This window comes from Drosophila montana, unplaced genomic scaffold (genome assembly GCF_035044405.1).
Source record: "Drosophila montana isolate Dmon_TW-CO22-7 unplaced genomic scaffold, ASM3504440v1 contig_3363_1, whole genome shotgun sequence".
NCBI classification, from domain to species: Eukaryota; Metazoa; Arthropoda; class Insecta; order Diptera; family Drosophilidae; genus Drosophila; species Drosophila montana.
The window spans coordinates 1-65,677 of record NW_026998249.1 but is presented as its reverse complement, the minus strand read 5'-3'; the positions used below and the strand labels follow the sequence as shown (position 1 = coordinate 65,677).

Sequence of the window (65,677 nt, the reverse complement as noted above, 5' to 3'; positions counted from 1 at the left end):
GAGATCAACGGATGCATCTCCACTCACCTTCTCGCAGCAAAAACGAGAGTCGCGCCAGTTAAGACGGTATCACTACCACGCTTAGAGCTGTGTGGCGCCGTTCTTCTTTCCGAGCTCACCACGGCTCTTATTCCTCAGCTCCCCATCCAGAGTAGAGAAAATTTCAATTGGACAGACTCCACTATTGTTCTTGCCTGGTTGGATAAACCTCCATGCAAATGGTCTACCTTTGTGGCTAACCGGGTAGCCAAAATAACATCAACCAATGGCAAATGGTCCCATGTTCGATCAGAACATAACCCAGCTGACCTAGCTAGTCGGGGGGTTTCTCCTCGGGACCTATTGGGCAGCACTTTGGGGTGGCATGGACCGGAATGGTTAAAACCATGGCCAGTTCCTGTTACGGTACTTGAGACAGAGATTGAACAACGCGCAGTGAAGTGCAATGTCTCACAGCTACCCTCCTATAACCTTCTGGAACGATTCTCCAGATTCGACAAGGTATTGCGAGTAGAAATCCAGCGATCCACTTTCCCGCCGAGCTCCGTAATGAAGAACTTACGAGAGTTTAGTTCCGACTTATCGAGTATACTCAACGCCAAGCTTATCCTAAGGAGTATAGCTGTTTGCTCGATAAGAAGCCAATTCAAGGATCAAGCAGCATTCTCAATTTTACCCCTTTCATCGATCAAAGGGGTATTCTGCGATCCTGTGGACGGGGAAGAGCGTCAACCTCGTTAGGCTATGATGAGCGACACCCCATAATCATTCCGGCCAATTGTGATTTTTCACGCCTCCTGGTCCGATTTACCCACCTCATTTGTTTTCACTGAGGCAATCAGTTGGTAATGCGCCTCATAAGAGCAAAATACTGGATCCCAAAGCTCAAGGTCCTGGTAAAATCTACCATAAACTCCTGCAAGGTCTGTGTAATACACCGCAGACGACTCCAGACCCAACTTATGGGCGAGCTCCCAAGGGCGAGATCAACCTTTTCCCGACCCTTCACACATACGGGTGTAGACTTTGCCGGACCTTTCGATATTAAAAGCTACATTGGTCGAGCATGCAAAATTACCAAGGGTTATGTCTGTGTCTTCGTTTGTTTCAGCACGAAAGCAATCCATTTAGAAGCCACAACAGATCTAACCACGGAGAGATTCCTGGCCGCATTTTCGCGATTTATCGCAAGACGTGGCCTTCCACAACAGATGTACTCAGATAATGGGAAAACATTTGTGGGAGCGTCATCCGTTCTTTCGAGAGATTTCTTGCAAGCGACCAAAGAGCTCATCTTATCCTGGCTATGCTTGTGTTGGCATTTCAATCCTCCTGGCGCTCCTCACAAAATATACATTTGAGGAGTTCGCGACTCTCCTCTCCAAGATTGAAGCCTGCCTTAACTCCAGGCCAATCTCTCCAATGTCGGAAGATCCGACTGATTTATTGGCTCTAAGTCCATGCCACTTCCTAGTTGGTGGCCCTCTTCTGGCAACTAACAAGCCAGTAATCAAAGAAGACGCTATTTCTATAATTAACCGCTGGCAGCGACTCAAAGCGCTCCACCAGCAATTCTGCTTCCGGTGGAAGAATGAGTATTTAAAAGAGCTCCATAAGCGAAACAAATGGCAGTCCCCTACAAGGGACCTCCAAGTCGGTGATATGGTGATTATCAAGGAAGATAACCTACCAATAAATGAATGGCGCCTTGGCCGAGTCCAGCTGGCTTGCCCAGGCACAGATGATAAGGTCCGCGTAGTGGACGTGCTTACCGCTCGTGGTGTCATCCGAAGGCCAATAGCCAAATTGGTCCTTCTTCCTACTGAGGCAAATAACACCACCGACTAATCCTTAAAAGCAACTAATCCCTCTTTCAAAACAAAACCATCACATAATAACACCTCTCCTACATCTTATTCTCCAGTTCACTCCTCTGTAGAGAACCAGCATGGCACCGTCAACGAAGGCATCCAATCAACGCCAAGGAACGGACTCTTTTAGATGCCGGGTGTGTAGAGGCATCCATGCGCTACGCAAGTGCCAGCGCTTCTTGAAGCTCACGCCCGAGAAGCGTCTCCGAGCCGTTTTGATTAACAAATATTGCTCCAACTGCCTGGCTCATCAGCATTCAGGGGAATCATGTCGCAGTGGAGCCAAGTGCAAAATTTGCAAAAAGGACCACCACACCTTACTCCACATGCGTGATCCCCGTAGCGCTCGACCCTCTCGGTCAGACAACAGGCCCACAAGAAGAGCTTCTGGCTCCTCGCCCTCCAGCGGCACATCACCCCCAAGCCCGAGACGTGCTACTATACGGACGTCGACAAGGGGGTCAGTATACTGCCCACCGCCATAGTGCTGCTCGACACCGGGAAAAAGACCCTTGAGACTCGGGCTCCGATCGATCCATGTTGTTCAGTAAGCCGCATTAATGCAACCGTGGCAAGGGCCTATGGCCTTTCCGTCACACGCATTGGCGCAGAAGGAGCGTGCACAGCCGTGCTACGCTCCAAGACAACTCAGATGTCTCGAGAGGTGGTCTTAATAGCTGACCCGCAACTCAGCTGCATAACTCTAGCCCGAGCTATCAGAGCGGACATGAAGGACCCGTTAAGCAACGTCGCTTTAGCGGACAACGATTGGTTCCGTCTACTGCAGTCGGACGCACTAAGGCAACCATTAGCACAAGATCTAGTCCGATTTCCACGCGAACTAATACCAAAACGGCCCAAAATATGACAGACGCGGCCTTAATCAAGTTTATTGCTGTCACTGATCGGCTAAGTCAGTTTGAGGCAAAAATAAACACTCCTGGAGGCTCTGACCCGTCTCTCTATACGTGCCAGGTCCGTCGGGACCAAGTGCGAGCCTTGTGGGACAAGGTTGAAAAAGAGTACGAGGTCGGCTCAACAATAATCTCGGAAGCCGGTTCAATGGAAACCATTTCAGTTATGCAGTCCAAGTACGACTATTGTTACATGGTATATGAGAGATGCGTCGCTAAACTTAGCGAGCAAATCGATACCGCTAACGCCCAAAATAGACCATCCGCTCAGTCCACCATTCCGACATATGTTCCCACCGGGTGTCGCTTACCTCCTTGCGACACAGAAATCTTCAGCGGAGATTACATACGTTGGCCCACATTTCGAGACCTCTTTACCGCAATTTACATAAATAATCCTAGGTTATCAGAGGTCGAGAAATTATTCAATCTCAATGCGAAAACCAGCGGTGAGGCTCAGGCGATTGTATCGAAGTCACCTTTGACTAACGATGGCTTCCGATCAGCCTGGGCCAATCTGACTGAGCGTTTTGAGAACCGAAAATTGTTAGTCAACAGCCAGCTCAAGATTCTTTTCAACCTGCAGCCAATCTCCCAAGAGTCTGGAACGGCAATTAAGGAACTTCAGAGCACCATTCAAGGTTGCTTAACAGCTCTTGAGTTATCCGAAATCAACATAGAAAACTGGGACTGTATCCTCGTGTTCCTATGTTCCTCCAAATTACGCAAATTAACACTCTCCTTATGGGTACAGTCCATCTCCAGAAAAATCGACATCTCATCTTGGCTTGAGATGAACGCCTTTCTCTTAGAACGCTATCGCATTCTCGAAGCGATAGAAGAGCTTAAGAATCCAGAATTGTTCGAACAGAACCTCCTACCACTAGAAGGCTTAACTCATTTGAGAATAAGGTCGCTAACAAGCCGCAAGCCTGCAAATTGTGCTCCAGGGAGAATCACCCTATCCGTCTGTGCCCACGATTTCTCCAAATGCCCGTCAGCGAACGGGCAACTTACATCAAACAGCAAAAACTATGTTTGAACTGTTTCGCTAGGGGTCATCAGTTAAGGGATTGCACAAGTGCTCACAATTGTTTTACGTGCAAGGGTCGTCGCAATACGCTCTTGCATCGTAGTGACACTCCACAATTGAGCCCTACGGTAATCTCCATGCTACAAGCAACAGCTCCCTCCAATCAATCCATACAGTCCACTCCATCCCAACAAACGAATGTTTACAATTATGTTGCAATTAACACCCACGGTGTTCTCCTAAGCACGGCTGTTATATATGTTCGCCATTTGGGTGTAAATTATACAGCTCGTGCACTGATCGACTCGGGATCAGAGGCAACATTTATTTCCGAGCGACTCTTCCACCTGATAAAGCTGCCGTACAAATCCGGACAGGCACAAGTATCGGGATTGAATCAAGCTGTTGCAGCCCAGCCTCGCAAGCTCTGCCATTTTAATATTGGCTCTCCTTCCAAGCCTCGTATCCAAATCGAGGCATCAGCCTACGTCCTTCCACATTTGGCAGGGAATCTACCATCATGTTCGATCCCCCAAAGTTTTTTGACAACCCTGCCAAAACTCCAGTTAGCGGACCCTAATTTCCACAAGAGTTCGCAGATAGATGTGCTGATTGGCGCTGATATCCTACCGTCCATACAACGGGCGGCTCCCATCCTAATATATGTGGCACGTTGCTGGGCCAGGAAACTATTTTTGGGTGGACTTTAACAGGCCCAGTTTCAAAGACCGCATCCACCGCAATCTCGTCATTCTCGACTCGAATATCTGTCTCTCAAGAAGAGCAATTAGACGTCATTCTCAGAAAATTTTGGGAGGTGGAGGACATTCCAGTCAAACTGGTAAAGAGCTCCGACTCTTTTTGTGAGAGTAATTTCATCCGAACAACAACAAGGAACGAGAATGGCAGATATGTAGTCACCCTACCTTTCCAAGAACCTAATCACATAGACTTAGGACATTCAAGATCTATCGCACTAGCTCAGTTTCTAAAGAACGAGAATCGTTTAAAAAGAAACCCTCCTTTGAAAGAGCAGTACGACTCCGTGATTCGGGAGTACTTCGACTTAGGTCATATGACACAAGTCTCTCCAAACAGCAACCCCAATAATTTTTACTTGCCGCGTCATGCTGTTTTTAAGCCCGGCAGCACCACAACAAAGGTTCGCGTTGTGTTTAACGCCTCCAGCCCGTCTTCCAATGGCAAAAGTCTAAATGATATCCTACACACGGGACCAGAACTCCAATCCGATCTGACGATTCAGATACTAAAGTGACGATTCTACCGCTACGTTTTCAATGCCGATATAACTAAGATGTATCGGCAAATCCAGGTCGATCCAAGACATACGCCCTACCAACGAATACTATTTCGCAATGAGAACGAAGAACTTTCGACTTCGAACTCAATACAGTTACCTTTGGGGTAAACTGTGCCCCATACCTCGCAATCCTGCTCCTCCATCAACTTGCTCGTGATATACGAGAACAATGTCCTATCGCATCCGACATAATTGAAAATTATATGTATGTCGATGATGTTCTAGCAGGGGCACACACGAAGCAACAAGCAATTTCAGCCATTGCAGAACTCCGCATGGCACTTGACAGAGCCGGGTTCCTTCTGAGAAAGTGGACATCCAACACAAAGGAAGTGTTAAAAGGAATACCAAAGGACCACTTACTGTGTGCGGATTTCTTAGAAATCGAAGAGGCCAGCGTCGCTAAAACGCTAGGCATTCGATGGCAAGCCACAACAGACCAGTTTTTCTTTGCTCCGTCCAAAATGGTAAGATTTTCATGCAAGACCGATCTCGGCTCACAAGAGACGTGAGCTGGTGGGATGATTCCCTGCCGGAAGATCTCGTTCAACGTTGGCATGACTTCCTAACCGACTATCCCTCTCTCGAAGAGATCCGTATTCCAAGATGGGTCGATTTTCAGCAAAAGGCAAAGGTGCAGTTTCACGGCTTCTGCGACGCGTCCCAGCGCGCATATGGTGCTGCACTTTATTTGCGCGTCGAGATCAACGGATGCATCTCCACTCACCTTCTCGCAGCAAAAACGAGAGTCGCGCCAGTTAAGACGGTATCACTACCACGCTTAGAGCTGTGTGGCGCCGTTCTTCTTTCCGAGCTCACCACGGCTCTTATTCCTCAGCTCCCCATCCAGAGTAGAGAAAATTTCAATTGGACAGACTCCACTATTGTTCTTGCCTGGTTGGATAAACCTCCATGCAAATGGTCTACCTTTGTGGCTAACCGGGTAGCCAAGATAACATCAACCAATGGCAAATGGTCCCATGTTCGATCAGAACATAACCCAGCTGACCTAGCTAGTCGGGGGGTTTCTCCTCGGGACCTATTGGGCAGCACTTTGGGGTGGCATGGACCGGAATGGTTACAACTACCACAAAACCAATGGCCAGTTCCTGTTACGGTACTTGAGACAGAATCTCCAGATTCGACAAGGCATTGCGAGTTATCGCATATGTCTGTCGCTATATCCAGCGCTGTAGAAATCCAGCGATCCACTTTCCCGCCGAGCTCCGTAATGAAGAACTTACGAGAGGTCAGTTCCGACTTATCGAGTATACTCAACGCCAAGCTTATCCTAAGGAGTATAGCTGTTTGCTCGATAAGAAGCCAATTCAAGGATCAAGCAGCATTCGCAATTTAACCCCTTTCATCGATCAAAGGTAATGCGCCTCATAAGAGCAAAATACTGGATCCCAAAGCTCAAGGTCCTGGTAAAATCTACCATAAACTCCTGCAAGGTCTGTGTAATACACCGCAGACGACTCCAGACCCAACTTATGGGCGAGCTCCCAAGGGGGCGAGATCAACCTTTTCCCGACCCTTCACACATACGGGTGTAGACTTTGCCGGACCTTTCGATATTAAAAGCTACATTGGTCGAGCATGCAAAATTACCAAGGGTTATGTCTGTGTCTTCGTTTGTTTCAGCACGAAAGCAATCCATTTAGAAGCCACAACAGATCTAACCACGGAGAGATTCCTGGCCGCATTTTCGCGATTTATCGCAAGACGTGGCCTTCCACAACAGATGTACTCAGATAATGGGAAAACATTTGTGGGAGCGTCATCCGTTCTTTCGAGAGATTTCTTGCAAGCGACCAAAGAGCTCATCTTATCCAAGCATAGCCATCAAAACTTGTGTTGGCATTTCCATCCTCCTGGCGCTCCTCACATGGGCGGATTGTGGGAAGCAGGTGTCAAAAGCTTTAAGACCCACTTCTACAAATCCACCGCATCCTCAAAATATACATTTGAGGAGTTCGCGACTCTCCTCTCCAAGATTGAAGCCTGCCTTAACTCCAGGCCAATCTCTCCAATGTCGGAAGATCCGACTGATTTATTGGCTCTAAGTCCATGCCACTTCCTAGTTGGTGGCCCTCTTCTGGCAACTAACAAGCCAGTAATCAAAGAAGACGCTATTTCTATAATTAACCGCTGGCAGCGACTCAAAGCGCTCCACCAGCAATTCTGCTTCCGGTGGAAGAATGAGTATTTAAAAGAGCTCCATAAGCGAAACAAATGGCAGTCCCCTACAAGGGACCTCCAAGTCGGTGATATGGTGATTATCAAGGAAGATAACCTACCAATAAATGAATGGCGCCTTGGCCGAGTCCAGCTGGCTTGCCCAGGCACAGATGATAAGGTCCGCGTAGTGGACGTGCTTACCGCTCGTGGTGTCATCCGAAGGCCAATAGCCAAATTGGTCCTTCTTCCTACTGAGGCAAATAACACCACCGACTAATCCTTAAAAGCAACTAATCCCTCTTTCAAAACAAAACCATCACATAATAACACCTCTCCTACATCTTATTCTCCAGTTCACTCCTCTGTAGAGAACCAGCATGGCACCGTCAACGAAGGCATCCAATCAACGCCAAGGAACGGACTCTTTTAGATGCCGGGTGTGTAGAGGCATCCATGCGCTACGCAAGTGCCAGCGCTTCTTGAAGCTCACGCCCGAGAAGCGTCTCCGAGCCGTTTTGATTAACAAATATTGCTCCAACTGCCTGGCTCATCAGCATTCAGGGGAATCATGTCGCAGTGGAGCCAAGTGCAAAATTTGCAAAAAGGACCACCACACCTTACTCCACATGCGTGGTCCCCGTAGCGCTCGACCCTCTCGGTCAGACAACCGGCCCACAAGAAGAGCTTCTGGCTCCTCGCCCTCCAGCGGCACATCACCCCCAAGCCCGAGACGTGCTACTATACGGACGTCGCTTACGTCCCTTCTCCAGCACAAGGGGGTCAGTATACTGCCCACCGCCATAGTGCTGCTCGACACCGGGAAAAAGACCCTTGAGACTCGGGCTCCGATCGATCCATGTTGTTCAGTAAGCCGCATTAATGCAACCGTGGCAAGGGCCTATGGCCTTTCCGTCACACGCATTGGCGCAGAAGGAGCGTGCACAGCCGTGCTACGCTCCAAGACAACTCAGATGTCTCGAGAGGTGGTCTTAATGGCTGACCCGCAACTCAGCTGCACAACTCCAGCCCGAGCTATCAGAGCGGACATGAAGGACCCGTTAAGCAACGTCGCTTTGGCGCACAACGACTGGTTCCGTCCATCTCCAGTACCTTTGGTACTCGGCGCCGACGTCTACCCAGACATCATCCTACCAGGTATCCTCCCGAGCCAAGGCGGTCTGCCGATGGCTCAAAATACTAAGTTTGGATGGATACTCTCTGGCACATGCACGCAATAGGAATCCTTGCAATCTGAATATTGCCAGGGGGGGGGGGAGAATGTTCATGCCAGTTCATTGCTAGTCTGAACACAGCATTGACTGAGCCTCACTCAGTGTTAGAGAGTCACTCAGTGAGACAGACTCACTCACTGAGAGAGACTCACTCACTAATTCGATCCAAGATGCGCTCAGCACTCTCCTTTGCACCTCCATAGCTCCAACCAAAAATATGTAAATAACTTCAAATGTATAGTTCATTATATGCAGCCGAAAGTTTCTAATAAAGTGCCACTACCAAATAATCATACTGATTTTCAAACAACACCTGAAGATTACTTATTTGACGCCTCCCCCACAAACAGATGGTACAATTAGAAACACAGAAGTTATTAAATAAAGCATGTTATTGCTGGCTTCGAGTTTGGGGCAGCAATTGATATTTGAAATCGTTTTATCTCATTAAGACTTAGTTGTTAGTGTGGCTTTTGAGAAGAGGCGGCGGAAAGTAGCGCTATCAGTTACGAGTTCAAACCCTACCGAGGAAACTAATATTTTTATTTTATGACTGGCGTTTCTGTTGGGTAGTGGCGGCAGCAAGTAATGCGGGTAGTTGTGAGTTCGAACCCAGCCAAGGGAACTTATTTTTTATTAAAGTTTCTCTTTATTACTATTCAAGCAAACGAAGGGTTCAGGGTATCCCCTAGTCGGGAGATCCCGACTATAACCTCTTACTTGTGTTAGTTTATCTTTATTATAACTAAAACAAACGATCGCGTAGCACGAGCTGCATTCGGTGTTGGAATAAGAGAGTTCAGGGTATAGCTCATACTTGTTGATTCTAAACTCTGATTTAATCTTCATATAGATACCATCGTTAATGAGGAAAAAGGTTTACTTGGACTCGTTAAACGATGGTCTAAAGAGTTTAACGATCCTTTTATAACGAACCTTCTGTTCATCTCTCTTGTGCGCCCTATCCTTTAATACTGTTTTTGCATCTGGTCTCCGCAGTATAACAATAGCCAGGATCGTATTAAATCTGTTCAGAAGCAATTTCTGCTTATTGCCTTACGAGGTTTAAATTGGGACCCCAATCTTCGGTTGCCATCCTACGCCAGCAGGCTTCTTCTTCTTAATTTTCCGTCGTTAACGAACCGTATCACAATCCTCGGTCTTGTCTTCCTACATAAGTTGATTGTTGGCGACATAGATTCTACTTTAGACTACTTTTGTTAGAGCGTCATCAATTCTCTGTTCCGTTTAGACCTACCAGGAATTATCGCCCATATTGCTACCAACGTGCACAACAGATTACGCTATGCACAATTCTTTTCGCGTATTATGTAAAAATTACAATAGTTTGTATTCCGTTTTCTCCACTTAACTTTCTCCACCCCTAATAAAATCGTTGCTTTCAGGATACCTACGGGAACTCACTGACCATTCCTAGATATGAGTAGGGGCATAGCTTGCCGGACAGGCTTTACATATTCCCCCACGGTGATTTCCCATCACTAACTCTTTATCCTATCTACTGAACACTCTATATGTCTAGCATACGTTACTTTACTTTATTAACAACTTCTTACTTTCTTTTTTCCTATTTATTGTATTTTCTTAAATAACATAGTAAATTAAAATTTTCTTAATTTTTTTTAAGAACACTTTTTTCTCTACTTATACCCTTCTTCTTAGCTGTAGGCTCTAATAGCGTCACTCACAAAATTAGCTGTGAAAAGGGGCACAGCTGGCCAGACTGGCAAATAAAACACCTCCATCTGTCGGTGATACTATTAGAAAATTGTATATTCTAATTAGGCGTTTAACATTTACTTTTCATAAATTGATTTCATAAATAATTAGGGGTTTTTTCCACCATTAATAAATAAATAAATAAATTTGAGACGTGCTTCACATTTTTTGCAAAATCAAAGCTTCCTTGGTGGAAAATACGGGTCAAGGATTTTTTAGGGGCAGCTTTAAGTTTCGTCCGATTGCCCTCAAACTTACATTCAAAGCAATACAAAAGAACTTTTTGAATACGTGTTTCAGCGTTTTCAGAAATTCCATTCGAGACTAAATTTGCTGTAAACGATTCCATAAAAGTTTATTGTTTATCACATTTTAAATGCGCTCTTCGTGGATGATAAATGCGGTTGAATATATATAGTATATATATACTTATGTGTGTGTGTATTCTAAATACATTGATTTTCGGATTTCGGAATAAAAATTAATTGGGTTGTGAGCGTAAAAATAATTAAATAAAATAACCGCATTAATAATGTGATTCGGTTTATGGATTTCCAAAAATCGACACTTAGTGACGATGCTAATCTGACGCACATATCCATTCAAGCACTAACCAAAAAACATATAGACCGGACATGCAGAGTAAAATAGGTGGTCTCCAAAAATTGGTTTGCATCTGGTCCAACGAGCGAGTAAAATATACATATGACATCTTTTGATCGCTCACACTACAGGAAACTCCTTTGGCTTACTCTCTTCCATATGATTTGTGCGATAGAACGGCATCGCTGTTTATTTTTATCTCGCTCGCACTTACTCTCAGTGCTCTCAATGCTCTCTTCATGTCTAGGTACCGTTTAAATGTTTGTGTGTGCATGTGGCCGCACAAGCAAAAATGCCCACAAATTCAATTTTTGTCAAAAGTCGGTGGCATTTCTTCCCTTTTGAGGGGACGAGTAATATGAAATCATGAAAGGGTTTGCCAAGTCGATGCGAAATTCTTTCATTTTAGCTCGGTATTGCTGGAAAGGGTACCTAAGCGTTGGCATGTGTGCATTTAAAAGTTTTTGGACTTGCTATTCACGCATACTTGCATATTTTGTATATGAATAGAAGCATTTATGCGCATGTGTGCCTGTTGGTCCCTGCCTGCCTGTCCGATGCAAATTTGACAATATTTTTGGACTTCTGAATTTCGAGCTCTACACACACACACAGAGACACAAATGTGTGTGAATGGGCTGATCATGGGCGCAAAATTTAAAAATATCATTATTGGCACGCTTCTGTCGCGCGCCCTTCTTTTTATGATTTAGGGCTTGAATTGATGAATGAATATTGACCCCTTATTAATTGCAGCAGCCCGTTGGGCCGAAAGGGTCAACTTTTGGCAAACACCTGCACCTGCATATGTAGGTCAAGTGACTGATCACTTAAATAATTTTAGGAAATTTGTGTAAAAAATAAACTCTTTAAAATATTCCAAATATACCAAATAGAAAAAAGGAGCAATTATATATTTATAGTATTAATAATTTTATTGTCTTTAAATATTTAGCTTTTTCATACATGAATTGGATCTGCAGGTATTGAAGGGTCAACATTTTTTCATCGATTCAACCCCAAAATCATAAAAAGAAGGGTGCGCGACAACCGCGGGCCAAAAATGATATTTTCTTTTGCGCCCATGATCAGTCCATTCACACACATTTGTGTCTCTGTGTGTGTGTGTAGAGCTCGAAATTCAGAAGTCCAAAAATATTGTCAAATTTGCATCGGACAGGCAGGCAGGGACCAACAGGCACACATGCGCATAAATGCTTCTATTCATATACAAAATATGCAAGTATGCGTGAATAGCAAGTCCAAAAACTTTTAAATGCACACATGCCAACGCTTAGGTACCCTTTCCAGCAATACCGAGCTAAAATGAAAGAATTTCGCATCGACTTGGCAAACCCTTTCATGATTTCATATTACTCGTCCCCTCAAAAGGGAAGAAAAATGCCACCGACTTTTGACAAAAATTGAATTTGTGGGCATTTTTGCTTGTGCGGCCACATGCACACACAAACATTTAAACGGTACCTAGACATGAAGAGAGCATTGAGAGCACTGAGAGTAAGTGCGAGCGAGATAAAAATAAACAGCGATGCCGTTCTATCGCACAAATCATATGGAAGAGAGTAAGCCAAAGCAGTTTCCTGTAGTGGGAGCGAGATAAAAAACAGCGATGCCGTTCTATCGCACAAATCATATGGAAGAGAGTAAGCCAAAGGAGTTTCCTGTAGTGTGAGCGATCAAAAGATGTCATATGTATATTTTACTCGCTCGTTGGACCAGATGCAAACCAATTTTTGGAGACCACCTATTTTACTCTGCATGTCCGGTCTATATGTTTTTTGGTTAGTGATTCAAGACAAGACGTGCATCAATACCAGTGTGACTTCGTTGGCTTTTTTGGAATGTTCCTGAGTTGTTTTAGTATAATTATTTAATCAGCACTTTGAGATCTTATAAAATAATATTTTAAATAACTTTAGAGCAGTCCTATATGCTAATGATGTTCTTGACTTATAAATGGCGCTTCGCTAGAATCTCTAAGTAGGGCAATGGAATTGTTGCGTTGCTCCCTCAGATTTAGACGACTGTGGCGGATGCCATAAGAAAGAAAGATGACCAGTCCAATACCAATCCATATACTAACGCGCATCCAAGTTAATATATCCAGTTTTATCATCAAATATATATTTATAAGTATAGAAATGCCTGGCAGCCAGGGCACCAGAGGCACTTTGAATGACAACTTAGCTCCGGAGGTGGGCTGACGCGATATGATGATCAACATAATTATCAATGGTATGCTAGCAAGTATTAAAAAAAGCACATTATATTTGGTCACATGTTCGTGATCTTCCTCGAATTTAGTAAGAATATTCGAGAAAACCAGGCACCAGATCGCTGTAAAGGTTAGTTTAAAAGTCAACCAGAATAACATTTAACTATTTCACATTTTAACTTACAGAACAAAGTAACAATAACTGTGTTACAATGCGCGCTGACTGTTTGGTGGGAACAAACTGGTTGTTGGTATTTAGAAGACGTCTCCACATAGCGCATGACTGCTCCAGGCCAGAGCTTATGATGCGCCCACTTCCAAGGGTGCGACTGTCGCGACGATCGTCAACCTCGTAGCGCAGTATAAGCACACAGCTTGCCACCATTGAGTACGCCAGCAGTGTGCCAATGGACATCATGTTGACCAACTGGCTCAGATTAAATACGGCCGCCAGTATACCACACAACAAGCCCGTCAGCATTGTGCCTTTGAATGGTGTTTTATACTTATTACTTATTTCGCCTAGACATTTAAACAGCAACCCATCGTTGGACATGGCAAATACAATGCGCGGAAGAGGAAACATAGCACCCATTAGACTAGCGCACAGTCCAAACATTGCACCTATGGATACTACATATTCAGCCACTTGCCATCCATGAATACGAAAGACGTGTGGCAGAGGAGCACTCTCATCCTGTGCATAGTATGGCAACATCATAGTAAGGACGATGGACACACCAAAGTAAGCCAGAAAGATCGTCGCTAGCGATACAATCACTGCAAATGGTATTGATTTTTTTGGGTTTTTAGCCTCTTCACCAGCTGTAGCAATGCAATCGAAGCCTATGAAGCCATAAAAACAAACAGCTGCACCTTTGATAACACCAGAAATTCCATACGGCATAAAACCGCCATCGCCATAATTCTCGGGTACTGCAGATTTAGGAATATTCCAGTTACTGCTGGAAACTAAAAGAAAATTAATGATCTTTGATATGATCGCGAACAGAGATGTATATATGCTGAAATAAACATTATAGTACACATATAATATTTATTTTCAATAATAGTTTCTCACAAAGTGTGTGACAGCAAACAATATTTATTTTCTTTAACAGTTTCTCACAAAGTGTGTGATAACACCCAGTATTTATATTCTATAATAGTTTCTCACAAAGTGTGTTATAACACCTAATATTTTTTTCTATAACAGTTTCTCACAAAGTGTGTGAGCTAGAAATCTACAGGGGCAGAATTAACATAAGAGTCATACTGTTCACTATTACTATAATGTAAAGTTCGTATGTTATAAAATGAATTATTGCGGCTGTGATTTTTATACCCTGAACCCATTAAAAATGGCTAAACAGGGTATATTGTTGTTTTTGTGCAAATGTATGTAACAGGCAGAAGGAAGCATCTCCGACCCCATAAAGTATATACATATATTATTGATCAGCATCAATAGCCGAGTATATCTTGCCATGACCGTCTGTCTGTCTGTCCGTCTGTCCGTATGTAAGAACGCAAGGATTTCAGAACCTATAAGAGCTAGAGACTGAAATTTTGGCTGTAGGTCCTCCAAGTGCCCGCGCAGATCGAGTTTGTTTCCGATATTCGATAACTTTCCCCGTTTCCAAGTAATCGATATCGAAATCCGGCTTTCTGAGCAATTTCGGCAAATAATATGAGCTAGTGTCACCAAACTTGACATGTAGCTTCTAGAATAGTATGTATGTAAATATCAAGTATCTTTAATTTGATAGCTATCGCCACCTCCCCGCTACCACAGAAAAGCTATTAATAAAGTTAATTATCCAACTTGTATTGCCCATCAATTTAAGCCACAATTTATATGCAATTGAATGTTTGAGAATACACAAATATTCTTTATTCTATTCTAAAATAAGATGTACTGTCGAAAATTTAATTAAGATCGGTTAAGCAACACAAAAGTTACGTGCGCACGTGTTAGCAGCATAGCTGCTGTGCAAATTCCAAGAATTTCTGTATACATGTACACACACACACATTAATGCGCGTCTGCTTTGAATTCTATCAACAGCATTGCAATTGCAATTGTATTGTTTTCTGTGCTGCTATTTTAATTGGTTTTTTTTTTCATTAAAGCTCAAAACGCGGTTAGTTGCGAGTTCGAACCATGCCAGGCAAACAATTTTTTTTGTATTTTAATTTTTCTTTATTACTACTAAAGCAAACGGGCGCGTAGCGCGAGCTGCATTTGGTGTGGGAAGAAGAGGGTTCAGGGTATCCCCTAGTCGGCAGCTCCCGACTAGAACCTCTTACTTGTTAAACAATTTAATTGTAGAATTTATTGACTGCCTGTCCCTTCTAGCACACAATAACTTGCATGTGCCGAGCTGATCTTTGCGATACAATTTGCCGTTTTCTGCAAGCCCATGAATAGATTTTTACGGCTTAATAACAATCTTCCAACTGAAATGCATCTTGATTTTTCTGGCAATAGTGCCTTGATTAAAAGTAAGCTTAAAAAAATTTTTTTTAAATCTTTACTTTTTACATTTTCTATAAGTTTCATGTTTTCTGTTTAGTTATAGTTATTATAAGGTTATATTATTTTAATTTAAAATAACCTGAAAGCTACCAGCATTGGATAATAAATAAATAAACCTTTAGGTACTCCACTTATGGTATCTGCCATGTGTCCTATAAGCTGTCTGGTGTTCGATATCTTCCTCACATTTTTCCGCCGCCTTCTTGGCCAGTTTTCCGACAATAGCTTTTGTGTATATTCCAATTCCGAAAACCTCAACGAGTATAGGGCCTGCCCCCCATTTTGGAACACCCATTAGCCGAGTTGTCGCCGCATCGCTTTCAGCATGCCTCAAATTCAGCCTTAACACAGAACTTATTATTTGCTGAGGTTATATACCCAAACTTGACAATTGACTTGAACACCCAACCCAGGGGTGTTTCACACTTTTGGAAAAATGTATTCCTCCTTGGTGGAAAAAAGATTTGGTGGGTTTTTCACCATCAAATTTATTTCCATGGATGTACATAAAAAATCATTTGAGACGTGTTTTACATTTTTGGCAAAATCCAAACTGTCTGACTACACAGGCAAAACAGCTCGCAACTGATAAGAGCAGCATTTTAATCATATCTTCTATTACTTGCTCTGCGAAGCAAATGCTTAAATATCGCTCTTAAGATTACATTTACATTAAGCTGGCGCTCTTCGCTGTAACGATCATTTTATATCCCTAGCATTAACTTATGGGACGGCCATGATGCTGCGCGTTGAGTTATTTAAGTTCGTTCGCTTCGTGCATTTGGTACGCATCGTCCACTGTATTATTCAAACATATTAATTGTCGCAATTGTCGCTTCGCTTAAATCGGCACGTACCAATTTGGGTTCGCTTGCCTATGTAAGACTATTGTTCTTAAATAATAAGCACAGACCAATCCCGGGTTTAAACAAATTGGAACACAAGAAATAAAATAAAGTTATATTTCTATTTGTGAAAGCTATTAAAAAAGCTCAATAGAGCAACACAAACGTTTGTATGAAAGTTGCTTCTTTTCCATCCGATCAGTGTCAAAAACATTTTTTAAGCTTTTTGAGCCAGCGTCCTGTGCGGTAGCCAGCCCGCCGAGCTCAGAGCCCGCTCATCGTCTCGCAGAAGGAACACAGGCAGCATTCCCAGTCGATCCCATCTTGTTGCCGACAGTCCCAACTTAGCCCTCGAGCTCATGTTTTTCCCCAGGTTCGATAAAGTGATATCTCTCGTAGAGACCATACTGCAAGCGTTAATACATACTAGCGCTAAACATAACAGTGTCTAAAATGAGCTCCTTTAAGGTAGAACTGTGGAAAGCCAACGGCGTCTTTTCGAAAGCGAATGAGATCTCAGCCTTCATCGAGCTCTACCACATCGATGTGCTTCTGCTCACGGAGACTCATTTCTGCTCTCGTATCACCCTCAGAGTGCCAGGAAACACTCTCCACACCGGAGAGTGGCAGCACCCACCTTTAACGTGGCCGTTAAAGACAAAAGGTTTGTTAGCAAAGGCATCAAAGCAGGTGTCCCACAAGGCAGCTTCCTCGGGCCGATGCTGTACACTCTGTACACGGCGGACCTCCCCATACAAGGACAAAGCAGTGCAGCCTCCAGCCCCGCGAGACTGCTGGTGGCAACTTACGCGGATGACACTGCCTTCCTAGCTTTGCACAAATATCTGCAAGCTGCAACAAATTCAGTGCATGACTGGCTGCTGCAGGTCAGCTAACTGGAACGTCGCCATAAACTGTGCCAAGTCCGCTTGCGTCATCTCACGCTGCGCCCAGACAGTTGCCAGGGAGTACGGTTTGATGGAGAAACCAATCAGCACACTAGCTCATTCTGATACTTGGGCGTCCGCAGCAACGAGAGTAAAATTCTTGAGACGGCTTCAAAAGCTCGACTGGCTACTAAAACCCCAAACCAAGCTGCATGTTTCCACGAAGGCACTGCCTGTCAAAACGATGTTAACGCCTATCTGGTCATTAGCGTGCTCCAGGCCAAGGCAGTACGCAAGGTTGCCGGCCTGCCATGGTACGTGACAGCCGACGCCAACGAACGCGATCTCCGCCTAACAATTATTATTATTTAAACATGTCTCTCCCCAGTATTGTAAATTGTAAATAAGTACACGGTAAATATCATATGAATTATATAATAGTAACTATACACCCTTTCCTTAGTCATTCGCTCGGAAAAGATCAGAAGGCACTGATCGATTCCAGCGCAAAATAAAACATATATAAAAAAAAAAAATTAATAAAGAAAGCTTTTTGAGAAAATTTATTTTATACGTGCCACGGGCAAGGCCGGGTTATACCCGCTGGTCTCTCTATAAAAAACTGTTTGCCCTGACTGACTGAATGATTTTTTGGTTCAACGCACAGCCCAAACCAAGTTACCTTATATGGTAAAGGTGGATGCTAAGAGAAATTGTGAAAAACGCTTGTTTGTAACTTTTTTGTTTACCATCCGTTCGGCCTTAAACTCAAACTCATTATACAACTTAAATAAAAACGTGTTTAAGCGATTTTAGAAAATCCACCCGCAACTCTAGAAATTTGAAATTTCTATACATAATATTTATAATTTTATTTCGTACATTCTTAATCAGCCTCAATACCGTCTGTCGTTCATCTGTCTGTTCATCAATTCTGCTGTTAATATCGATCAAAAACATTCTTTGGCCGTGGGTATAAAAATAATGTCAAAATCAAATACTTAATCATATTAATATTTCATCGTTGTGAATGCTACAGTGTCGTGTTGTGCTTGAACTCACCCTTAAAGAGTCCTGCAATAATGACAAATAGCACCACGCCGAGATTTATCATAGTAAATACATTATTCATTCTGGTGGACTCCTTTGCGCCTGATGCAATTGCCCAAGAGAACAGAATAGTCACTATAAACGCAAAAATATCCGGATAGCTGCTGAAGCCAGGCACATGGATAGGCAGATGTGCAACCAGAAAATCGCGCATGGCATAGCCGCACAATGAGTCCAAATAAGTGCTTAGCCCTTTGACAACACTGGCGGAACCTATAGATTGAGGAATCAATGGAATTCAATATGCTCATAAATCTCAATAAAAATTCTCTATTCTATAGTGACCGACTAAAAGATACCCTGAACACAACGCCGAACTGCCGTAACAATCATTCTAGCTTACTTCTGTTTCAGTTTAATCGGCGGCTGTGATACTTTTTTCCTCCGCCCAACAATATGGGAAATGCGCTCGCACTTAAGTTTGGAAGTAAAATGCTCAGGGCATAAATGTGTGGCAAATTGGGCCAATCCTTCCTCTCCTAAAGAGATAAATCAGATTTATGAATATAACAACTAAAAAATAAAATATTTTGACTCAAGTGCTTAAAAGGCTTGCTCGAAAACATGATTTCTTAATCTAAATGTCGGGCACTGTCGACTAGAACACTCTTGTTTCATTGGGGAGGTATCTTAGATTTGAAATGTTCTTTTCCTGCATATACTATACGATAACCTACACACTACACACAGCTTGGTGTTAACTTTTTTTATACCCTGAACCCATTGAAAATGTGTCAAAAGGGAATAATAGTTATGTGCAGATGTATGTATCAGGCAGAAGGAAGCATCTCCGACCCCATAAGGTATATATTTTCTTGATGAGGATCAATTGCCGAGTCAATCTATCCTTATCCGTGTGCCTGTCCATCTGACGTCCGTATTTATGAACAAAAGTATCTCAATGCCCGCGCAGTACAAGTTTGTTTCCAAGAATCGATAACCTTCTTTTCGAGCAAATCTCTTAGGTTTTCAAGGCTAGAGTCTCCAAATTTTACATGTAGCTTCTTGAATAGTAAATATATATAATAAGTATCTATTTTATAGCTATTGCCACCCCGAACTATCCACTAATTTAAGCCATAATAAATATAATTGTCTTCTTGAGAATATAAGAATATTCTAAAGCACAATAAGATCTACTGCTGAAAATTTCAACAAAATCGGTTAAGAGACACAGAAGTAATTAACGAAAACGTGTGTTCATATTGTGCAAACTATCGAAAGTTGCAAGAATTTCTGTATTTGTTTTATTTTTTGTGCTGTGTGTATGTGCTGATATTTTAATTCTTATTTTTCTCGTCGCAGATGAATTTTTGTTATGGCTGTCGAGTGGTGCCGTTGGTAAGTAGTGCGGTCGGTACGGGTTTGAGTTCAGCTTGACGTTCACTTGATGTTGGTAGAAGAGGGTTCAGGGTATCCTCTAGTCGGGGCTTCCGACTCGAACCTCTTACTTTTTATATTTATGCTTATGCCCTATTCTTAAAATCGATTTTTATCGAAATACCGAGATATAAAAAGAAAATTAGTAAAATTGTCTACTCGAGAATGTATATGCTTTAAATCATTAGCTTTCATAGTTTCCGAGATCGACACGTTCATACAGACAGACATGATTATATTGAATATAAAAACTTTATTTAAATCCTTCCGCCTGAGCATTATACTTGTTTGATACATTTTCCATTGGTCGAAGGTAAAAAGATGTAGCTAATATCATACTTACCGATTGCGTACTCCAATATAAGATTCCATCCGATTAGAAACGCAATAAATTCTCCAATGGTCACATAACTGTAAATGTATGCAGAGCCTGCCTTGGGAACACGAGCACCGAATTCCGCATAGCAAAGACCAGCAAACATTGAGGCTATGGCAGCTATCAAAAAACTGATGATCACAGCTGGACCAGCATAACTTTTAGACACCTCCCCAGCCAGCACATAGACGCCTACACCCAGCGTACTGCCAATCCCAAGAACCGTCAAATCGAAAGCGGATAGCACTTTGGCTAACTTTGATTCACTTGAGTCCTCAAGCGGCTTGCGACGTGTGAGAACGCGAAACAATTTTGTTACGTACCAGCTCGGCATGCTGAAATATATGAATACAGACACAACTTGACTATAGATCGATTTTTCTAAATTGAACGAAAAAAATGTTGGGCAGTTAATTATTTGTATGCTCAATGTGTATCGAATTGACACAGTAAATTGCCAACCGCGGTACACGGTGGTTTGTCTGTATGTCTTCGAAACCTATAAGATAATTAGTGGGCAGGTGATAATGCAAGATCATAAAAAATGTGATTTCATAGATTTTATGTATTTACGCTGTTGTCACGAGAAGGCTTTTATCGCTGTCTTGTGATCTTCGGAAAGTTTAGTTTCACTCCCAAATCGACCAAATAAAGGCCTCAAATCTTAAACAAATCGATTAATTAATTTTTCTGCAGATTGTAGTAGATTGCATTAATTATTTTATTATTAATTTATTGAATAAATTAAACTTTTTAAAAACATTTAAAATTGCATTCTTCGGCATCAACGATTCGATTGTTGGTTCGAAACATTGTAATCTACCCGAAATATCCATTTTACAAAAAAACGAGAAAGAAGTGCTATCTTCGGCACGCCGAAGATTTAATACCCTTGCAGACCCAACCTTTTCAAAATGCTCATAGTGCTTTGCCCGTATCTAAGAAGCACAGGGAAAATAGTTAATGCCGAGTATGGTTAAGATACCTTGAAAAACAAAACAGGTTTCCATACAACAACTTAATTTTCGACCGATCGTTCCTATGGCAGCTATATGATATAGTTGTCCGATCTTAATAGGATTTTGCATGTAATTGGGGAGCGTAGTAAAACTAATAAATACCGAGTTTGGTCAAGACATCTTGAAAAACATAAAAATTTTCCATACAAAAACTTAATTTTCGACCGATCTTTCCTATGGCAGCTATATGATATAGCTGTCCGATCTTAATAGGATTTTGCATATATATGGAGAGCGTAGTAAAACTAATGAATACCGAGTTTGGTCAAGATATCTTGAAAAACATAAAAATTTTCCATACAAAAACTTAATTTTCTACCGATCGTTCCTATGGCAGCTATATGATATAGTTGCCCGATCTAAATAGAATTTTGCATATATATGGGGTGCTTAGTGAAACTAATAAGTACTGAGTTTGGTCAAGATATCTTGAAAAACATAGAAATTTTCCATACAAAAACTTAATTTTCGACCGATCGTTCCTATGGCAGCTATATGATATAGTTGTCCGATCTTAATAGGATTTTGCATATATATGGGGAACGTAGTAAAACTAATAAATACCAAGTTTAGTAAAGATAACTTTATAAACAAAAATGTTTTTCATACAAGAACCTACTTTTCGACCGATCGTTCCTATGGCAGCTATATGATATAGTGGTCCGATCCAGCTGGTTTTGACATTTGAACTGCGTGCAACAGAAGGAGGGACTTCTGCAAAGTTTCATAAAGATAGCCTTAAAACTGAGAGACTAGTTCGCATAGAAACGGCTGTTGATACTGATCAAGAATATATATACTTTATGGGGTCGGAGATGTCTCCTTCTATGCGTTACACATTTCACGACAATATTATAATACCCTCTGCAAGGGTATAAAAATAAAAATTGAAAACGAGTCTCGTGTAAGACCTCGGAGAGCTACAGTAAAACATGAAGAAGCTCTCCATTGGTTTAATTTGGGTTATGAATGAATTAAATCAAATAAAACACTTGCAGAGCAAATTTTATGAAAAAATTCAACTCAATTATCAAATAAACTAAAAAACCTTTTGGGAATACATACTAGAGGAGTGGAATGCCATTTCAAATACCTTTATAAATTTAGTGTACAACATTCCAATAAGGTTAGCTGAAGTGATAAATGGTAATGGGGCAAACTTAGTATTAATTAAAGTCAAATTTATAATTTTACGTACTTTCTTCATTCAAAAGTAATTACTATTTTAATTTTTTTATTTTATGTTATCGCCGTTTACTTTGCACTAACTTAAACAATTTGTCTACCGTTTCACCTTTTTAGTTATTTAATTTCTATATATTATTCGAATGTCACATCAAAAAGAAAGCTCACGTGTTATTGTATCAAACCAAATTTGGCTATCAATATAAAAAGTAATTGTTTCGTTTTAAAGTTCTAAGAGATCCTGGTAGTCTTGCGTTAGTATTGCAAATGATGTTTTGGACTGTATGCGAACGCTTTAAATATCGCATTTAGGCAATACACAAAATTGAGATTGTTAAGAGTTGTGCTAATGAACTATTTCGTTTGCAATGCTGGCAATCGCAGCATTGTTTTCGGTTTTGCAGATGGGTTTCCCGCTAGACTGAAATACTGCTGCTTTAATGCGTAAATAAACTTTTTCTCCCTATGCTACTTAGCTTAATGGTGACATTCCTAAAGTCGAAAAAAAACTTTCATTCATGAAACCTTTGTCCCCCATATACCATCCAAGAGCGGTCTATTTTGCGAAAGACACATTAAGTACATTTTATTAAAGCTCTTAAGAAATGAGTTTGAAGCCGATTACATACAAACTAATTTCAATTTATCGAGAAATTTCCACAGTTGAGGGTGGCATTTCCAAAATTGTTTAAACACGTATACATTTAGTTTTCATGTAGTGTTTAGATAAAAAGTCTGAGGCCGATGAGACGAAACTTAAAAGTTCGGCTTTTCACAAAGATCTTTAACTCATTCGACCCCAACTTTTTTCCAGTGGCTTGAAATTTTTTTATTTTTTTTAATCAATTTATATTAATTTAAGAAGTATTTATCTAAAATTTCAGGTAGCCACGCCCATCCGCTTGGGCGCTACCGGAAGTTGCTTATAAGCAACGTTGGGCAATGGTTGTATATAAAAAAATTTTATTTTTAATGAAAACCACGAACAATTTAATTTACAAATTTTAAGATATTAAGTATGATAAGACAAAAAACAGTTTTTATTGTTATTACAGCAAAGATGTACCTTACACTTAAGGCATTTGGACATTGGAACCTGTACTTTTTTGTCTGTTGCGAAGACACACTGCTCGATGGAGAGCCAATGGATGATATCGGGCTACCCCTATCTAGACTCGATGGTCGACCTCTTTTTTTTTGGATTGAAGAAGATGCAGTACATTGCAAAAGTGCATCAGCAATTTCAAGGTGAAATTTTAGTAGAGAAATATGTTTCTGCTTCGGATATAGAAACTGTAAATGTTTCCTATACAGCAGCCAAGCATTTGTAATATATGTTCCTAAGCACCAATAAAAGATTCTTATGTACCATTTTCTTGAGCGGTGATTGACCTTGTAGAGCTCCATGAGCATATCTGCCAAATCCACTCCTCCCATTCCCTTATTGTACGAAGCAACAATCGCAGGCTTTTCAACATCAATTTAAGCTTTTTCTTTTTGGCTCCAACGCTTGCACATTCCGACAAGTTGATGGTCTACACATGAAGATATAAGTTGAACTGGCTTATTGTCGATCCATTTCAAACATACTATATTATAATTGATTTCACATTTCAAATCAAAAGATCCTCTTCCTCGCTTTTTGAGTTCTGCATCTGACAGTAACTGGCAATTGGTAATTCGATTTTTATGAACAGTACCTGTCGAAAATATGCCAATTCCCTTCAAAGAAATTAGAAGGCTTACTGACCTAAACCAGTTATCGAAATATAGCTTAAAGTTTTTATGTTTGGGAAGACCTTTTGCCTAATATAAAACTACATCTGAAGATATTCCCAATCCATATGACGGGCAGGTGCCTTCACCAACATACAGTGTAAAATCATATACTAATCCAGATGTTCCAGCATTTCCAAACATTTCTAGACCCCATTTGTAGGGTTTAGCTGGGTTGTATTGTTTGTAAGTTGGCCGACCTTTGAACGCAATTATTTGTTCATCAACGCTTTGATGTTCTTCCTGAGGAAGTGTACTGAAGTTTTCTTAGAGGATGTTTAGTAAGGGGCGTATCTTGTGCAGCTTGTCGTAGTTTAAATCTCCTTTTTTAGGTTGTTTGCTATTTTCATTAAAATGTAAGCATTGCTTAATTTTTTCAAATCTACTGCGTGGCATTGCATCTGTTGTAGCCGTAAGCTTTAAATTTTGCGACCATGCCATTTTGAATTGTGGCAATTTTAAAACACCCAAATATAACAGAATTCAAAAATAAAACGGTTTATATCCCCGCTAGTACATTTAAGCTCTATGCCAAACTCTTGCAGTCCATATAAATCAGTTTGCTGTGTGATCAAATCAATAGCTCGAGTGTCAAAAAATGTGTAGAAATAGTCTACTGGTGTCATCACCTTCTCAACTTTCAAAGTAGTGCAATCTTCCCAAATACTTTCTGGAGCTTCAAATGACGTTGATCTCCATTTCAGTGTCTTCAAATCAATTTTCTCAAAGCAAGTATCAGCAACACTGCATTGTTCTTGTTCGCGTTCATCCGCATTGTCAAGAAGGCTGATTTCTATAGTTTCTTCTCTTTCCACGTTTCCTTCCAAATTCATCTCCAACACAGCAGAAATGTCTTCAAGCTCATCTTCCCTTTCTGCATCACTAGAGAAATCTTTTGACAAATCTTTCTCTTGCCCAATGTTGCCCACAAGCAACTTAATAACTTTAAAAATAACTCACCTGATAACTATTTAATGGAAATCCTATCTGAGTTTAACACTTTAAAGATTAATCTTTTCTGAAAACTATTGCATTTATGTAGGATATGATAATCAACGTCAAACACGTAGTGGCTGTCGGTTCTGATCGTGTCGTCTGTAAATTAGCAGAAGTCGCTCGAACGTTTACAGAATGTAAACGAATTAGAGTCAGTCGATACCAATAACTCATAAGCATCGGACGCACGTATAATTTTGTAACTCCTAAAAGATTAAAACTACATCTAAGCCGCATTAAGTTAATTCCACAATCAATAAAAAACATTTGCGTTATACCGAAACCTGGGATCGTACAAATTGGGGGCTCGACCGAGATTTTTGATTGAATAGACAAGAAAAGAACGAATGCAGGGCTGTGTTATATAGGCATAAATTGCATATACTACGTGTATTGGCGATGGTAAAGTTTGACGCTGATATAAATTGCGAAGTTGCGACTTAAGGAGACGTGCGCGGAAAACGCAGAAGGCTCAATGCAGAATTTCATGGGATTGTGAAATTCGGTGACAGCAGAGGCATCGTCGGAGGCAGCGAGTGCGAAGACGCAGCGAGCTCAGTGCAGAATTTCATGGTGTTGTGAAATTCAGCGACAGCAGAAGCAACGAGTAGAAGCAACGCGCAGTAGCAACGAACAGGCAGCCAAAACGGCACAAAACGACGAAGGCAAGAGGCTTATGCATCGTGGTGAGTTAAGCAAAGCGATTTCGTATTAGAGACGAGAGCAGCGTTCGATAGTCGACAGCGCGGAAAAGCAACGAGAGGCAGCCAATTAAGTTTTGCATGTGCAGAAAGTGGACGTTAGCAGAAGCGGTGGCTGTTCGATTTATCTGAATAAACACATAAAAGCTATATCGATATTATCCGATAAACGTATGCAGTTGCATTTTGCAATAAACAATAAGATCTGAAAATATCAATTCTTAATATTTAAAATATTTGTGCAGTTGTAACGATGCAGGTCGATGAGATAATGGTATTGAGAGTCGCGGACTTGCGACTAAAATTATCCAAGCTTAGTTTGCAGACGACCGGTGTAAAACGCGACTTACAAAACAGATTGTTACTTCATTATGGCCACCACGACGAGGAAGACAACGATGAGTCTGTTATAACAGCTTTAAGTAGCCCAGGACAGAATGTTGCATCAAATGAAGAACGAACAGAAAACAGATCGTGGTTTACGTTAAAAGATGTAGAAGGCAGTGTTTCACAATTCTCAGGCTCTGATAGTCGAGACATTAATCAATGGGTTGAAGAGTTAGAGGAATGTGCGATGACAGTGCAGTGGAGCAGACTACAACTTTTTATATACGCTAAACAGTTGTTAACTGGGGCTGCAAAATCATTTGTTCGTAGTTTGCGGAAAGTTCGAGACTAGGAGTCTTTAAAATCCGCACTTCTTGAAGAATTTACAATAAAATTGTCCACGGCAGAGATTCATAGAATTTTACAGAAGCGCCAAATGAAGAAAGGAGAATCCTTGCAAGAGTTTCTGTATGCTTTAATGGAAATTGCAAAGCCAATAAACTTGGATGACGCTAGTTTGATTGAATATTTTGTAGCAGAACAAACAAAGCAATGTTGTATCAGGCCAGGGATATTAGGCAGCTAAAATTTCAAATTGAGGCCTACAAAAAGTCTCGCGGCGGGTCGGAACAAAAGAGCAAGAATTGGTCGCACACAAACAGAGAGGATCAACCAGTCGAGTCGACCGAAAAGGCAAAAAAGTGTTTTAAGTGCGGAGACGATTCTTATTTTAAGAAGGACTGCAAAAAAGTTTCTTTCAATTGTTTTAAATGCGGACAGCCAGGGCATCGCGCCGCAAGCTGCAAAGTTCAAATTGTCGACAATCAGGTAGAAGAATGGCTAGCCCAGAAGATTATTAAGCCGAGCGTATCAGAATTTGCCTCTCCAGTGGTTTTGGTTGCAAAGAAAAATGGGCAGAAACGATTATGTTGCTACTACAGGAAACTTAACGAAAAAATTGTTCGACATAATTTACCAATGGCACACATGGACACAGTATTAGAAAAGCTTCGGGGTGCAAAGGTGTTTACCACACTTGACTTGACCAATGGTTTCTTTCACGTCCCAGTAGATGAAGACTCGCAAAAATACACTTCCTTTGTTACTCAGAACGGTCAATATGAGTTTCTGTATGTACCGTTTGGAATTGCGCGACTTAGTTAAGAGTAATGACGCAGTTGTATACATGGATGACGTCATCATTCCAAGTAAGGATATAAACGAGGGGGTACAGAAACTAAGTAGACTTTTGACGGTGGCTGCAAAAAATGGATTGCGCATAAATTGGACCAAGTGCCAGCTGTTGCAGACAAAAGTACAGTTTCTGGGATACATAATTGAAGACAACTCAATTAGGCCAAGTAAAGAAAAAACTGAGGCAGTAGCTAACTTTCCCATCCCAAAAGATAAAAAAGCTATTCAACGATTTCTTGGAATCACGTCATGTTTCCGAAAATTTATTGAGGGCTATTCTGTTATTGCTAAACCACTATCCGACTTGTTACGCAAGGACTCCAAGTTTGAATTCAATGATCAACAACAGGTTGCAATTGAGCAGTTAAAGGTTGCTTTGACCAGCAAACCTGTTTTGCAGTTATATAGTCCGGATTTAGAGACAGAAATACATACAGATGCGTCGAAATGGGGCTATGGGGCAGTTATGTTGCAAAAGAGTTTTGAAGATGGTTTCTATCATCCAGTGCAGTACATGAGTCGTAAAACTAAACCTTGCGAAGAAAAGTACCCAGCTTACGATCTCGAAGTTCTTGCTATTATTGAATCCTTAACTAAATGGCGTGTTTATCTGTTGGGAATAAAATTCAAAATAGTCACGGATTGTAATGCATTCACAATGACAATGAAAAAGAAAGACGTTCCATTGAGGGTAGCGCGCTGGGCAATGTACTTGCAGGACTACGATTTTATAATAGAACATCGATCAGGTTCAAAGATGAGGCACGTTGATGCCTTAAGCCGTGTTTCCTGTTATATGCTTACCGACACTATCGTACACCGGTTAAGAGAAGCGTAATTAGCGGACGAATGGGTGAAAGTTATACGGACTCTTGTTGAAGAGAGAGCATTTGAAGACTATTAAATAGATAATAAAGTTTTATTTAAGGACCCAAACAAAGAGCTCATTGTAGTACCAGCCCAAATGGAAAATGAGATTATATTGATAGCGCACAAACAAGGTCACTTTTGTGCAAAAAAGACACAGGACTTAGTTGAGCGATCGTATTTCATTCCGAAATTGAAGGACAAAGTAGCACGAATTGTTGACAGTTGTATAGAGTGCATTATTGTTAACGAGAAATTTGGCAAGCGAGAGGGGTATTTAACGCCTATAGATGAGGGCGATAGACCCTTATTGACTTACCACATTGACCACGTTGGGCCAATGGAGATAACCAAAAAGCTGTACAATTATATCTTTGTGGTGGTTGATGCATTCTCGAAATATGTTTGGTTGTACTCTACTCGAAGCACAGGTATAGATGAAGTCATTAAGAGCTTGGAAGTACAGGCTACAAACTTTGGTAATCCTTTACGAATAGTGTCGGATAGAGGCGCTGCATTCACGTCCCATTTATTTTAGTGAATATTGTGAAAAGCGTAATATTCAACATTTAATGATTGCAACTGGAGTTCCGCGTGGTAATGGGCAGGTAGAACGCATGCACAAAATTGTGGTACCGATGCTATCGAAGTTGAGTCTAGGAGATGCAGGTGCCTGGTACAAACACTTGAGTAAAGTTCAACAAATCATAAATAGCGTAGAGCCGCGAAGCACTAAAGTCTCACCTTTCAAGATATTAACTGGAATGGACATGCGTATAAGTAGCGAGCCGAACTTAAGAGAATTAGTGAAGCAGTCGTTAATAACAGAGCTCGACGAGGAACGTGAAAAATGTAGAGAGGAAGCTCGTGAAAATATAAGGAAAATACAAGAAGAAAATAAAAAGGCTTTCAACTTTAAGAGAAAACCAGACAGACAATATCAAGTTAATGACATGGTAGCTATAAAGCGTACACAATACGGGACAGGCTTAAAACTTAAGGGAAAGTATCTCGGACCGTGTAAGACGTTGACAGTGGCAGAGTTTATGAAACCATGGCTTGACCAATCCGAGGCGAATTGTCCGTCAGGACAGCCGAATGTAGGATATGATAATCAACGTCAAACACGTAGTGGCTGTCGGTTCTGATCGTGTCGTCTGTAAATTAGCAGAAGTCGCTCGAACGTTTACAGAATGTAAACGAATTAGAGTCAGTCGATACCAATAACTCATAAGCATCGCACGCACGTATAATTTTGTAACTCCTAAAAGATTAAAACTACATCTAAGCCGCATTCATGTTCTTTTAAGTTAATTCCACAATCAATAAAAAACATTTGCGTTATACCGAAACCTGGGATCGTACATTTATACACTTTTAGTTTTTGTTATTATTAAATAAAAAAATTACTCATTTTAATACCTCTTCCGAATTTTACAAATATATTTTCGCCGACGCAACTGCAGTCAATTTAACATAACTTCGCCAATTGGTCTCCAAATGAGCTATCTTTGCATTATATTTTGAGTAGACACATACAAGTTCCGTTATCATAACGGATCAGCAGACAAGAATAAGGAGAGCGCTTACCGTTAGCCGTTAAAGAGCCGAAATTGCTCTCAAGCAACGTTGGGGTCGAATGGGTTAAAAATGATTTTGAACCCGATCGGATAGAAAACAAAAAACTTTCATGCAGCCGTTTTCCACCAATTTAGCACGGTTGCGGGTGGAAATTTCAAAATCGATTTAAAACGTGTTCTGAACGCCTTAAAAAATAAGTTTGAATCCAATTGGCTTGTACTTTAAACTTCGTCTAAATAGTCTTTGAATGAAATGAATATTCAAAGATAACGTGAATCTCTACCGCTTGCTACCCTTTAGTCAGTCAGGACTAATAGTTTTATATATTGAAAGGTAGAGCATAGTAAAGAGAATTAAATATTCTTTTTCCAAAAGAATGAAGAGTGCCTTAGAGGGAGTTCCCATTTTTATGCCCTGGGTAAAATGAATATATTGATTTTGTGCAAAAGTATGTAACAGGTAGAAGGCACCTTTGACTCCATAAAGGTTATATAAATATTATACAGGACGATGAGCTGAGTGGATCTAGCCATTTCGCCATTTTTTGTCTGAAACATAAAAAACGTAGTATTGGTGGAGTTTGCCATAGATGCATATCTGGTGAATCAGTGAAGGCTATTTGTTCCTCTGATTTCACAGTTATTCGCGTGTACTACCGTTTTTCCGAAATTGTGATCCTAAATTTTGAAATTTTTTGTTTATTGTTATCTTTTTTGAAAATATATTTTAATAACTATCTGATATGCTATTACTTTTAACTAGTAACTTTTAGCAGAGTGAGGATCGGGGGTTCATAGTTTAACAATAGTTTTGCTAGTTTGTTTTGAGGATCTGCAACCTGACACTAAGGCATCGATGTACTAGATCTGTTGGATACGCCCTTTTAGGTCTTCTGCTTCGCCTTCTTAACATGTTCCTTGCCGGACATTCAGATGATTGTGAAGCTTAGACAGATAGCACGCTGCTTGTCTTTTGACAACGTCGTCTATCATTGGCACGTTAAGGTCTTTCGCGATGTCACATGTACGAATATACCATTCGGATCCAGAAATTGTTCGCGAAGTCTTGGCTTGAATAATGTGAACTTTGTTCAGTGTGTTTTTTGCGGATGGGGACCTTATTTCGGAGTGAGAGATTGTTGTTGGTGTTGAGAAGCAAGCTCATTCACATGATCTTGCTTTTTACGTTGTTAGTTATCTCGGTGACATGCTTCTTAACAGTAAATTGTCTATCGAGAATGACTCGATATTATGGTCTCCACCATAATGACGGCCTGCTGTATGGCGCTGGAGGTCACTGGATGCAGTTGGTAGTACATGCCATGTCGAAGTACAGGCCTGCGTGTAAGTTTCTGAGACCAGCATGATCTCTACTTCGTGTTTTTTCAGAAACAGTTTGCGCATCTGGATAGTCACTATTTGTGGTAATTGATGTGCTGCGATCGACTGCTGGAGTCCGTGAAGATCATTTGCCACCCAAGAACGTATAATATAAATTCTCACAAAGATCTTTGAAAATGAATTCGAAGCTGATCGGATGCTAAGAAAAAAACTTCCATATAACCGTTTTTCGCTAATTAACCACTGTTGTGGGTGGAATTTCCCAAATCCCTAAAAAGCGTATTCATTAAGTTCTTATTTACAGCTTTGAATATAAGTTTGAAGCAAATCAGACAAAACTCAAAACTTCGCCCACTAAACCTTTGAAACGCATTTCTACTAAAGAAGTTTGCAAACTGCGAAAAATCTGAAACATGTCTCCATTGATTTTTCATATGAATCCTTGAAAATGAATTTGAGCGCGAAACGTCAGCCACCAATTCTTTGCCCCCATTTCCACCGAGGAAGATGGATGAATTTTCCAAAAAGTACGAAACACCCATCTGATGAATTTTGACAAAGATCTTTTAAAAATGAGTTTGAAGCCGATCGGATTGTAAACAAAAAAGTTGCAGGTTCTAAGGGATGTGCGTTGATCACCAATCAGTCAGTCAGGATAAATAGTTTATATATAGAGGTTATTAATACGCACACTAATTTGTATACCGATGTACTATAATATTCTCATTAAATGTGTATATGTGTATGCGTATAGGAGACATCTCCGACCCGATTAAATTTATATATTCTTGATCAGAATTATCAGCCGAGTTCATATAGCCACAGTGTCTGTTCGCGTATCTTTTTCTATGCAAACTAGTCTTTCAGTAGTCCAACTTTCTTTCTTATGGATAAACTTAGGATGCGTTCAGCCATAAGTTTTGAAGTATGTTCTGGTCTACGGTCAAGAAGCCTGCTATCACTGTTAAGGTTGAGTTCAGCTCCGATCACCTGGTATTGGCTTTAGAGATGCAGATCTCACAATGTGCTTCCTTGTCATGCGAATATTTCCCCAGTAGGCTTGAGCAACTGGTAAATCCTAATATGATTCTAAACGCAAGCAACCGAATTTACCCTGGACCTAAAAGGGCGTCTTACGCATTTCAACTTGGCCTCGCCTGAAGATGCTGCTTTTTTACTCGGTTTCCGGGACACAGATTATCTCCCGTCACACCCATATCACCGCACGAGCCTCTTCTTCATATACAACGGCACAAGTCCACAAAAGTTTCAGGATATGATGGAAATGATAGATGAGGATGTCTTTTTTTTGGCGCTGCTTTTTAATTGTATTATTCTCTTATCGTCTCAATAGAAATTTGCAGTTATCGTTATGATTTTAAAAAGGCAAGGATCCACACCTTTGGGACCCATCGAACTTACCGCCCTATAAGCGTACTGTCAACATTTTCCAAAATAATCGATAGCATTTTTCTTGGTAGAATGTTGGCAGTCAGTGCAACCAATAACGCATTTTCTGGTCATCCATTTTGATTTCGATCCTGTTATGGAGAAGAACAATTACTGTTCTTGTGTCCTTTTCGACATTCGAAAAGCGTTTGATCAAGTATGGCATGATGGTCTCTTATCTCCCTCGGTTACTATTTGGAAGGCTGTTGAACCGAGAGACATCAGATCTAATATTTTCTTCCCTGCTGTACTGTGCATCATGTACACAACCAGCTTGCCAGTTCCAGATGTTAATGAAACCATCTTAACAAACTACGAAGATGTCACGGCATTTCTAGCTTTGAGCAATATCGCTATTGTATCTTTTGACACGGTCCACCTTTTCCTGAAGGGATAAAGTCGTTGGACTACCCGATGCAACATAGCTGTTAACGGTAACAAAAGCGGACACTTTAAGATACGATGACTTCCGGATACCATATAATAAAAATCAAAACTATCTTGGCTTAACTTTGGACAACACATCTGTCAAACCTGCAATGTTAAATGCAAAATCGTACAAACTAGACTTGTTCCTAAGAAAACATAGTGTCCTTTCTTTACGATACAAGATATTAACATAAAAATCTATATTAATGCCAGCTTGGACTAGCTGTAACAAAATCTGTACCACTTTCGAGCAGCTAGAGTCAGATCTTTATAAAATTGTTGACAATATATTAATTTTTATTAAAATAAATAAAATAAACCGATTCACCTGTCGAATTCTTAAGTAAAACATACAGTCTGACCGATTTTATGAACGAAGATCTCCGAACCTATAAGAGCTATAGGCTGAAATTTTAAACGTAGGTTCTGATAGTGCCCGCGCAGTACGCGTTGGTTTCCGATAACCGATAACTTGTCCGATATCGATATCCTATTTTATGAGCAAATCGCTTAGGTTTTAAGAACTAGACTCACCAAACTTGATATGTAATTCCTAGAATAGTATATACTGGTCAAGTATCTTTCATTTTATAGCGACCGCCGCCTCCACCTCATAGCTAGAAATCAATTGGCACTACCCACTAATTTATTCAATAATAAGGGGCGGCATCCCAATCAACGCAGTTTTTCTGTGCGTATGGAGCAGATAAAAAGACGTCTGCTCCGTTTCATTGTTTATTTGCAAGAGAACAAGATTAACATAAAGCTTCTGATATTAGCAGCTTTATTCTGATATCGATTCACCGATAAGGATTGTGTCATAGTTGCACTGACACAGATAATATTTCAATACGTATATTGAAGAAAAGCACAATTAAATCATCAAGATTAGTAAAGAAACTCAGAAGTTATTAACGAAAACGTGTGCTTATGTTGACACGTGTTTGCGGTAGCAAATTCTAAGAATTCCTGTATACATGCACACTCAAATTCATGCGCGTCTGCTTTGAATTCTATCAACAGCATTGCAATTGCGATTGTATTATTTTCTGTGATGCTATTCGAATTCGTTTTTTTCTCATTGAGACTTAATTGTTGGTGTAGCTATTGAGTAGAGGCGGCGGAAAGTAGTACCATCAGTTACGAGTTCGAAACCTACCCGGGAAAGTATTTTTTTTTTTTGTGGCTGTTGCGTAGAGGCAGCAGCAAGTAATGCGGTCAGTTGCGAGTTCGAACCCTGATATATTTTGCTGATATAGCCCCCCGAGGAAGAAGATTGTCGTGGTTTTTATACCCCGAACCCATTGAAAATGGGTAAAAAGGGTATAATGTTTTTGTGCAAATGTATGTAACAGGCAGGAGGAAGCATCTCCGATCCCATAAAGTATATATATTCTTGATCAGCATCAATAGCCGAGTCGATCTAGCCATGTCCGTCTGTCTGTCCGTCCGTCCGTCTGTCCGTATGTATGAACGCAAGGATCTCAGAACCAACAGGAGCTAGAGACTTGAAATTTTAGCTGTAGGTCCTCCTAGTGTCCGCGCAAATCGAGTTTGTTTCCGATATCCGATAACTTGCCCCGTTCCAAGTAATCGCTATCGAAATCCTGTTTTTTGTGCAATTTCGGCAAATAATATGAGCTAGAGTCACCAAACTTGACATGTAGCTTCTAGAATAGTATATATATATAAAATATCTTTCATTTTATACCTATCGCCTGTTGGAAGAAGGGGGTTCAGGGAATCCCCTAGTCGGGAGCTCCCGACTAGAACCTCTTTCTTGTTATACCCTGAACCCATTAAAATGAGTAAAAAGGGTATTATGTATTTGTGCAAATGTATGTAACAGGCAGAAGGAAGCATCTCCGACCCCATAAAGTGTATATATTCTTGATCAGCATCAATAGCCGAATCGATCTAGCCATGTCCGTCTGTCTGTCCGCCCGTCTGTCCGTATGTATGAGCGCAAGGATCACAGAACCTATAAGAGCTAGAGACTTGAAATCTTAGCTGTAGGTCCTCCTCAATGCCTCAAAGACCTCAAGAGTTGCTTTGGCGCACTTGGCAGCGTCAATTTCGCCTTGTTCGCCTATCCGCAAACTCGTCCCTTTATAATCGATATTTCCTTTCTCAATGAAATCAATTCAGCCCCTTGACGATCAATTTTCATCATTTGATGCATCAGGCTTAATAGTTCTACAAATATAAAAGAAAAAAATCTATTAAATATGGATTTAATTCGAAATTGTTTTATTACATTACCTGAATGATTGCATTGAGCTTGTGAGTCATTAATTCCTTTAGTATTTGGTGGATTATTAGTTAAGCCTGAATATAGGTGAAATAAAAATGAATAAAACATATATAAAATGTAAAATTATGTCAATAAGTTACCTGCTAGACTGTAATTTGGACTATTGTCGTATCCTCCTCCATTTTCGCTGCCATCCAAAACAAAATTGTACGACAAGCTCATTGTTATCAGAATTTAGTCAATTAACAGAAAGTAGGTGTGTATACCATTTTCTTCAAAATGAAGTATTTTTCCTGATATTTTTTCAACGCTATGTAGCACTACTTTCGAGTTGAAATTGAGTTGTTTTGAAGAGAATATGCCTACAAAGGTGGAAAAGTAAAAAATGGCTATAGGTCAACAACTGTTGTCAAATACTTGCCTTCCCTTTTGCTGATGTTATTAGCAGACAGCCACTGCGCTAAGCGAGTATTAAACTCGTTTGAACTGGAATGTTCTGTAGGTAGCAACTCTTTGCTATCTAAAAATAATAAATTAGACTCAAATTTCTTTTCTACTTCATTTTTATTAACAATCTCTAGGTCAACAACTAATCGGCCATGCAAAATTTTGTTGTCAATTTCAATAATTTTATATATTTTATATATGTTGCCATCCTTGCTAAGTAATAAAAAATGATTGTATAAATTTGAATCTATAATGTCTTTCAAGACAATGGGTCCAGTATATAATAAAAAAGTACTAAACTCCGTGGCCTTAAGTCTATCGAGATTGTTTAAAGATCAAACTTCTCGATTGAATTCTCCAGGCAAAAATTTTTTGAAGTGCGTCAGTTTATTATTAAGAGAAGTTAGGGATTGTCGACTCAAAGAAAAGGAATGACCTTTGGCTCTCGCTAAAGCCACTAAAACGGATTTTGTGACGCCAAGACAAACTACGTGCATATAGTCTAGTGGAAACTGATTTACTAAATCAATCGGCAAATCTTCAAGAATGAGTTTGCTTTGTATGATGTGGTGGATGGGGATTTTGCATATATATGAGGAGCATAGTAAAATTAATAAATGCCGAGTTTGATCAAGATATCTATATAAACAAACAATTTTTTCATACTACAACTACATTTTCGACCGATCGTTCCTATGGCAGCTATATGATATAGTTTTCCGATCTTAATAGGATTTTGCAAATATATGGGGAGCATAGTAAAACTAATAAATACCGAGTTTGGTCAAGATATCTTGAAAAACAAACAAATTTTCCATACAACAACTTAATTTTCGACCGATCGTTCCAATGGCATCTATATGATATAGTTGTCCGATCTTAATAGGATTTTGCATATATATGGGGAGCATAGTAAAACTAATAAATGCTGAGTTTGGTCAAGATATCTTGAAAAAGAAAAAAATGTTCCATACAAGAACTTAATTTTCACCGATCGTTCCTATGGCAGCTATATGATATAGTGGTCCGATCTTAAAAGGAGTTTGCATATATATAAGAGGAGCATGGTACAACTTATAAATGCCGAGTTTGATTAAGATATCTTAATAAACAAAAATGTTTTTCATACAAGAACCTACTTTTCGACCGATCGTTCCTATGGCAGCTATATGATATAGTGGTCCGATCCAGCTGGTTTTGACATATGGCTATATCAACTCGGCTGTTGATACTGATCATGGATATATACACTTTTTGGGGTCGGAGATGTCTCCTTCTATGCGTTACACATTTCACGACAAAATTATAATACCCTCTGCAAGGGTATAAAAAAGTTCCCTTGGCAGAGTTCGAACACGCAACTGACCGTATTACTTGCTGCCGCCTCTACTCAACAGCCACACCAGCCAAAAGAAAATAGTTTCCTCGGTAGGGTTCGAACTCGGGAAAAAGAAATTTGTGTATTTTCAAAAAGTCAATTGCATTTAAATTGTGGCTTATATTGGTGGGCAGCATAATTTGGTTTATTTACTTGATTCATACAAAGCTATAAGGTAGTAGCGGGGAGGTGGTGATAGTTATAAAATGAAAGATACTTGATATATATATACTATTCTAGAAGCTACATGTCAAATTTTGTGACTAGCTCTTATTTTTATTATTATTATTATTATTATTTTGATCGTTGGGCTTGATGGATGAGTACTTACTATTGATATTATATTAACTGTTCTTAACTCCTCCCCCTATGAACGCGGACGTCCTCGGACGCGATGCAATAGCGTGTTTGGCTTGTGTTGGAGCGTTCTATTGGAATAGCTTCTGGTTGAGTGGTATCCCCGTTGCAGCATGCAGAAGGGTATATATGAGATCTTGTGCCCTTCGTGCGGTTGATGTTCTTCCGCAGAGGTGAAGAGACGTTAAGTGCACTGACTGTATACTAATACCCATGTACAGAATTAAAGCACATGAAAACGACGGACTGTTATGTGGGAATTCCAGTGGCTAGGTGCCGTAGATGTTGATCGCTCCCTATTCTTTACCCTCCCAACCTTGGTTACTTGTGATTCATTTGGGTGGTTACCCCTTAACTAATGTTTTATTCAATTTAACATAGACAATATAGCTTCAGCGTAGGATCGTAGCGGCGACGGACCTTATTTGGTACATTTTAATTGAGGTAAACTTCAAAAGACTTTCACATGGTCCAAATGAATATGCTTTACTCTTTAGCATTTTCTTCCTAAACTAATGTGTAACCGAGCGGTGTTTACTTATTTAATATACTCATACTAGTACACAAGCATTCTGAGTGCGATAAACCCGATTTAATAATTCGTTCTCCAATAATAGGCCGTTCTGCCTTTAAGATAGATTAAGACTTGTCACTCACACTTATATCAATCGGTGCAGGTTCGTTGGGCCCATTGAAGTTGCAGTTGATGTGGTGCTTTAAAGTTGCTGTGTAGCTGTGCATAAAATAAATTATTTAAACGGAAATCGCTGCTACGGGTAACGCTACTATGTACTCACAGGAAATTCGTATATTAAGGTTACTCTAAAAGAATACTGAAAGCAAAGACGATAATTTAATTCTAAGAATCCAAACTCAGATTGGCTGTCCTACAGACAACATCAAACAGCTGATAATCTTATGCAGCTTGACGAAAATCAATTTCAATTAGAACGCTATTCGATTGCGGTTAATTCTATTTCGTTTCCCGATAAACACTTCTCTTTCACTTCTTTGTGGATTGCACTTCTTCTTTCCTTGTGTCACGACACAACAACTGGAGCTAACTAATTTGCCGAAGAAGCGCCGATTTAGGGGCGGTGGTTGAGTTTGGGGTTTTTTCGGCCGGTCGCCGATAGCTGAGGTTTGTGGCCACTGCTAACGCTCCCTGTAAAAGTACTACAGTACTAACTGTTTCTCATGGCAAAAGTATCACCTGTTTAATCACTATGTCGCGTTCACGAATATTCCTTAACCAAATACGTTTGTTTTTAATTTTAATTATAACCAAAAGGGTTTAACACGTGTAATCTTAGCAATGTTAATACAAAACAAGTAAGAGGTTTAAGTCGGGAGCTCCCGACTAGGGGATACCCTGAACTCTCTTATTCCAACACCAAATGCAGCTCGCGTTGCGCGCTCGTTTGCCGTTTTTAGTAATAAAGATAAAATTAAAAATCGAACTCGTAACTGACCGCATTACTTGCTGCCGACTCTACTCAACAGCCACACCAGCCAAAAAAAAACATTTTCCTCGGCTGGGTTCGAGCTCGTAACTGACCGCACTACCCTCCGCCGCCTCTACTCAACAGCCACACCATTCGTTGAATCTTAGTGAGGAAAAACGAATTAAAATAGCAGCACAGAAAACAATACAATCGCAATTGCAATGCTGTTGATAGAATTCAAAGCAGACGCGCATGAATGTGTGTGTGTACATGTATACAGAAATTCTTGAAATTTGCGCTTGTTGCCCCAAACTCGAGGCCAGCTTTGTTTAATAACTTCTGTGTTGCTTAACCCATCTTGATGAAATTTTCTACATCTTATTGTACTATGGAATATTTGTGTGTTATCAAAAAGTCAATTGCATTTAAATTGTGGCTTATATTGGTGGGTAGCATAATTTACTTTTACTTGATTTATAGCTATAAGGTAGTAGCGGGGAGGTGGTGGTAGCTATAAAATGAAAGATACTTGATATACATATATATATATACTATTCTAGAAGCTACATGTCAAGTTTGGTGACTCTAGCTTTTATTATTTACCAAAATTGCTCACAAAATAGGATTTCGATATCGATTTTTAACGATTACTTGGAAACGGGGCAAGTTATCGAATATCGGAAACAAACTCGATCTGCGCGGGCACTAGGAGGACCTACAGCTAAAGTCTCTAGTTCTTATAGGTTCTGACATTCAGACATACGGACAGACGGGCAGACAGACAGACGGACGGACGGACAAACAGACAGACGGACATGGCTAGATCGACTCGTCTATTGATGCTGATCAAGAATATATATAGTTTATGGGGTCGGAGACGCTACCTTCTGCCTGTTACATACATTTGCACAAATACATAATACAAAATTTTTAATGGGTTCAGGGTATAATGAGCAGACGATATGACTCAGTTGCGTTTGATCGATTTCACAGCTCAAGGCGAAGTGAACGAGTGCGACCTCGTGGATTGCTCACTTTGACTATGCAACTATTACGCAACGCCAGCTACATTTGTCTCTTGTGATATTTAACAGAAGTATGGAAGATATCACATCTTCTCTTATTCTTTGATGCCTTTTGTTGTCGCCTTATGCATCAGGTGCAAATGGTAACTGATGCGAGGAGTCTTTTTGTGTTGTTTATGTTGATCTCGTTCAACAACTTCATCGACCTTTGTTTTTTCCGCTATTAATTTATTCTACGAACATCATTGTTTTCGACACGTACTCATATTCTCCAATTGTCACCGTTGCGTTCTCGAATTGGATAAGGAATGTTCCCCTCAAGTCCATTGTCTCCTTATCGGTGCCGATCGGCCCTAGAAATCGTTAAACAGAATCCTACCAGTAAAAAATTCCTCTTTTCAGCAGATACATATGTAAGCATGTGTCGTTGCTTAATTCTACCAAGTTAATTTTCCTACAAATAGCCATATCGTTATTGGCTTCAAAATTTTCACTAATTCCAAAAATATGCTGTTTGCATTTAATGATTTTGTCAAATTTTAATTTATTTATTCTATTTCCTTTTTTAACTGGTTTTAATAACATTGCGGTACCAATTTCTTTAGCTAACAATGGGATGTTAATAATATAGAGTATGCTTTTACCGCTAGTTGCTATTTTGAGGCTTGTATTTGTTTTAGCCCAATCGATAGTTAAATCGATAATTAAATTATTAGATTCTTTTTTGAATATATGCAACTTATATTTAAGGATATATTTTCATCTCTAAAATTTTTGTTTTCTGTTTCGGATTTTATTGTATTAATTGCTCTTTCGCCTAATATATATGTTATTTTGCTTAAAACTATATATAACTAATTGCTTATAATTATTTTTCCATTTACTACTAACTAGCGGGTATAGCCAAGCCTTGCCAGTGGCACGTATGAAATAAATTTGTTCAAAGAGCCTTAAAAACGATTTTGACACTGAACGGTAAACAAACAACGTTCATACAAACGTTTTCCGCCAAATTACCACTGTCGCGGGTCGAATTTCCCAAATCGCTGAAACACGTATTCATTCAGTTTTTATGTAGAGCTTTGAAAATAAGTTTGAAGTAAATCGGACAAAACTTAAAACCTGACCGAAAAATATTTGAATTCCACCGAGAAAGCTTTGATTAGCCAAAAATGTGAAACACACTTCAAATGATTTTTTATGTAGAGCCAAGGAAACGAATTTGAGGGCGAAACGCCACCCACCAAATCTTTGACCTCCATTTCCACCAAGGAGGGATGGATTTTCCAAAAAGTGAGAAACACCCCCCAAATGAATCTGAACAAAGATCTTTGAAAATGAGTTTGAGGCCGATCGGTTGGTAAACAAAAAAGTTGCATACAAACGTTTTTCACGATTTTTCCACACTTGCGGGTGGAATTTCCCGAAACCGCGTCTTACCGTGCACCTACATCAAATAAGGTAACTACAGTGAAAATTTCAGCTTCCTAGCTCTTACGGTCTGGGATGTGCGTTGATAACCAATCAGTCAGTCAGTCAGTCAAGCAGTCAGTCAGGACAAACATTTTTATATATAGAGATTGCTTATAGTAATAAGGCGTTTGTGGTTATTGTGGTCCGGTGTACCGGCCAACCATTTCCATGTTGTGCCCATTGCATCTATAGCTCTAAGTTTTCGTTGGGTTGGTTTGAGCCATCGTAGGTTAGTTTCGAAAGATAAGTTAAATATGGGTGTGTTCTTTACATTTCGTTTAATCTGTTCGATAGGTTACCGAACGCCATTTTATATAAGTCTATGTCAAATAAGTGGATAATTCTGTAAGTGCCATTTTGTACAGCCGCAGCGCGTGTTTTTATCTGAATAGGCTGCGAGTGTGAGTAGTCTGGGATAGTTGCCAAACCGAAACAGGTCGGCCAGAACATACTGTGATAATGTATTTGTGCAAATGTATGTAACAGGTAGAAGGAAGCATCTCCGATCCCATAAAGTATATTTATTCTTGATCAGCATCAATTGCCGAGTAGATCTAGCTATGTCCGTATGTCTGTCCGTCTTTCCGTTCGTCCGTATGTATAAACGCAAGGATCTCAGAACCTTTAAGGGCTAGAGTCTTGAAATTTTAGCTGTAGGCCCTCCTAGTGCCTGCGCGAATCGAGTTTATTTCCGATATTCGACAACTTGCCCCAGTTTTAAGTAATCGATAAAAAACGATATCTAACTTCTGTTTTTTGTGTAATTTTGGTGAATAATAAGAGCTAGAGTCGCCAAACTTGACATATAGTATATAGTATATTATATTTATATCAAGTATCTTTCTTTTTATAGCTAACACCACCTCCTTGCTACTACCTCATAGCTATAAATCAAGTCAACATACCTATTTATGCTGCCCACCAATATAAGCCACAATTTAAATGCAATTGTCATTTTGAGAATACAGGAATATTTTAGAGTACAATAAGATCTACTGCTGAAAATTATAGCAAGATCGGGTAAGAAACACAAAAGAAAATGTGTTTCGGCTGCCCACGCGTTGCGGAAGCTAGTGTACACACACATGAGCGACTTCTTTGAATTCTATCAACAGCATTGCAATTGCGATTGTATTGTTTTTTGTGCTGCTATTTTAATTCATTTTTTTCTCATTAAGACTCAATTATTGGTGTGGCTATTGAGCAGAGGCGGGTTCGAACCCTACCGTGGGAGCCATTTTTTTTGGCTGATGTGGCTGCGAGTTCGAACCCTGCCAAGGAAACTCTTTTTTTTTTAATTTATTTTTATTACTATTAAAGGGATTGAGCGCGTAGCGCGAGCTGCATTTGGTGTTGGAATATGAGGGTTCAGGGTATCACCTAGTCGGAAGCTCCCGACTAGAACCTCTTACTTGTTATTTTTACTTTTCATTCTTGTATCTTTTAATTCCTGAGGGTCGCTAGTATGCGGAGTTCCGAAAATATATCTATTATGTCTTCGAAATTTGCACATCCGTTATCCTTCTTAATACATCTCATTTTTTTCGGTACACGTTGAATGGAATATTTTAATTAGACCATTGCCTATTCAGGTGTACGGCGGTTTCGTGTAGACGGTTGCTTTTAATTGGCTCTCCAATATGAATTTGATGGATGCAGAATGCAGTTTCGGCATACCAAAGGCGATCATGACAATGTTAGGGCAATGTTTCTTTCGGTAGTGTACAAATCTATATGAATTATTTGACCGGGGTAAGAAGGAATATGTGTCGGTTGCAGTTCGCTTTTTGGCGGGTGCATATCGTACTTGCTTTCCTAACAAGTTTCGCAACTTTTATCGTTTCTATTTTATGTTGCATGTTGGGGAAAAAAATTTGCTCAAGATTTGAATTTTATTTACTCTGTGAGCCCAGGTGTGTTCTTTTATTACGTCTTCTTTTATTACGTGTTCTACTTGTTTTTGCGTGTATCTTACTTTGTAGGTGCTAAAGTGTAAGGGGTAGATATTCTGGACTTTGCCCATAATGTTTTCTGATGTGAATAGTCTATTACAATTTTGCCTTGTCTTTAATATTTGTATTAAGTCTTTTTCGGAATAGTCAGGTTTCTGTACTATTGTAGGGGTAAGTAGGTTGGAAAGGGAATTTTAAAGTCGTATGATTCTGTATTTGAAGTTAATAAAAAAAGTAGGTTCTTGAAAACGTTTATTGGAACTTCCATGACAGGTATGAGATTATGTGACGAGCTATCGTCGCTATGTATCGTTGCTACATTTGAAGTTCCTGGTTTGTATCGTAATACGTGATTGTACTCTTGAAGGTAACTTTTCCACCTTTTGAGTTTTCCATTGTGGTTCATATTGCTAAGAGCGTAAGTTAAAGGCAGATGGTCGGTAAATATTATTACTTTTGAATACGGAGTAAGACGGAGTATTAATACATGCGCAAGCTCTGTAGAGCCCATACGATAGATAATATTTCCTTCTCATTCGTGGCGTGTTGTTTTTCCGCTTTAGAAAGTGTGCGAGATATGTAGATCTTTTTTTTAGACTGCTCCGACGACGTAATATGATGCATCGGTTGTTAAATGAAATGCTCTTTCGAAATTGGGGTAAGCTAGTATTACATTGTGAGCGGTCTCCTGATTTTATTCAATGCGTCTAGTGCCATTTTCTCCCCTATGAAGAGTTGTAAGAGGTTTTGCTAATTTTTGCTAACTCGATAAACCCAAAAAAGAACGCAAGTCCTTGGAGGTGTCGGGCAGAGGGAAATTTTCTATTGCCCTTAGTTTTTCGATGTTTCGCCGTTTGCCGAAATGGTAAAACATAGAAAATCACATTTGTCGATTTGTATTTTTATATTAGCCTTGCCAAGGGTCGTTAAGATAACTTCTAGGTGTTTGGCGTGATCGTTCTCGGACTGACTGAAGACGATAATATCGTCGATGGAAACGTAGTATATTTTTCCAACGTGTTCCCTTAGAATATCATCTAAGGTCCTCTGGAATATTAATGGGGAATTTTTCAACCCAAATGTAACTCATGTTTACCTCCATTTACTGCAAATGCTGTTTTTTTCTTTATCTCGCTCCTTGAGTGGAATTTGATGAAAACCGCTCTTCAGATCGAGCACAGAGAAATATTTGTTATCGCCCAATTGTGCGATTATTTCTCCGATTTCAGGGATCAGGTACCGGTCCGAAATTGTTATGACATTATTCTATAGTCGATGATTTCTTTTCGATATTTCTTTTCTCCTGAGCATCGCTCTTTTTAGGGGCAACCCATATAACTATTGTAGTTGATTTTCTACTTCTCCCCTTAGAGAAGCAGGGTAGGGATAATGCTTGCTATGCACCGGAAAGTCTGATGCCGTTCTTATCTCAACTAACACTTTCGTGGTGTAGGTCAGTTTTTCGTCTGGGTCTGCGAACAAGTCTGAATGTTTTTGAGTAATGCAAGCTATGAGGTTTTCCTGTGTGCTTGACAAGTGTTGAGTTCTTACTTTAATATTATTGACAGCTTGAGTTGCTAGTTGTTTTATTTTATTTCTATAGTTACCATTTATTATTAATATATCAGTTTTAACGTCAACAGCGTTAAGCTGATTTAGGGTATCATTACCTAATATCCCATGGAAAGTTTTGAGTGTGGGTAACAAGAAATTGATTGAAAAATATTGTCTTTTTTTTTTGTGAGAACAAACTAATGTATCTATGCTGTGTTATTTTTGTTCGTCTACCAACTGAATTTGGAAAAAATGTCTTTTCGTTCTGTTTAGGATTCTGAATTAAAATGGGGTTTTTTTCAGTCTTAAAAATGGATATCTGAGGCCTCGACCATGGTCTGGTTATATTTGACTGTGTCTTCGCATGCGGTCTGCTTGGGTGCGGAAACGCTGGGAAGGAAGAACTATTGGGGTATAGCGTATTGTGCATACATTTGTCGGCTGAGGAAATTGTTTGGCTTGTTGAGTTATTGTTGGTTGTGTACTCTAGTAATTCGCGATTGGTCTTGGGATATAATACAGTTTCGGATCAAAGTTCCTCCACTGTCCAGAACTATTATTTTGTATAATTTTCGGTGGTTGGTATCTAGGATTAGAGTGGACTGCAAAATATCTAGGTGGTAGAGGTGGCGGTTGTTGTCTAATTTTGGATAAATAAAAATTTCTCTGCTCTTGGTTCTACTAAGCTGCACAGATGCACGGCGTGGCTCAAATCTCCTGACTGGTGGTATACCGTTTGTTAAAATTCATAACGGACAGACGACCCTGTGTCAGTGAGAACATCTGACACTTGAGAGTTTTTAAATCTCGCTTATCGGCGCAATGTTCTGTAAGAACTGTAATTAAATAATATTTGTAGGTATGCTCTTTACCCTTATAAATGGCCACTATTCTTTTGACTTTTTTCTTCCATGGTGTGGGTTAAATCGGGAATCTTTTCTGAATCTTCACCCTGAGTCGGACTAGTGAGCAGGATATCGGCTAAATACTCGCCACTTTCTCCATGAATGAAGCGTATTCTTAATTAAAGACAAAATCACCTGCTTTCAGTCCTGAAATGTTCGTAGAATGTTCATTTTGTGGACAGCGTGAACTGGATGAACCAAGTTTCATATTAGCTAGCGCGTCGGAAAGATCTCTTCCTGCATTCTAATGCATCGGACAACTTGAGACTTGATCACTCTTGGTAAGTACGAAATGCAAAAGCTGTGTTTTGCATAGAGTTTTTTTTAATTTTTCATTATTTTAGAATCAGTGGCTGGTTCTCCCTTATTGTTGCAATTTATTTATGTGTACACCTATTTTTGCGCTTCTTCTGTTAAGCTGTCACTTATGCAATAGACGCCTTAGCGTGGTAAAATATAAAAATGATTAATGGATTTGTAATTAGGGTTTCTGATTACTTAATCTAAATTTAATAGTATCCTATTATTGATCTTAATAGATTCCAAAATTGAGAAGCATTAGGATTCGCACTCGCGGTGTGTCTCTTTGGGGGCACTTTTCGAAGTACTTAAACTTTCGCGCGTTGTGGCTCCCTTAGAGGCACTTTAATTTCGCGACACGTTATCCTTTATTAGCTTAAACCGGTCCCTGCTCGGGCGCCATTAAAACAATTGATAATTGTTTTTTATAAAAATAACACAACTGTTTATTTCGAGTGCTGCTTAAGATCTAATATGACAATTATTTTAATATTAATTAGCCTCGCTGCTGCTGGCGTCTTGTCGCTGTAGGTTGGTCGCCGCTGCCGCTGCCGTCGCCTTAGCAACAACGTGTCCGTTGTTTCCGATAGGCTGATTTTCATAAGCTGAATGATCTGATTCTGCAAGTCGACTGGTCCCAACTGTACAATTGTGCAGACATTGATGTTGCCATTAAACTATTTTATGATACCTTGTACTCGTTTTTTGATGTCTGCGTTCCTCTTGATCAACCAGCGAGGCCTAGTAGGCCTCTATGTTTCCCAAATGAACTTATGAGATTAAAAAACGTGAAGTCGAGGTGTTATAAAAAGTTTAAGAAATCGGGAAATCAGTCTGATTTCTCCCACTATGCAGTTGCACGATCAAATTTTTCCACCCAAAATTCCATCTGTTATAAGAATTACCTTCGGCGTTGTCGCCTCCAATTTTCTCATAAACCAAAGCAATTTTTTAACTTTGTCAATCCTAAACGAAAAACATCTATTTTGCCTTCTTCGGTAAAGTTTGCAGAAGAGTGCGCGAATACTGATCCAGGCATAGCCTAACTGTTCGCAAACTTTTTCCAAACTACCTACTCCCCCTTTTTTTTTTTTTTTTTTTCTCTGTTTATTAGCTAATTTATTGATACTATACATGAGCATCTTAACCTAGCTTGACTATAATGGGATAGACATACTTAATATTACCTATTAAGTTTTATAATTATTCAATATACATTATATTTTAGTATGATTGTTATTATTTTTATTTATTTTTTTTCAAATGATTACCCGGTTTGGGAGGTCGATGGGGTGGATTCTGCGAAGTCTCCGTCGCTTTCTTCTGAAAAGTCTTCTAGCCAATATATTGGGGTGGGCAGAAAGACGGGCCATGTAGCTGGTGGACTGCTGACGTAAGAGGTCGCCCACCAAGGGGACCTTTAGGTCTCTTGCTAGGGCCCGGTTGCGGATGTACCAGGGAGCCCCAGCACTCAGTCTGAGTACCTTCGCTTGGAAGACACTTATTTTCCTCAAGTGGGATTTTGCTGCCGTGCCGAAAATTTGGCTTGCATAGCGCCAGACTGGGGCCAGGAGGGTTTTATAAAGCAGCACCTTATTGCTCAGAGAAAGCTTGCTGCTTGCCTTAAGGAGCCAAGCCATACTTTTTAGTTTTTGACGTACGCTGTGGCATGTTGTTGCGATGTGTTTGCTCCAAGTGAGCCTGCGATCAAGGTAGACTCCCAGGTAGCGATGGCCGTCTTTATGCTCAAGAAGTTCGCCTTGGAGGAATACTCCTGGCGAGGTATCTCTCCGGATCGCGAATGTGCAGCATATCGATTTTTGCCTGTTGATGGCAATTCGCCACTTTGATGCCCACGTCTCAAACTCGTGCAGGTATTCTTGTAGTTGGTCAGTGGCTTGGTAAACACAGCTGGCTTTTGAGAGGATTGCTGTATCGTCGGCGAACGTGGCGAGGTTGAAGCTATCCGGATTCTCCAGTGTCGTCGGGTCCACCGTCGGCATGTCGGCTGTATAAACAGTGTAGAGCCACGGAGCAAGGACACTGCCCTGGGGGACTCCAGCTTGGATTTCCTTGACTGCAGAAAACGTGCCGTCGACTACCACTACAAACTTTCTGTTTTTGAGGAAGCTGTGGATTATATGAAAAAGAGAGGGGGGAAGCAAAGTTTTTATTTTGAACAGGAGTCCTTTGTGCCACACTCGGTCAAACGCTTGTTTGATGTCAACAAATGCCGCGACGCAATACTCGAGGTTCTCGAAGCTGTCGAGGATGAAATCCACCACTCGGTGGAGCTGCTCCGGTGTCCCATGCCGTCTTCGAAATCCGAACTGATGCCTTGGTATGATGCGCTTAACACAATCCAGCTCCGACACTCTGGCCATTAATATTCTTTCGAATATTTTGGAGAGGGTCGGAAGCAGGCTGATTGGTCGATAAGATTCGACTTGCGTGAGCGATTTTTTGGGTTTTGGAATCATGGCAAACTCCTCCTCTAGGTATTATAAAAATCAGCCTTATCCTTATCAGGTACAGAGGTCAAACAGATTCTTTGCAGCAATATATAAACCTGTCTTAAACCTTTTTGAATTGTCTGTAAACACTTCATCTTTTCCGACAGTTTGAAAGGAATCATACATCTCCATAAGAAAGGGAGTAAGTTCGATGTCGAAGATTATATAGGTATTTCCAAATTATCTGCTATACCTAAAACTTTTAAGAGATTCATAATATCTCAACTGCAACATTTATGTAGTTCTATTATTTCACCTTCCCAGCAAGCGCAGATGTACAACCACTAACTTTCTTGAGTTTACTTCGCTTGTAATTGATGGGTTTAAGAAAAGAATGCAGGCTGACGTCATCTACACTGATCTCAGTAAGGCTTTCGACTCTGTCAACCACTCCTTGCTGCTTCATAAATTATGCCTTCTTGGCTTCCCAGTCAATCTCTTGAACTGGATTTCAGAGTATTTGCGTAACAGAATCCAAAAGGTTCTTTTCAGAAATTCGTTTTCTAAACGTAGTCATCTTGGCCCGCTACTCTTTACTCTTTTCATAAATGACCTTCCCTCGATACTGTCTCACTTTCGAGTACTAATGTATGCTGACGATGTGAAGTTATGCCTTGCATATAAAGATATGGCATCATGTTATCTTTTACAAGCTGACATTGATGCATTTCAGGCTTGGTGTCTAGCCAACCTCTTAAACTTAAACTGCTCCAAATGTAAGGTAATGAGTTTCTATAGAAGCCCTCCACAATTGGCTTCTTATATCCTTGATAGCTTACCGTTCGAGCGTGTTAACAGTACTTCTAATCAAGTTAATGATCTAGGTGTCATCCTTGTTCATAAATTTAAATTCGACTCTTATGCTAAGACCGTGGTCAATAAGGCCTGGCCTTTCATCTGGCCTTTAATACTTCACACGACATGCTAGCCGACGGCTGTTCAGACGAACGGAATGCCGAAGTCCCGGCTTGCTGATGCTGACACGAGCAGCGAAGTTAGTCGCCAACCAGCCTTCAGCAAGGCTGGTCGATGGTGCTTTGGGTCGCTTCTTTTTCGAAGTACATTGAGCGAAAAAGTTTTAAACTTACGATCGACGCATAGTACCTTACCTTATCCATTAAATGCATGCTATATTTAAATGATACATTTCCCTAGATACTAATGATAAATGTTACAGGAAAATTTAAGAATTAAATAATTTTTTCACAGAGCGCATCTTGTGCAATAACTATGTTAGGAAAATAGCACACATAGATTGATTTCACATTTGTTTTTGGACAGTGTTGCGAAGTTCTTGTCTCAGCCAATGGCGTGCAAGTACCTATGTTTGAATGTGTGAATTATGCATGTGTCGGAGATGAAGAAGTAATATTATCATTATTATGTTTGTAAATAACTAAGCAATGGTCAATAAATGAAATTCGAAAGATACTAGCTATCGATATTTTGTTAGTGTGACCCAAGGTTGCTGAGAGCATAGTCGGAGAGCGAGAGAGACTCTCAGATGAGCATGGCCCAAGTGTTGTTGTAAAAAGAAGGAAGCACAAAAAGAAAAAGAAAAAAAACGACGAGCAAAGCGCCGGGTAAAGAGGACGGAAAAAAATTAGGTCCAGTCATTCTGTGCGTGGAAACCAAAAGACAGAGACTTGGGACTTGCTGTGCTTTGGCAATCACTGGCGTGCACTTTTCGAGGCGCAGAACCGAAGTTTTATGGATCTAATTCAATCGATGCAGGCATCAGGAAAGGCTGTTGAAAAATTTGTAACCCTGCCAAAGTACAATCCCGACGCTGTGTGTGCAGATGCTGCGGCCTGGTGCAAAACGGTGGACATAATCATGGCTGAGAATCCGATAGAAGGGCAGCGCACTTGTGATGGCACTCAGTGACTCGCTTCAAGGTGGAGCATCACAGTGGCTATCGCAGATCTGCTACACGGGAATCAAATGGCCTGAGTTTCGAGAGCTGTTTGTTCAGCGTTACGAGGGAATAGAGACGCCGGCAGCCATTTTGCTGAACATCTTCAACGGGAGCCCAAAGCCGAGCGAGTGCTTGTCTGTATATGGCAGCCGCTTAGTGACGTCACTGCTGTCTAAATGGAAAACAATAAATCTGGAGGAAATAGCGGTGTCCGTTGTGCTAGCCCACGCATCCAAAATAGACAACCGACTGCAGCGCTTGCTATTCACTACCAATATCAGAACACGCAGTGAATTGGACCAGCAGTTGCGAGCGTATGCGTTTGGCAAACGGAACGACTACTATAGTGTGGATCACGCCCCCCCCCCGAACGGAAGATGCAAAAATTAACGCCGAAGCTACACTGCCATTTCTGTGGCAAAGTTGGACATAAAATGGCGGAGTGCCGCAGCAGGAAAACTGGAGAGTGGAACGCGTTCAAGGGAAGTCAGACGCATGGCAACGCGACACAGGGCAAAGAACGAGCAGCGGTGACATGTTTTAAATGCGGCAACCCTGGACACATTGCATCTGTATGTACAAAGGGTACCTCAGCGTCGAGTAAGAGCGGCACATACGAGAGGAGGCGTATGATCGACTTGAAAATGTGTTGAATGTCCTGCACATTTATGAAACCAAGTGTTGAATATCTGGGGTACAAAGTTGAAAATGGCGAACTAAGGCCGAATCCGCGGAAGATAGAAGCTTTGGAAGCTTTGCCACCACCACAGTCAGTGACTCAACTAAGACAGTTCATCGGTTTGTCTTCTTACTTTCGGCAATTTGTTCCACGATTCTCAGAGCAAATGAAGCCGCTGTATTTACTGACCTCTAAGAACAACCAGTTTTAATGGGAACCAAAACACAAACAAGTACGACAGAAAATCATTTCAACACTAGTGAGTGAGTCCGTTCTGATAATCTATGATCCACAGTATCCTGTTGAGTTGCATACCGATGCTAGTTCGATAGGGTATGGTGCCATATTGATGCATAAGTAAATGGCAAATCGAGCGTTATCGAGTATTATAGCAAATGCACTACAGCGGCAGAATCAAAATACCACTCATATGAGTTGGAAACGTTAGCCGTGTTTAATGCTGTAAAACACTTCCGCCATTACCTGCATGGCCGTCCTTTTGTGGTATACACTGATTGCAATTCTCTGAAAGCTAGTCGAAATAAGATTGAGTTATCGCCTAGGGTACATTGCTGGTGGGCATATCTACAATCATTTGATTTTAGCATAGAGTATAGAAAAGGGAATCATATGGCACATGTAGACTTTCTTTCGCGCAACCCCTTACCTGATGATAGACATTCAAATGTGGTAAAGAATAAGGAATTGCGCGTGGAACTAGCGGAAATAACGAATAATTGGCTCCTAGCAGAACAGCAGCGAGATGAAGAGTTAGCTGAAGTAATTTTAAAAATGCAAAATAATGAATTGCAGGATGAGATTGCAAAGACATATGAGCTGCGAGCGGGTATGCTGTACAAGAAAATACAAAGAAATGGTCGAACCAGGTGTCTGCCTGTAATACCCAGGGCGTTCAGGTGGTCAGTCATCAATCACGTACACGAAGCTATAATGCATCTCGGCTGGGAAAAGACTTTAGATAAGGTGTATACTCAGTATTGGTTTGAGGACATGTCAAAGTATGTGCGAAAGTTTGTGGAAAATTGCATCACATGCAAATTGACGAAACCTGCCACAGGCAAAGCACAAATAGAATTGCATTCCATACCGAAAATCGACATACCATGGCATACGATACATATTGATATTAGCGGAAAACTAAAAGGCAAGAGTGATCGCAAGGAATACGTGATAGTGCAGATCGATGCTTTCACTAAATTCGTGTATCTTCATCACACTCTTAGCCTTGATACTGACAGTTGCATAGAGGCAGTAAAATCTGCCATATCTTTATTCGGGGTTCCAAATCGTATAATTGCTGATCAGGGTCGTAGTTTAACAAGTAATGACTTCCGACAGTTTCGCGCGAACGGTCAGGTAGAGCGCGTTGTGAGTACCATGAAAGCAATGTTGACGGCTGTAGAGACAAGTAATCGATCTTGGCAAGATGCAGTAAAAGATGTTCAGTTGGCTTTAAATTGTACAACGAATCGAGTCACCAAGGCCAGTCCATTGGAGATGTTAATTGGATAGGAGGCAAGACCTTTGGGTATGATACCTTTAGTGGAAGAAGAAAAAGTAGATGTAGAAGGTGTTACAATTCGAGCCCAACGAAACATGATAAGTAATGCTGGGTATGATAAACAGAGATTTGATAGGGATAAGGCCAAAAGTGTGAGATTTGGCGTAGGCGACCATGTCTTGCTCAAGTGTGAAGAACGTCACCAAACGAAGTTGGATCCTAAGTTCAAAGGACCATTTTTGATAATTGAAGTACTTGAAGGTGACCGTTATGTGTTAAAATCTTTATCTAGTAAGAGAACGTATAAGTATGCTCAAGAACAGTTGCGGGCTATGCCAAGTGGGCTAGTCGCAGCTGAGGTGGATCACCTGCTCGAGGGCAAGGCTGATGAAGATGTACCATGCACTGTGGCGCCGGTGGGTGCGTTGAATTGAATCATACACGAAGGCTACGACCGCACCACGATGGTCAACCGATGGCACAAGTGTAGGCTAGTGAGAGTCGAACATGGCGTGCGGCGCGGTTGATGTCGCGTGGCGGGGGTCAAGAGGGTCTAAAGAGAGACCATGACGCAAAGAGTGCGTGAGAGCGTTGTATTGAGACAGCAAGAGCCTTAGAACGTGGTATGAAATTGATGATATGATATTGAGAAATGTAAAAGAAATATGAAAGAGTGATGGTACGATGGTACAGTGGTACTAAAGAAGAAAGAAATGTTAAAGAGCAAGATTGAAAAAAAAAAAAAGAGGACGTGTGGCTCTAGTATGATGTAAGAATAGAGATAAAGATTTGAAAATGAATTTGAGTTAAAATTATCTATTGTTAGAAGAAATTGAAGAACGAATGTAAAATTAAATGTTAAGTAACTTGAGCAAGGAAGGAAGCTACTAAGTATTTGGTTGTTATTATGTACGGCACGACACACGAGGACGTGTGAGTGTCAGGAGGGCCGTGTCGGAGATGGAGAAGTAATATTATCATTATTATGTTTGTAAATACCTAAGCAATGTTCACTAAATGATATTCGAACGATACTAGCTATCGATATTTTGTTAGTGTGACCCAAGGTTGCTGAGAGCATAGTCGGAGAGCGAGAGAGACTCTCAGATGAGCATGGCCCAAGTGTTGTTGTAAAAAGAAGAAAGCACAAAAAGAAAAAGAAAAAAACGACGAGCAAAGCGCCGGGTAAAGAGGACGGAAAAAAATTAGGTCCAGTCATTCTGTGCGTGGAAACCAAAAGACATAGACTTGGGACTTGTTGTGCTTTGGCGACGAATAAAAAGGAAAATGAATAAGGAAAACGAAGGACACGATGTGCCATTGAATGCCAACCTTACTCCGATACATGCATAACTACATCAAAATATTTATATATGTGTTGTTATTCACTGCTCGGGCTTTGGCTGGCAATGAAATAAATTTGGTTAGTTTTCTAGCGCTGATCATGCACCTTTCCCAAATTTGTATTCACATATGAAAATATGTTGTTATGTATGTGTCGTAGATGGTTTACTGTATGCCAATGTAGATGTGCGTACGTAATGTTGTGGCGACATATAGTCACGATAAATTCCGTTATAGCTCGCTATGTCTGTTTCCAAGAATTTGCAATTGAGTGTAAGCATAGCAGCAGAGACAGAGAGAGACTGCTGCTGAGTGAGGTCTGATCGTGGAGCGCTGACTGAAGAAGAGTAACGGAGAGAACAATAGTTGCACTATTTTGAGTGACTAATTGATTGGTGAAATGGAACTAAGGAAGAATGAGAAGTCAGTCTGCTCGCGCTGTTGACACGGACAGAACTTGCTGTGCTGCCAAATTGCAACTACGATGGATAACCATATCTATACTCCGACATCAGATGTGGGATCTGCTTCACCTAAAGATCAAAGCTCTGATCAGTATCTTGCAGCGCTAAGACACCAAGGGCACCAGCAGCGAATGGGAGTGCTTCATATGTTAAGTTGCCTAAATTTAATCCTGATTGTGCTGACGCGAACGTTTCATCCTGGTGTACAACAGTAGACCGCATATTTACAGACAACGTGCTCGAGAGCAGCGCCCTAGTCATATCTTTAAACATGGCTTTAGAGGGCAGTGCGTCACTGTGGCTGTCACAGATATGCTATGCCGGCATTACTTGGATGGAGTTTAAAGAGCTGTTTATTCAACGCTTCGTGGTCATTGAGATGTCTGCTGCCATTATAATGCATGTTTTGAACGGGCGTCCAAAATCTGGTGTTGCTGAATATGACAGTCGAATTGTGACTCTACTTATGTCTAAGTGGAAGACAAAAGATCTGGAGGAATTCGCAGTGTCGGTAGCGTTGGCTCACATGGCACAAATTGATAAAAATTTGTTACGTTGGGTATTCACTACTAATGTAAAAACGCGCAACGAGCTACAACAGCAGTTACAGGCACACGGTTTTAGGAAGCGTAATATAGATGAGGATGGGTATACAACAGGACCAGAGCGAAAGAAATCTAAACTTCTGTCAGTGTACATACATTATTATTAACATTATTAAAACTTTGCTTTTTGATCTTATCTCTATTTACTTATTAGCTACCTCCTATGTTATTTTGTTTTATTATATTTATTGTTTTTATAATCACTTTTTGATTGTTTTCTTTTGCATCCAATGTTTTATATTTTGTATGCTCCAGACACCTTTATATGGATTGCGTGAAACCTGAAATCCTTCTACGTCTTTTAACAAAAATCTGTAATTTCGCATTACCTTGACTATCATATACGGTCCTTAGTGTTTCGAAATCAATTTTCTGGATGCGCCTATGGTTGCGTCAAAATTTTTTACCATTACATAATCACCTTTTTTTAACTTTTTAGGTTTTGTTTTATTTTTGTTATACAGTTTCTCGTATTTTTCCTAGGCTTCTTTTTGATTTTTCTCTGCTTCTTTTCTGATTTTTGTTAGGCTTTTCGTTAGTATTGTTGAATTTATTTCGTCTAGCTTTTCCTTTAAACTATCTATGACTGTGCCTTTTTGTTGTGTTCCGAAAAACATTTTACTTGGAAACTGTATAATGCTACGATGTTGTGTGTTGTTAAGTGCGTATTCTACTTCGTCAATGATTGTGTCCCAAAATATTTTATTCTCCGGTTCTACGAGTTTTTAAATCATTGGCCCTAAACTTCTATTAATCCTTTCTACCTGGCCATTAGCTTGAGGTGATCATGTCGCTATATTAATATGTTTAATGTTCGTTTCTGTCATAAAGTCTTCAAATTCGTTCGACGTGATACAACTGCCGCGATCGGAAACGATGCAACGTGGTCTGCTGTATGCCTTTAAATATTCTCTAAACGATGTGATAACTTCTTTTGTGTTCGTTGTCTTGGTAGCAAATAGTATTTCGAACTTTGTAAATTCATCTACTATGACAAAAATATATTTCTTTGTCCTTATATTGTCCACAGGACCGTAATGGTCAATATGTATTAATTCAAACGGTTTGCTACCTTTTGGGATGCAATGTAGGAAACCTTCTCCCCTTTTCTAAGATTAATAGTTTTTGGGGGTTTTCCTTGGCAAATGACTAAATTTTCTTCAAAACTGTTTGTTTCTATTATTAAAATGTTGTGACATCGGCTGAGTGCGTCTACGTGCTGCATTTTGTTTCCTGACCTGTGTACTAAATCGTAATCATAATTTTGCAGCTCGAGAGCCCACCTAGCTATTCGTGGATTTAAATCAGCTCTTTTCAGAGTTAAAGTCAGTGAGTGACAATCTGTAATAATTTTGAAATGTTTACCTTGTAGATATATTCTGAATCTGCGCAGTACATGGATGAGAAATAAAAAATAGGATGAAGTTTTCTATCTTCTTTTTTCTGAAATCGCAAGGAAGTCGCAATGTAATTTTGTGTCATGTCTATGATCGTAAATTGCTAAAATTGGGGATGGTATAAGTTTTTCTTTAAGTGTTAGAAAACATTCTAGTTCCTTTTCTTCAAAACAAAATAGTTTTTCTTTTTTAATTAAATCATATAATGGTTTAGCAATTGTTGAGAATCCGTTTATGAATCTACGAAAATAGGAACAAAGTCCAAGAAAGCTCTGAACGGCGTGTACCTTGTTCGGTATGGGAAAATTTTTTACGGCTTCTATCCCCTTTTCGTCTGCTTGAATACCATTTTTTTAAATGAGAAAGCCCAAGTATTTCATACTTGATTTTGAAAACTCGCATTTATCCATTCGTAACTCTAATTTATTCTGTATTAATCGTGTAAAGATTTCCGCTAAAGTGTTTAAATGCTCGTTTATATCTTTACTAGCGACCATAATGTCATCCATGTAAACAATAACTTTATTGACTTTGATCATGTCGGAAAATATTTTATTGATGAAACGTTGAAACACTGCAGATACATTTTTGACTCCCATGGGCATTCTTAAGAATTCAAACTGCCCTAAAGGTGTGACGAACGCTGTATATTTTACCGACTCTTCCTTAACGAATACATGAAAATAACCATTCTTTAGGTCTAGTTTTGAAAACACAGTTTTGTTTACTTATTTATCTAATAAGTCATCGATATGTGGAAGTGGATAGTTGTCTTTAGCTAATACCTTGTTGAGTTTCCTAAAAACTATGCATAACCTCATGTCTCCAGTTTTATTTTTTACTTACACTATCGGTGATGCGTTCTCAGAATCACTAGGACGTATATTGCCATTCTTTAAATATTCATCTAATAATTCCTGAAGTTTTTCTTTTCACTATATGCCAATCGCCGTGGAGAACAACTAAATGGCTTATTGCTTTCTAACAGTTGTTTAATTTCTGCTCTAATTTTTGGGATATCTGGTTTGATTGCTTTTATATATCTATCCTCAATTATTTTTATAAATCTGCACTTTGTTTCATAACTTGCATCTTCACTACAATTATATTCACTTGTCGTGTCGTCTGCGTAGTAAATGTTAAACATTTCATTTTCAGAAGTGTCCGATTCTATTTCATTATTTATCGTGGTTGACGAAGCATATAAGTTATTCGCGTTTTCATACTTTTGTTCGTTCTTTAAAGGTGAATGCACTTTATTGTTCTTTTCGGTTTTATTTTCACTAAGTCCTAATATATCCGTTACCTCCGTAGCTTCACTCACTTGCTCTATTGTATTTGTTGCCTGTTGTATAACTGTTTTCACTGTTTATCCGTTGTCTGTTCTGTCACTGCTTGCACTGTTGTAACTGTTGCCTGTTGTAAAACTTCTTGATCAGTTGTAAAACCACTATCAATGTCTTTGATAATATCATTTTGAAAACTTTCCTTATCTGCACTAATTGTATTGCCGTCCTTGATTTTGGTATCCACCGACAGACTTTCATTAGACTGGGAAAGATTTAACTCGTTGGAGTGTTCTAGTGTTACCATTTTTAAAGTGTTTGGATCAAACCCTAAATCGCATGCATCTAAAAAATTTCTGCCCAAGACAACATCATGACTCATAGACTCGTTTGCAACTACTGTCAAATTACAGTAACATTTTATTGATTTTTTTAATACAAAGCATAATGTTTTTCCAAATATTTTAACTTTTATTTAAACCGAAATAAATTTGTGTCTCATGTTGTACTTTGGCCTCTTTGGGCAATAGACATTTTTTTATTAGTGAAATGGGACTACCCGAGTCTATAAGGCATGCTGTAATGTAATTTTAAAATATCTTACATAATTATTTTTCGCTACGCCCTTTCTCTCTGGACATTGTGCTACAAAGTGGCAGAATTTGCCACATGCATAGCATGTACCTGGCTCTCTTTTCGGCTTGCGGCATGCTCGCAAATTGTGCCCGGTGGAGTTGCACACCGAAGTTGGCTAATTTTTTCTGCGACTCTTTGAGCTCCTCCAGGTTGGTTGTACGATGTTGACCTAGTTGGCAAACGTACGCTCGCGAATGCTCGTAGAATCTGCATCGGGTGTAAAAAACACTGTATGCGGGCCTGATCTCGTAAATTCTAAGCCGAAATTCCCTCGATGATCTGTTCGATCAGCTCGTCCGGTTCCACGATGATGTTATTTGCTAACAACATTTTTTCTTCGAAGTAAGAAGCAAACTTCTTGCCTGGTTGCCACTGGAGATCTTCGAACTTACGTCGTAGCTCAGCCTTTGATTGTTTTTCCCCAAAAGCTAACTTTAACTGGTCTAGCAGAGTCTGTATTGGCTCCACTATGCGCATTGTGTTGGCATACAGCCAACGCTGAGCGTTCCCCTTTAACTTCGATATTACCAGGATGCGCATACCTGAGCCGTCCAGATTGTACATGTTGGCAATGTTTTGTAGCTGAATGGTCCAAATGTGTGCGCATGAGTTGCCATTAAAGTCGATTGCTATCTCCTTAGCTTGTGCTAGTGCCATTGCTGGTGTTAAAATTTCGATCGCTTTGTTTACGTTTGAGTGCTGATGTTGTTCATTATCGACGCTTGCTCTGTTGGTGTTGCATTATCGATATAAAGGTTTCGAATACCATAGATATCCCGACTGCTGCTACTGCTGTGATCGTCGATATCGTTGGCGTTGCCACTGTGATCGATGTTTGTGACGTCATTTTGCGCTTTCAAATTTCGCCAAAATCTGTTGCAACTCCATTTTGCTGGCGTCAATTTCTGCACGCAGCTACTGTAAGAAGCTGACCTCTCTTCGTACGTCGTGTCTGGCTACGTTTGCGCCTAATCACGCGTCTTCGTTTTCGGTGCTGATATCCGGCTGCAAGCTTTCCAAAGACTCGATAGCACTTGCTGTCTCCTGCACCTGATTTAGTGATGTTGCTATTTCGCAATGTATGTTCCTCGATTGGTGCATTGTTTCTTGCAATTTGGCGTTGGCTGGTGGCGCCATGCCTCGCACTTCTGACGAAATTGCGTTTAGGCGTGCCGTTAACTCGACCTTGGTGCCTGTGGTTGGGAGTTTTAGTGCCGCCAACCATTTTTTCAGCTGCACGACTGTGAATTGTTCAATATTGACACTATCCAAGATATTGATTGATGTACATAGGTGTGTGGATTAGGACCACTTCTGATATTTGTGGAAAGTTTTACCGTTATTCTGCCCAACAGCAAATCAGACACAGCGAAGTTCTTTGTACTTCTTTATTCTTCGTCGGGCGATACAGAACTGAACTCTCTCGTACACAATAATGTTAAATCGCGCGATAATGTTAATGCTTATGTTAAAGTGTGTGAATGACAATGTTATATGGGACTAAGTGATGTATGTATGAATGTATATCTATGTTGCCTTCTGTGTTTATCCTGCTACAGTATAACCAACGATTCTATTTGTAGTACATCACAAATTCTATGTAATATATGTAAATGTTGAACAAAATTGCTTAGAGATTTTGGTGCACGTTGATTAAATACTTATAGTGATCTGAACGATGTTGACAAGACGGAACTAAAGAATATTTTGAAAGCTTATTCTGAGAAATTTATAGATGGAATTCCAGAGACTCGCGTGACAACAGGGGTGTTGGAAATAAGGCAAAAAGATCCACAAAAAACAGTACAGCGTCGCCCTTATAGGCTTAGTGAAGATGCGAAAGAGCGTGTACGGTCTAAAATTGTTGAACTTTTAAAATCAAAGATTATTCGACCCAGCTGTTCACCTTTCGCTAGTCCTATGATGCTGGTTAAAAAGAAAAATGGTACCGATCGTATTTGTGTAGACTATCGCGTTTTGAACGAAAACACAATCGCAGATAAGTATCCGATGCCTCTTCTTTCAGACCAGGTTGCCCCGCTCCGTGGGGCAAGATACTTCTCGTGTATTGATATGGCTAGCGGTTTCTACCAAATCCCTGTACACACAGATTCAATAGAGCGGACAGCTTTCGTTATGCCAGAAGGAAAGTACAAATTTTTGACCTAAAGAACGCGCCATCTGTATTTCAGCGCGCAATAATAAAAGCATTGGGTACATTAGCACAGTCATATGTAATCGTTTACATTGACGATGTATTAATTATAGCTGAAACCAAAGACGAAGCGTTAGACTGTTACAGTGTTAGAAACATTAAAAAAAACGGATTTTTATTCAATATAAACAAATGTTCCTTCGAGTATCTTGGATACGAAATAAGCCATGGGGAAGTTCGGCCAAATGCACGCAAAATTCAAGCGTTTATAGGTTTGCCGCCTCCGCGTAATGTGACACAGTTCAGACAATTTATAAGTTTATTTCCGACAATTTGTTCCAAAATATTCCGAGTCATTAAAACCTCTGTATTTGCTTACTTCAAAGAGAAACCCTGAAATTGTTTGGCTGCCAGACAATGAGCAAATTCGTTTAAAAATACTATCTGTTTTGACACAGGCACCTGTGTTAACCATATTTGACACACAATATCCAATAGAATTGCACATAGATGCTAGCTCCGTGGACTATGGGGCAATATTGCTGCATAAAATTAGCAACAAACCCCATGTTGTTGAGTACTATAGGAAATGCACGTCACCTGCTGAAGCTAAATATCATTCGTACGAACTAGAGACACTGGCAGTTGTAAATGCTATCAAACATTTCCGTCATTATTTGCAAGGACGTAAATTTATCGTATATACGGACTGTAACTCTTTGAAGGCTAGTCGTACCAAAATGGATCTAACTCCGCGAGTACACATGATGGTGGGGTTTTTTGCAGTCATTTAATTTCGATCTCGAATACAGGAAAGGGGAGCACATGGCACATGTTGATTTCCTATCCCGAAAACTACTAACAGAAGAAAATAAGTGCATGAATAAAATAACTGAAAATCGAATTCATTTGACTAAAATAGCAGACAATTTCTGGATAATTTCTGAGCAACAGCGTGATCCTGAGACAGATGATATATCAACAAAATTACGTAACAATGAACTGTCCGAAAATTTGGAGAAAACATATAAATTAAGAAGGGGAATATTAAATAGGAAAATACAGAGAAACGGTAAAACCAAATGTTTTCCAGTAATCCCAAGAGCTTTTAGATGGGCAGTGAACAATCACGTTCATGAATCCATCATGCACTTGGGATGGGAAAAGTCTATGTGTATTACTGGTTCGAAAATATGTCAAAATATGTACGAAGATTCGTAGAGAACTGTATTACATGTAAGCTAGAGAAACCACCAGTTGGAAAAATACAGGCCGAGCTACATTCGATTCCTAAGGTAGATATACCTTGGCACACCGTCCACATCGACATTACTGCTAAAATTAGTGGCAAAAATGACTTGAAAGAATACGTCATAGTCTTAATCGATTCCTTCGCAAAGTACGTTTATTCAACTCGCTATGAATTGCACGGCAAATCGAGTCACTCAGGTTAGCCCATTAGAATTATTGATCGGCAAAGAAGCTAGACCTTTTGGTTTATTGCCAATAAGTGAAGAAGAAGATGACGTAGACAGAGAATACTTAAGTAACCAAGCTAAGCAGAATATGGAAGATAATGAAAAACGTAGGTTTGATAAAAATAAAGCTAAAATTATAAAGCATGACGTAGGTGATCGCGTATTGTTAAAGAATGGAGAGCGTCATCAAACTAAGCTTGATTCAAAATTTAAAGGTCCGTTTCAGGAAGTTAAAGTTTTAGACGGAGATCGATATATTTTAAAATCACTAACAAATAAGCGAACGTATAAATATTCATTCTGATGTCTGATTCCCAAGAGGGGAAAAAAGATATGGAGTACTCAAGAGGTGCATCTGATTCCCAAGAGGGGAATAAAGATATGGAGTGCACAAGAGGTGCATCTGAATCCCAAGAAGGGGAAAGAAGGCCGCACCATAACAGCTGCCTCGCATAAACAAGAGGTGTTGTGGCGGGGGTCGAGGCAATTAGCTGTAAAAGGACATTCAGCAATGTTGTTATGTTAAACAAAGGTTGAATTATATATTATGTTTAAATTTAATTCAATTTGAAAACGGAAATGAATTAAAAAGAAAAGAAAAAATAAGGAGGAAAACTTAAAGAAAAATGTTTTAGTGTGTGAAAGAAGCTTAAAGACAACACACGAGGACGTGTGGTTTGCGCGTACATATTTTTGTGGCGACATATAGTTACGATAAATCCCGTTATAACTCGCTATGTCTGTTTCCAAGAATTTGCGATTGAGTGTAAGCATAGTAACGGAGACAGAGAGAGACTCTGCTGCTGAGTGAGGTCTGATCGTGGAGCGCTGACTGAAGAAGAGTAACGGCGAAAACAATAGTTGCACTATTTTGAGTGACTAATTGATTGGTGAAATGGAACTAAGGAAGTTTGAGAAGTCAGTCTGCTCGCGCTGTTGACACGGACAGAACTCGCTGTGCTGCCAAATGGCACCTACGATGGATAACCATATTTATACTCCGAAATATGTATATTCACACACATACAAACACAATTGCGTGCACGGCCCTCATAGAGCCGAAGTTAAGAGTATATTCTATTTTTAGATTTTCGATCTTTCGGCTGTGAGAGCGCAGTGATACTGATTTCGTTTACGTTCTCAATTTTCAAAAAAGCAAGCTGCATAGTAGCATTTTGTTGTATGGCGTTACTCATCTTAGTGTTTATATTATAATTGTTTTATGTTTATAATATTTATTCATAAATTAATTACCGGTGAAATTGACTCTCCTGTGTTGAGTAGTCAATTCAATTTCTCTATCCCTACTAGACTCACACGTAATTTTATGCCCTTATCGCTTCAATTTTGCTCAACTAATTATGCCTTTCGTGAACCATTTAGGGTTCTGTGTGATGACTATAACAAGCATTACAGAGTATTCTGCTCGGAGTCTTCTCTTCCTCGTATAGTCTTCTATTCTAAACTATTTAGCAAGAAGATAGTCTTATTTTTGGTGTAATTGTATTTGTACATATAGTCGTAGTATGAATTCGATTTTTACTTTGCAACTCTTGTCGTACGTTACACGACTGCGCCCCTCGGTCGGTTGGGCGGGAGGTGGGATGCAGTACATTGTATCGGGACTCGCGTTAAAGGATCTGCAGGTTGAATCCCACGGTGGAGCTGTCCCACGTTGGCTCCTTGGAATTCGCTGATTTGGCGCACGTGTCGATTATTGGTCATGCACCTTGGCCGTGATCGTTGGGCTGGGTGCATGAGTACTATCTATTGATATTTGTAATAAGTGTTCTCAACTTATATATTGTTGTAAGTAAAAATGAATGTTTAAGTTTTCGTTAACAGAGGGAGACATAGTGACCTAATCTTATAGATTAGAGCCTCACCAATATGTTGATGTACACAGTTAATAGGCTATAAGTTAGGTTTTGGTTTCTTTTTGTACACTTTTAGTATGTTCAAATGGAAGTTTAACTTCCCCAATTTAGTTTCAGCAGGGACTCTATAATAATTAAGATTATGTAGCGACTGTCTTCGGACACAGCAACCCCACCCCAAGCACGGAAGAGCTAGAGTATCAGAGGGTCCCGACCTCCGCTGTGCACCTAAGGTCTACAGAAAGACAGTAGCAAAGATTGGTGTGGAATGTATGGGCCACCGGTGTTTTAAGACCATTCGCCCTCCGACTTTACCGCAGGACCACCCCTTTCCATGTGGATCCTTTTACGAAGGTTTCTTTTTGAAATTTTGTAAAGGATCGACACAAGAAAACGTAAAGTAGCTTTGAACATAACATCGTATTGGAACATAGAGTCTGGCTAAGATCAGATGCCTTGCCGACATATACCGAAAATATGAATACAGAATATAGAAATCGCATTCTATACCATTGCTATTGCAAACACAGATCTCGCAACTAAAGCTCACTTATACTTCGATAGGCGATTTTAAATTTATTCAGTTTTGTAATTTGTAATCACTTCTGGAATCTTGAATATTTAGCAGGGGTTGAATACCCTGCATCAGTTTTTTCATTGAATTGTTATTGCGAGGTTAACAAAATAAGATGGTTTTCATACCCCTTTTGAGGTGTGTTATGATAAACGTAAAGAAGCACACGTCTTGTTTGGTTTGAGGTTTTATCGAGAGTGGTTGCTCTCCTTTATTCAGTTTTTATCTTAGGCTTATTACATAGAATATTCTAAGGGAGCTCTGTCGCTAAGAACGTCGGCAGAGAGAGAGAGAGTTGCAGTACATATGTGCCTATGTAGTTATGTATATATACATATATATGTACAGATGGTACATACTCAAGAAGTGCTTACGCTAGCGATCTCACGCTGCGGCCAGTCCGCATAAGTAACGGATCATATTAATGCACTTATGTATATTTATGATTGTATAAACATAGCAACAAAGTGTCGTTATGTTATGAGTTGTTACTCTTACTTTTAAGTTGGGCATATGACCACTTGTTATATTGTATACTCTACAATACTGTGGGCATATGCTCATTTGGCATAAAACATACTACACCTCCCTTTTTAAAAAAATAACGTAATATATTGTAGTAATTTAAAATAAAAATTATTATTAGTATTATTTTTATTTTTGTATCTTTATATATGTTGTATTAAAAAATTTTTTTTTTTTTAATTTTGAAATATATATATATTCTTATTCTTTTTTTTTTGTTTTATTTATTAATCCTTTTTAGCCTATCCTTATGAACTTTTTGTTCCCTATTTTTCTTATTCTTTATAATTATATTATTATTGTTTTCTCTACTAATGACCTCAAATGGTCCTATATAAGAAGATTCTAATTTATGACCTGCTTCGTTTTTTAAGTAAACTTGGTCTCCTATTTCTATTTTAAAATCTAATACTTTCTTATCATTTATTTCTTTTTGCTTAATTTTATTTTTTTCTAAATAATAATTTCTGGCGTCTGCCAGG

The 65,677-nt window shown here is 39.8% G+C and overlaps 3 protein-coding genes and 1 pseudogene across 3 annotated transcripts; 3 read left to right on the top strand and 1 right to left on the bottom strand.

Moving 5' to 3' along the window:
- Window positions 1-6,520: 6,520 nt before the first annotated feature.
- On the top strand, window positions 6,521-8,736 carry LOC135434542 (uncharacterized). The gene is made up of 2 exons (XM_064691153.1): window positions 6,521-7,757; window positions 7,875-8,736. Exons 1-2 carry the CDS (start codon window positions 7,698-7,700, stop codon window positions 8,556-8,558), a joined length of 744 nt encoding a protein of 247 aa, XP_064547223.1. The 5' UTR covers window positions 6,521-7,697; the 3' UTR covers window positions 8,559-8,736.
- Window positions 8,737-12,768: 4,032 nt separating this feature from the next.
- Window positions 12,769-20,623, bottom strand: LOC135434543 (cationic amino acid transporter 2). The gene is made up of 4 exons (XM_064691154.1): window positions 20,236-20,623; window positions 18,465-18,725; window positions 13,321-14,103; window positions 12,769-13,253 (listed from the first exon to the last, which is right to left on the bottom strand). Exons 1-4 carry the CDS (start codon window positions 20,600-20,602, stop codon window positions 12,850-12,852), a joined length of 1,815 nt encoding a protein of 604 aa, XP_064547224.1. The 5' UTR covers window positions 20,603-20,623; the 3' UTR covers window positions 12,769-12,849.
- A 29,064-nt stretch (window positions 20,624-49,687) lies between these two features.
- Window positions 49,688-51,043, top strand: LOC135434546 (uncharacterized; annotated as a pseudogene).
- A 2,204-nt stretch (window positions 51,044-53,247) lies between these two features.
- On the top strand, window positions 53,248-56,685 carry LOC135434544 (uncharacterized). Its single transcript, XM_064691155.1, has 3 exons — window positions 53,248-53,270; window positions 54,765-55,310; window positions 56,640-56,685. The coding sequence occupies exons 1-3, from the start codon at window positions 53,248-53,250 to the stop codon at window positions 56,683-56,685; spliced, it is 615 nt and encodes a 204-aa protein (XP_064547225.1).
- Window positions 56,686-65,677: the final 8,992 nt, after the last annotated feature.

Excerpts from the sequence above, each read along its gene's own strand:
- LOC135434544 (XM_064691155.1), top strand. The coding sequence starts at position 53,248 with ATGTACCATGCACTGTGGCGCCG. Across the intron at positions 53,271-54,764 it reads TACCATGCACTGTGGCGCCG|CGCTAAGACACCAAGGGCAC; the intron begins GTGGGTGCGTTG and ends AGTATCTTGCAG. Across the intron at positions 55,311-56,639 it reads CGTAATATAGATGAGGATGG|ATATATTCTGAATCTGCGCA; the intron begins GTATACAACAGG and ends TTTACCTTGTAG.
- LOC135434542 (XM_064691153.1), top strand. The coding sequence starts at position 7,698 with ATGGCACCGTCAACGAAGGCATCCAATCAACGCCAAGGAACGGACTCT. Across the intron at positions 7,758-7,874 it reads CGGACTCTTTTAGATGCCGG|CATTCAGGGGAATCATGTCG; the intron begins GTGTGTAGAGGC and ends CTGGCTCATCAG.
- LOC135434543 (XM_064691154.1), bottom strand. The coding sequence starts at position 20,602 with ATGCCGAGCTGGTACGTAACAAAATTGTTTCGCGTTCTCACACGTCGC. Across the intron at positions 18,726-20,235 it reads TATATTGGAGTACGCAATCG|GTTCCGCCAGTGTTGTCAAA; the intron begins GTAAGTATGATA and ends CTCAATCTATAG. Across the intron at positions 13,254-13,320 it reads AACACAGTTATTGTTACTTT|CGATCTGGTGCCTGGTTTTC; the intron begins GTTCTGTAAGTT and ends TAACCTTTACAG.